This window comes from Sabethes cyaneus, chromosome 2 (genome assembly GCF_943734655.1).
Source record: "Sabethes cyaneus chromosome 2, idSabCyanKW18_F2, whole genome shotgun sequence".
Classification (NCBI taxonomy): Eukaryota; Metazoa; Arthropoda; class Insecta; order Diptera; family Culicidae; genus Sabethes; species Sabethes cyaneus.
Window position 1 is genome coordinate 168,896,037 of NC_071354.1, and position 54,401 is coordinate 168,950,437.

The window sequence follows — 54,401 nt, forward strand, 5'->3', positions numbered from 1 at the left end:
AAGCTGGTGCAAGCTACTTTACCTCCAGTTACCAGCATTCAACTACAAACCACAACGAATTTTGTAACACTTCCCCGGTTAACAGAATTTTTCACTGAAACAAAGATTCAAACTCTAACTGCCACGGCCACTAATTACCTAACCGTAACAAGTACGGCATTTCAGATACAACCAACGACGCTAACATCCTATCTAACGACAACCATCTACGCTCCGAAAACCTACCTACCACCCGCTGCACCAGTATCTCAGAATACCTACCTTCCGACGGTTACTGCGCGACCCACTTCGGCCAACACTTACTTGCCAAATTTGCGTGAAAATATCGAGCACACTACTCCAAACACATTTCTTCAAAGTTACGGCTTTTCCCAGGCAGCGCCCATCAAGCGTATGACCGAGGACATCACGGCAAACACTTTGGATGATCAACCGAACGGCAATACAACTCAAGCGCAGCTAACCTCACCGCCAGCCATCAATATCATCTATTTCGATCGCCGATCCGATGTGGACGAACCTCGTGGACCCCCCGCAGACCTGATGAGTTGGTTACTGTGTCGGTTTAATCTACTCAATAGAACCTGTGAGAACTAAAACTGCTTTCAATGGCACTAAAACCAAATTCGTTGAAAAAGCAATACTGAACAAACGAGTCCTGTGATCAGAAAATGAACCCAAATAAAAAATTATTCTACCAAAAATATTTTTTGCTGTATTGCTGAGAAAATTTATTTGCCTTTTCAAGGAAACATGTTTGTTTTACGATGTTTGGTTTTTTGAATTGAATATTAATTCTCAGGAAAAATATTGCTTTTCAGGAATAGAAACTAAAAAACCTTATTGTGAGAATTTTATTTAAACTACACAGTTTATAAATATTGATTTAATGAGTTAACAATTATTTCGCCGGATTGCAAGGTATGTATAATCCAAAAACTAGTGCAAAATAACTTGTAACCGCTGCAAATGGCTGTTTATTAACTAATATTTGTTTTCAATTGATTCTAAACATATTGCTTCTTGCACTTTTGCTTTTTACATGCGTAGGTGCGCTACAGCTACAAACATAACATTTTGATATTATAAATTCAAGTCTGCAAAAATACCACCCACAGGGATCAGCTGGCTGCTGATCAAGACAATGGTATTGGTATAGATCACACCTTTACATGGATAACTGAGCATAAGCAGAGCTCAAATGAGTCATAGCGTTTCTGCCTAAAATATGAACTAAGTCAATTTGTAAATGCAAACACGTCTTCTAAATTTAAAAATAAACATTTTCAAGATGCCATTATCAACCAACTTTTTAGTAGGTGACAAAGTATCAAAACCATAAAAACCTTTATTTCCTTGTAACATTTACAGTATCAGTATGCGATTTAGTAAATTTTCTTAAACTTGACCTTCAATGTATCGTAACCAGGTCTATATATATCATATTATTTGAAAAAATATTAATTTATTTTGATGAACAAACACAAGAACAACTGAACTCGATCTTGGTTTGTTTACTGTTCACTTTATTTGATCATTTTTATTTACTCTTAACATTTCATTGCATACAAACGTAAAAATACGTTAATAACTGATCCAGTCGGTTGCTTACTATAAACCTCCCACAAGGATACTCTTTCCCGACTGAAATAATAATTGCACTAGTTTACAAATTTTTAGACTATCACGACCACTGCACAAAACAGAGACTATCTAGCTAAACTTAAAACATACATTTACAATTCATCAAAAACTTAAAAATTTAATAATATGAAAAATATATTTTGATATTTATACATCCATGTCGTATAAATCTCAAAATATATTTTTCATATTATTAAATTCAAAAGCACTAAAAAAGTGGTATTTTTTCCTGAACTGCTTCTTATTTTCCGTCAACTAACTATATGTCACTGAAACAATGAAAAAGTGGTAAAAATCGCATTTTTTTATAAATCAAACATAAAACTCTTATTGGATTTGACAATAACATATTTTCAGTTATTTAACTTGAAAAGAAAAGTTAAAAAATAGGGTTTATTTTCGTGCATGTAATCTCCAAGTTATTCTCAAAAGATTGGAAAACGCTTATTTCTTCCGGTGTAATTTTCGTGTAAACTAGTGTTATTGTCAAGCAGAAGAAATGTTGATATTCAAATCGCCTCCAAAACTGCCACTAAATGCTTCTTTGTGGTTACTGGTAGAGGACGAGCCGATCCCGCAAGAAATTTATCGGAATGTGACCGTTTTTGGTGCTTGCCGGCGTGGGCAGGCGCAAAACTGATTCGCCTCTTCGCCAACCGTGCGAGAAGATGCGTAAGTATAAAATCTATCGTTCTAACCACAACCCGTTTTAGTTTAATCCAGTTGTTACACTTGAGATATATTTCAGCACGCTGCATTGAATGAAGTCAGCCAAAAGGTGACTGTCAAATTTCATTTTTACTTAAATAAAGCTAATCTTGAACGTTTTCATAATTAGATGGTAATTAGTGCAACTGTTTTTCTTTGGCTGTTGCCAGTGATTGTATTCGCAGCAGCCTTGGAAGAATTTGGAGGGTATGATTACACGAAACCTACGTGTCCGTTGGCATATCCTTCAACAGTTACAACCACAGTGCCCGTATTGGAATATATTACAGTGAAAGAATACGAAACCCGAACAATTTATAGTGTTTTAAAACCGAAAACGATTATATCGTCCGTGATAGTGTCAATAACAGCAACAGCTGTGACTACAGTGACACATTATCAGACGCAAACAAATTATAGAACTATAATTAACAGTGTAACTGAAACTTTGCCCGCCGTCACTGTTGTTTCAACAACAGTGCAAACAAAGTGGAGTGCATCGCCATATCCTGTAACTACGACGGAGTTTTCCACTGAGAGAATCATTTTAACGGAAACACGCACTCAATTCAACACCGCAATTTCCACCGTGCAACTGACCAAAACCGAAACGCTTCCTGTTACAACCACAGTCACAACCTCTGTATGTACCCCGAACAATGCTTACCTTCCCGTGCAGAACAATCCAACCTGCCCTCCACCACCACCGGTGAGGACTTACCTTCCTGAGGATTTATCCCCACCGGAAATAGCTCCGTCCCTCAGAGCTTTGGAAATTGTCGTAACGACAACTCCAACGATCACTCGTACAGCCACTGCCGTCCCAGAAACGGTTACCACAACCGTGCCAGCGACCGGCCAGGCCGCTAAAACCGTCACCGTGACCCTTGAACCGTCCGAAACTAGTACACGAGTAGTCAGATCAACCAGCACGGTGCTCAGCTATTTGGATCCAACTATCGTCAGTCGCACGGTTAAACCAACCTCGACCAGTTACATTTCGAAGGAGCCAGTAACAGTAACGCTTACTCGTATCAAAACTTCCTCGGTGATTCTATTCGATCAACGTGTTACGAAAAGTGTGACCGTTACGCCCACGCTGACCACTTACATATACCGTGATACGGTGACTAAAACTTTGCAGCCGAGCGCTGCTGTCGGATAAATGAGAATGATTTTTTTTTCTAATGTGAAAGAGACTGAGAGATAAGCCTATAAATATACTATTTGTGTTTTACTAGTGACATCAGACGAGTGATATGGCTTGTATCAGAAATTTAATAACTAAAACACGACATAATTGTGAAATTTGAATTTTCTATAGTTCGAATAATTTCACGGATTATGAATTATAATAAATCATGCAATATTATACCGCATATTTCTATTACGTTGGAACGAGATGTCCATCACTCAATGACATTCGCATCAAAGAGATATGACAATGGCAATACCTCTTTTCGTCACATCTCAATGGAGCCAAAATCTTTATCTTCATAATTCGCTCACCTGACAAAATTAAAATATTTGTTCATGTGATATAAGCATTGTATTTTTGTTTTGAAGATCATTTTGATTTCGAAATAATTTCGAAAAATAAACATAATTAACCACTTTGAAAGAAAACTTTCCTGAATTTACATTCATAAATATCTATATAGGCCGAAGGGTATTTTCAGCCCACTACTAAATTCAGCCTACATTCCTTTTCATTTGCTGCGCTTTCCATATACTTATCCGCCGGACTATATAGATATATCTAGTGACTGTACACTTAATTAGGCCGATGAAATAGAAGCAATCCCTTGCGTGTAACCGCTCTCGATGCTGGTATGAAAAACACATAAGTTTGTAAGTTTGTTTATATTTTACTTATATTAAAAATTAAACAATTGTTAATGCAGTATCACAGTACAATTCTACTTCGTTTTATCAAGAAGGAACACAAAAATTCCATTCTAACATGAAATAATAAATCAATTTCTATTTACTTGTTGAAAATTCATCTCGATTTTAAATCTAGCCCAAATTGAAGATTCATACACTACTACAAAAGTGCATGGCAGAGGTGCATATTGAGTTATTGAGTTGAGTATGCTAAGCAGCCGTCATGCAGGAAGCAGTTCAAGCAGTTTGATGAGCTTCCCGGGGAAGCTGTTCTCGTTCATGATTTTTCATAGCTCTTTCCGGTCGATAGTATCATATGCGGCTTTGAAGTCAACGAACAAATGAGTATTGTAATTTATTTATTTATTTATTGATAAATTTTGTAGCGTAAGGCACATTCCTTATAAATTACTACAATTTAGATTCAAAGGATAATTTAAACTATCTGGATTCGAATGTGCGGTGGAGATATGAAATTATTGACTTTTAGGAAGAAAGGATACATGGATTTTGATGAGGATGAGCATTGGTCGAACTAGCGCTCATTTCTTGGGGGGTTTTAGTCTCCGGCATTGCAATGCATTGTTTCGACCATTTTATTTGGTCGGCCAGGTCTATTTTCCTAGGGGGGCTTAACCCCGATGATTATTTAGATTTACCCTCAGCGATTGTTGTTTACTAATAGCCGAGCGAGTGAATATTGTTGAAGTCGACAGACACTATGGCGAATAAAAGCGACTATTTGGCAGCAAATTTACCAGAAATAAATTTCTATAAAATCTTCCACAAAGCACGTCACAGTTTCAAAACTTTATGCAAATGCACTGCTGTGTGATCATACAAATAAATCAACAACTGGTAAGAGGCAATATAACGGGTTAATTCGGGTTAATTTTCAAATAAGATGGGAAGTACAGCTTCACACGTTATCCACGTTTATCTCTTCAGAAACCTGCGTGGGAGCTCTGTATTCACGGCCCTTTTGAAAGATATGCCGGGGACGAAGCCGGCTCGATAAGTTCGCAAAAATCTGTTCGCAACTGATGATAGTCGGCGGAAAATAATTTGGAACAGATTTGTAGGCGGCACACAGTGCGTTGAGCCATAGACAAAAATCATTTTTCACTTTTTTTAAATCGGGTATACCAAGTATTTGAAATTATTTATAGATGCCTTCTGCTATATAAACAAGTATTAGTTTGCTTGGGAAAGCGTCACAACTACTATTACAAGCGTTCAAACTGTCAAGTTGCAGAGTGGATTTTACCTACAAATTTTGCTTTCATTTTTGAAGGTTATTCTTCACGCTCGTAAAAGTTTCATAGTTTGTGTAATCAAAATCTTTAAAATGGAGAATAACGATCAAGGTTAGTAGAATAAATTTTGGTTATAGAAGGAATTCATTTTGACCTCACTCCTAAGAAATCGCCCCATAGAAACGACATAGATATTATCCTTCAAAAAACTGAACTCCAACTTTGATTACTGATTTAAAAAATGTTCCACCGACTTCCAAGCTAAAATATACACAGAATAATTGTTCAAAGTGTCCTCTACAAGATCGAACAGGTTTTAGCTGCAACTACCTGCAACTCTGCAAGATATTTCAATATTTGTAGATCAACGTCAAGCACCGACAAACCGTCAGATTTCCGTTGATTCTGCTATATTATGTTATTCCTATTAGAAGAAACCACTGTTTATGAAGCTTTGTGCTATTACTGTTCAAAATTAAACTCAAAGCGATTTTATTTCATATAGCGAGTAAATATTTCTTTAAAAAAATTAATAAACTTAATCGGTATCAAATATTGCCGTTTTTTCCCGTTTCTCGGGTTGATAATAATGACGAATAATCAATAATAACGGTTTTCCTGCTGGAAATTCGTTTCGTGGGTCTAATTAAAAGGTTTTCAAAAATTTCCCAACAAAAACAGAACGTCAAGCTGCAGACTTTGTCTCAAATTATGGCAATGCGGCTTTGAAGTCAACGAACAAATGAGTATTGTAATTTATTTATTTACTAGCTGACCCGACAAACTTCGTATTGCCACAAATTAACCTGTGTTGTACATAAATCATGAATCTCGGATGATCTTTGTCACTTCTCGAGTTTTGCAAGCCCCCCAGTGGGCGGCGCTTCCGACGGCGGGTCACCGGCAACACTCGCGACCGGCTCGTCCTGAATGATCTAGTGTTACTATAGATAGTTTTTGTGGTCTTGTTATTGATTAATGTTTTATGGAAGAGTCTCGAATTTCTCGAGTTGGATTAGTTTTTGAGTTTCGCAAAAATTTCTGTTTTATTTGTATGAGAGTCCATATCCCCCTACCACAGGGGTGAGAGGTCTCTAACTATCATAAAATAAATTCAAGACTCAAAAATCTCCTACATGCTAAATTTGGTTCCATTTGCTTGATTAGTACTCAAATTATAAGGAAATTTGTATTTCATTTGTATGGGAGCCCACCCTCTTAAAAGGGAAAGGGGTCGTAATACACCACAGAAAAAAAATTCTGCCATCTAAAACTCTCACATGCCACATTTGGTTCCATTTGCTTGATTAGTTCTAAAGTTATGAGCAAATTTGTATTTCGTTTGAATGGGAGCCCCCCCCCCTCCTAAAAAGGTAAGAAGTCCTAATTCATCATGGGAAAAATGGTTGCCTCCAAAAACACCCACATGCCATGGTTCCATTTGCTTGATTAGTTCTCGAATTATGAGGAAATTTGGATTTCATTTGTGTAGAAGCCCCCCCTCTTGAAGTGTGGAAGGATCCTAATTCACCGTAGAAAATATTTTTGCCTCCAAAAACCTCCACATGCCGAATTTGGTTCTATTTGCTTGATTAGTTCTCGAGTTATGGGGAAATTTGTATTTCATTTGTATTGGAGCCCCCCCTCCTAATGTGGGAAGAGGTACTAATTCATCACAGAAAAAATTCTTGCCTCCAAAAACACCTACACGCCAAATTTGGTTCCATTTGCTGGATTAGTTCTCGAGTTATGAGGAAATTTGTATTTCGTTTGTATAGGACCCCCCCTCCTAAAGTGGGGAGGGGTCCCAATTCATCATTGAAAAAAAAATTGTCTCCAAAAACACACACATGCCAAATTTGGTTCAATTCGCTTTATTAGTTCTCGAGTTATGAGGAAATTTGTATTTCATTTGTACATGAGCCCCTCCTCTTAAAGTGGGGAGGGGTCCTAATTCACCATAGAAAATTTTCTTGCTCTCGAAAACCTTCACATGCCAAATTTGGTTGCATTTGCTTGATTAGTTCTCGAGTTATGAGGAAATTTGTATGGAAGTCCCCCCTCTTAAAGGGGAGAGGAGTTATAATTCCTCTTATAAAGAGGGGAGGGGTCTCAATTCACCATAGAATAAATTCTTGTCACCAAAAAAAACACCCACATGCCAAATGTTGTTCTATTTGCTTGATTAGTTCTCGAGTTAGGAGGAAATTTGTATTTCATTTGTACAGGAGCCCCCCCTCTTAGAGTGGGGAGGGGTCGTAATTCACCGTAGAAAATTTTCTTGCCCTCGAAAACCTTCACATGTCAAAGTTGGTTCCATTTGCTTGATTAGTTCTCGAGTTATGAGGAAATTTGTTTGTCTTCAAAAACACACACATGCCAAATTTGGTTCCATTTGCTTGATTAGTTCTCGAGTTATGAGGAAATTGGTATTTCATTTGTACAGGAGCCCCCCCTCTTAAAGTGAGGAGGGGTCCTAATTCAACATAGAAAATTTTCTTGCCCTCGAAAACCTTCACATGCCAAATTTGGTTCCATTTGCTTGATTAGTTCTCGAGTTATGAGGAAATTTGTATGGAAACCCCCCCTCTTAAAGGGGAGAGGAGTTATAATTCCCCTTATAAAGAGGGGAGGGGTCTCAAATTACCCTAGAATAAATTCTTGTCACCGAAAACACCCACATGCCAAATTTGGTTCTATTTGCTTGATTAGTTCTCGAGTTATGCAGAAATTTGTGTTTCATTTGTATGGGAGCCCCCCCTCTTAGTGGGGGGAGGGGTCTGTAACCATCACTAAAACCTTTCCTGGCCCCAAAAACCTCTACATGCAAATTTTCACGCCGATTGGTTCAGTAGTTTTTGATTCTATAAGGAACACAGGACAGACAGACAGACAGACAGACAGACAGAAATCCTTCTTTATAGGTATAGATTTATTGATAAATTTTGTAGCGTAAGGCACATTCCTTATAAATTACTACAATTTAGTTTCAAAGGATAATTTAAACTATCTGGATTCGAATGTGCGGTGGAGATATGAAATTATTGACTTTTAGGAAGAAAGGATGCATGGATTTTGATGTGGATGGGCATTGGAGGAACTAGCGCTCATTTCTTGGGGGGTTTTAGTCTCCGGCATTGCAATGCATTGTTTCGACCATTTTATTTGGTCGGCCAGGACCATTTTCCTAGGGGGGCTTAACCCCGATGATTATTTAGATTTACCCTCAGCGATTGTTGTTTACTAATAGCCGAGCGAGTGAATATTGTTGAAGTCGACATGACAGCAAATGAACTGGCTCTCGAAGCAGTGGCGAATAAAAGCGACTATTTGGCAGCAAATTTACCAAAAATAAATTTCTATAAAATCTTCCACAAAGCACGTCACAGTTTCAAAACTTTACACAAATGCATTGCTGTGTGATCATACAAATAAATCAACAACTGGTAAGAAGCAATATAACGGGTTAATTCGGGTTAATTTTCAAATAAGATGGGACGTACAGCTTCACACGTTATCCACGTTTATCTCTTCAGAAACCTGCGAGGGAGCTCTGTAATCACGGCCCTTTAGAAAGATTTGCCGGGGAAGCCGGCGAAGCCGGCTCGATAAGTTCGCAAAAATCTGTTCGCCACTGATGATAGTCGGCGGAAAATAATTTGGAACAGTTTTGTAGGCAGCATTGAGAACGGCACATCGCTCGATAGTTCTCACAGTCCAAGTTGTCGCCTTTTTCTAGATCGGACAGATAACCTCATCTTTCCACTCCTCAATTATGTAGTTGTTTCGTATCTCAAATTCTAACAATTAGCCGGTGCATACAAACTGCCAGCTTTTCTGGTCCCATGGTAATAAGCTCCAGTCCGATGCCATCTTTTCCAGCTAATTTATTGTTCTTTAGTTGCATGATAGCCTCCTTAATTTCGCCTATCGCTGGGACTGGCACTGTAACTTGGTGTTACACCCCAGTTTCCGCTATCTAGCTAGTTCATGCTCCAACAGGGAGGGGATCTCAGGGTCGGTTATGCTCACCACTACCGCGATCGGCAATCATGTGAGCCACAGTGAACAGATTTCAGTGGACGGAGGGGAACCACAGAGAACAGACATCCAAGCGAAAGGTCCCCACTTGGATAAAACTTATGTCAAATTAGTTGGGAAACTATAGTGATGATGTCGCTAAAGGCGCATAAAATTCTACACTAAAACTCACAACAGCTAGTTTCTGGCACTAGCATAACGCTTATAATCCATATATACTAGCGCCAGAAGAGCCAAAGGTTGTCAGTGTGCAAATCAAAAGAATCATTTAGTAGGGAAACTATAGTGGTGGTGACGCTAGCATATTAGATGATCTTAATTTGAAATTTTATCCAAGAATTCCCGAAAAATTTGTTCCTGAATGGATATCTGTTCTCTGTTGGGGAACTATCTCACCTAACCAATTTTTAGAACACGAACTAGCGAGCCGCCGTGAGCAACATCCCAGAACGGAATCTAACTATTAGGGAATGCTCAAAAGCCACGTATGCTCGCTTCCGTACGGACTCAGAACCTGCTAGGAATGAAAACACCTTTAGACGGTTTGCGTAAGACGAAAAATAGCTAAAGAAACAGGGTAAGCTTACTGGATATTCCGTGTTGAGCCTAAGCACGTAAACTATAATTTAAACTTAAATTCTAAGCACTCACGGACCACCAACAAGCCGTTCTAGGGAAAGTATTCAAGATGCGGGCGGAAGCATCCGCCGTCCGTTGCGAGGGGTTGTCCCTTGATGGCTCCGCCGTGGAGGGTATTCGCAACTCGATCGAGGTTATCGTTTACGGATGTCCCTTAGAGTTAACCACACCGTTCGTTGTTCCAAGGTCGATTCGATGGTATGTCTTCTTCAGCCTCGTTAACGTGTGATATTCTGTACGGTTATGAAGTGGGGTTTCGTCTAGTTCGAACCCCAAACCGATTAGGTGAAATTGTTCAACTTTCCGTCCTAATTAGAGTTTACCAAGGGGGTTGTTCGTTGGCTATGAAGAAAGAAAAGCCGGAAATATTTTCCGATATAAAGAAAAGGCCCTAATGGACCTTCTTGTATCTTTTTTTATTTGCTCTCTGTGCTTAGACGTGGTGTTCGTCCTTCCTTTTTTTATTCACGATTTTCGTTTGATAATAAGATTTGCTTTTAACGGGTTGTATTGTTATACATTTAAGTTTTACCACTATCTTTAAGTACTCTGTACATCTTATTCTACGTTTTACTTCTAATTTTAGCTGTGTTCGTCTTATAACAGTAAGGGTTTAGCTTGACCACTAGAATAAACATTTTAACGTGTTTTCTTTGTTGTCTAACTTTTAGGTTTTAAAACTGTCTTTGAGCACACTGTTCATTTTATTCTAGACTTTATTTTTAACTTTAGCTCTATAAAAACTATTCACACATAAATATTTCAGCCAGATTTGCCTACTTATGGTACACAATTTATGTAATTCTAACTTTAATTCCCGACACTTACTTCTCTACGGGTTCGGAGTCAAGAATGAAAAGAAAGCATCCCGTTAGATGCCAAGCCTAGGAAGCTAGTTCTTGTAGTTAGATGGACTAAAACTCGACAAACTGTCGAGTTTTGACATTTTAGTCACATCCGTTCCGGAACATAACCCTTAGTGACGTCACTAGTGAATGTCCCCTAACGCTACCAACTTTTTATTTATTGGAGTACGTTCACACCCTCTCCCCGAAAACTGTTCAGTGTGGACGAGCCTTGTAACATCTGCATGGAGATGCGCACCTACCGCTATCGCAATGTTGACAATCTGGTCAGGGGCGTATTCAGGGTGTTGGGACTCGAATAATCTGATCATGGGAAAAAGGATTTGAACTTGGGATGGAGTCACAAGACTATGCTGATTGGAACCACCGGTTACAGCACCTCTTACTCGTTTGGTGCACCACCGAAATGGCTTTCCCCGTCGCCACGGTTCTCCGCTAGGGCACCATTTAGGTGTTATCGGGTACCTCACGATCGTTTGTCAGAATACTGCCATACATATTTTGGCTCGCGGCACAAAGCCTTTGCGGGATTCGTCCAGTTTCTGGTAGAACTTTCGCGTTTCCTGAGAAAAATACAGCCGCCAACGCTGCATATTCCTGATCTTCCATGAAGCCCTTTTTCTCCCTGAAGATTTGGTTTCGCTGCATTTTCTTCTGTTTGTGTCTTTCGCGTTCTCTTCGTCCATCACTCTCCTCTCCTACATTCATCGTTAAACCAATCGTTCCGCTGATTCCGTGCAATATGCCCGAAGAAAATCTTCGCTACACTGCTGATAGCTGCTTTGATAATGTTTCAACAGTCTTCGAGAGGGGCTTCGTCCAGCTCGTCTTTTTCCAGCAGCGCACTGCCGCTACTCGCACAACAGTCCCATTTATATAGGATGCTCCATAGAAAAAGGGACTGTTATGCGAGTAGCGGCAGCCCAGCTTCGAGTGAATGCGCGTAGTTTGCGTCGACGTCTGGCTCCTTCAGCCGCGCAAAATCTAACGTTGTTCACAACGGAGAGTTTTGGGCGCATCATAAGCATCACTAGGTAGTGGTCCAAGTCAACGTTAGCGCTTCGATAGGATTCTATGTCGATAATGTCTGAGATGCACCGACAGTCGATCAAAAACGTGGTCGATCTGTGATTCTGTCTGATTTGGTGAACGTCTGAACGTACGTATTATTGAGTTCTTCCAGCACACCTCCTGCAGCGCTACGACGTCGAATTTGCGACTCTTCAATACGTCGGAAGGCACTTGCGAGCTCTCTTGGAAGTTGAGAGATCGGCAATTCCACGTCCCCAGTTTCCAATCCATAGTCTGTTTTCGTCGCGTGGTCCTATTCCGGTTATTCCAGTCCGAATTTCCTTGTTCTTCGCTCACTGCTTTAGTTTTTTTCATGGTGGCGGCTTGCAAAGCCTGCTACACCAACCAACTGTTTCGCCGGAGGATCAACGAAGCTCGATAGAGCCCTCCTTCCTTGTCAGCATACGACCTTGGTTTCGACCGGGGTTGGTTACCCGATATCCAGCAAGGTTGCTCCTATCCCGGCTAGTACCACAAGGAGTTAGAATAGGGATGGAAGTTGCTGAATAAGAGGCTGTGAACCACTGTAGGATCTATTTTATGCCTACAGGTGTGCAAAGCACCAACGGCACACATTATTCAGCCGTTAACCAGTTCACTTCTTTGTTTTTATTGTTTTTTAAGAGTGAACATGTGCAAATCCATCAGCTCTGTCCACTAACTTCTAGCCCAATTACGCGTGGTGCCCACTGTGATGCGCAACCATAGAAGGGCTAAGATGCAGCAAAGGACCTTAGGCTAGCGATTTACTCTACCTGACAATCATATAATTATAGAAAATGAAGAAAGGAATCGATTTGGATTTTTGATAACGATCTATAGCAGCGGTTCCCAACCTTTTTTCGGTTCGCGTACCCCCTTTCCCTATACTATTCTGAAGCGAACTAAAGTTTTGGCGTACCCCTGGGGGTTCGCGAACCCCCATTTGGGAACCGCTGATCTATAGCATGTAAACACGAACACAAATAGTAACATGGAAGGTCTTGACCGAAGAATGAGGAATTGGATTCCTGACTCTTGGGGCTTGCACAACCTTGATGGGATAGGAACCAATTAACGATAGAATAATCATTGCTAAATTCAGAACAAGCGCGGGTGAGAAACCTAACGATGACGCAGCGCCACGCATTAGCAGATACTGCTAACAAACAGGAGAAAGAGAGTTTTTAAAGTCAGCTGTACAATTGAGCTGGCAAAGTCCCAAAAGCGTACATCCAAATCAATTTAGAAGGTTTCAATGCGAAGATTAGCTTGAACAACGCGAATCTAAAATCCGTCATGGAACGCCATGGTCTAAGATAAATAAGTTTGAATGGAGAGTTTTTGCTAAAACAATAGTATGAACAATATGGTGACAGGAGGTGCTCTTCGCCACCTGTGCTGGCGGCTGACTTTAGGTGAGATCTAGTTGCTGTTGTTCGCGTTCAGCAACAGGAAGAAAATGTCGGATGCCGTTACAATGTCCACCAGTGAGAAAACCCTGATATGAAAAAGAGCTTTCGTTCAACCATTAGCATCTCGAGCCGCGAAACTATCGCCTGGCGGAACTGGAAGGGGAACGAAGACCAGGGGAAAGAGTGCCTTTGTAAGTATTCAGAATATTTGCCACTCAAATCAGATCACCTTACCAACCAAACAAAACAAAAATTCAAATACTAACTAGAGCTAATCTAACATGTTCTAATATACGCCTGCGAAACTTGGCTCGTATCAACGGAGACAACACGGAAATTACGGGTCTTCGTTAACCGTTGCCTGCGATACATGATTCAGGCGTGGTGGTCTCACTCTAGGATCTCCAATTTGGAACTCTATCATCGATGTTACTAGCACACGATAAAAACCGAGACTCGTGAGCGTAGATGAAGGTGGATTGCTCATACTTTGAAGAGACGACCCATCGTAGTAGAGCAGGATGCGACAGGAATCCACATCCATTTTATTCTGGTGAACTGGCAGACATAAGTGGCCAAGTAAATACGTTTTGAGTAGAAGAAAGAAAAACCAGCAGAAATTAGTTCAGTTTACATTGGTTGCTTTATTCGTATGCACTAAAAGGTACATTTCAAGGGATGTGTCATATTATTCGATATCCAATGATTTTCTCGCACTATTCCCTAATAAACATAAATAAAGGAGCAAATAAATTAAACTATTGATTAACTGCCGATCGTTACAGAACATTTTCAATCGTTTTGTCAATAGCAGCCAGTACGACAATTAAGTCAATTTAACCTGCCAGGTAGTCTTTTGCATTGTAAAATTTAAAATCTTGTTATACATCTGTTAAAATCAGTTATGCAAATTACAATTTAAGCAAAGTGATCCACCAAGTACCTAAATAAGATAACTACCTCTATTCTCTAACTGTAAACTCTACTAATGCTGGATGCTATCACATGACTGGCTGAAATTTGTTCTGCAGCACAGCTTGAGGAACTCCAATGATTTAGTAGCTGTTCTACAACTGTACATGTACGATTCAAGAAAATATAATACTTTTGGCAAAGACGACATTTAAGTTTACGCGTTGTTCGATTAGGAACTTCAATTCCTTACTCTGCCGTGTATATTGTTATTTTTCAATTCACAGCTTTTGTATCCAGTATGCGCAAAACGCGCTGGTTTTCATGTTTCAACCGATCTTTTATCCATTTCAAATTCTCCCAATCACACTTTCAAATGGGTGTGCTATACTGTAGATCAGCGGTTCCCAAATGGGGGTTCGCGAACCCCCAGGGGTTCGCCAAAACTTTAGTTCGCTGCAGAATAGTATAGGGAAATCCGCCAGGGGGTACGCGAACCGAAAAAAGGTTGGGAACCGCTGCTGTAGATTATATATGGTTTCCTATAGTTATCCCTTTAAGGATCGTTTGGAAGATTTGTGCCTGCTATGAAATAACAGATTTCACTATAACTTAACTTAAAGGGTTAGAACCATCCGATACGGCTGACTAGAAGGTGCTTGAGTTCCTTAAAGAGTGGCCAGGGTGCCCAGTGGTGTTAAATTTACAAAACCGTCATCATCCTGATGGATTTGATAAAGATAAAATTCAGGACATTTTGTAGACTTGTAGACGTTGTTGATTTTACGGCCAAGTGAAGACTTTAATAAAACATTTGGCATCCCTGGGCTTGCGCCTTGTTAGCCATCTCTCAGAAAACAGAGCACTCCGTGAATCTATGCGCTAAACCTAAGATAGTGCTGTACAAACCAAAACATGCCGACCGATGGACCATTCAGACGTTTTCTGTTAACTGGTCAAGTCGTGGTTGCTGCTGAGATCGAGTTGAACCACGCGATCGAATCGAACGGTTCAGCATACTGGAGCTGAGCTCTCCACGAGTTGATGCACGCAGCGAAGCACCGATCGAGTTCTTTGATGTAGCACGGGTGAAACGCTGCACCGGAAGGTCACCGACGTCATCGTGTATTTTTCTAGAAATCGCAGAAAAAACGAGCGATAAGTTTTAGTATTTTAATATTTTATAATATAGTATATATACTCACTTTGTCATGCATGGAAAGTCCCAAATTTTTTGCCCTCGTCCAAAGTCTTCTCCATCTGCCAGCGTCTGTGGCAAATCATGTCCGAGTGTTTCGGGCAAAAATAGGGAAAGCACACCTCCCACCACTCCGATGATGCCTAACACGATCAATGGCATGGAGGGGGATATATGCGTCAGGTAGACCACGAATGGGGCTACAATACTAGCCACGTAACCCATAATGTGAATGAAAGCCACGCCCTGAGCGCGGACGACCGTTGGTAGAAGTTCGGCAGCATATTGCAGCCCAATGTTGTAAGAGATATTTACACTGAACCGACCGAGAATTGCCAGCGTAGCAGAATATGCACCTAAACGGATAAATGTATTTGAATGAATTTGAAAGAATTTGATGAAATATTAAAAACTTACCCATAGGTACAGCAGTGGCAAACAAACTGAAAACTCCACTAGCCACCATCGTTCCGCAGGCCAGCCAACGGCGACCCCATCGGTCCAAAGTCAAAGTGAGAAAAGTATCGGCTGGCAGCTCGGTAGCAGCTGCAACCGTAAATGTGAAAAATAGATCTAACCCAAGTGAGCCGACGTTCCTCACGTGCCCATCGAATACCAATGAGATGGCCATCCAGATGACGATCAGCAGAATAGTGATATTCCTCAATCGTGGCGTCTTAAACAGATCAAGCACCGAGTAGTTGCTATTAACAGCTTCCTCTTCCTGCAGACGAACACAGCTGTCGCTAAATTCCTGATACACTTTGGCATCAATTGTCTTTTTGTTAATCCTTTCGAATTTCTTGAGAATGCGAAGAGCCTTATCCACTTTTCCTTGAGACACCAGCCAACTAAAAGTAGTTTGAATTTAGAATCGTTGTAATATAGCGCAGAAAAAATAGATCTTACCGTGCTGATTCGGGTACGAGAAATGGTGTGAATATGGCAAGCAGGAGAGGTGCCGAGGTAACAATAGCGAACAGTTTCCAATCGGCAATATAGTAAGCAATCCACGGTAGACCGCAAGACGCCGCGGTGAAAAACAGTGCAATAGACATATTGGCGACAAATGTTCGCCATTTCGGACCCACATACTCCAGAACTGTAAAAAGAAAAATAAAAGTTGATTTTTAGGACAATGAAAACAGTAATAAAAATTTTGAAGAACAAGTTATTTATAGAATTTGGTTTTGTTTATCGGGTACTTTGAATGAGTAAAGTTCCCAGTTTATAAACACCCAAATTACAGAAAAACATTAAAACAATTGCATAGAATTGTACTTTGTTTGAACACAAATATTGTTTATAATTAAAATCACGTCAAGAGGCATACTCTTCCGCAGCTTTGAATTTTGTGTTCTCTGTGATTTTTGCCATTAGGTATACCTAACATTGCTCTTAAGTTTTTTTTTTGTGATAGTGCTCAATTTAAGAAGATGCATGAGCAGCACATTTGACGAGAAAAATAAATATAATTACCCACAGGGTTCCAATAAACCTGTTTCATACCCTTCCGCATTAATGATTTTAAATGACTTGAACATACGTCGCGGCAGTTTCAGCCCTGAAATCAACATCCTAAATTAATAAGATCTCCAATTAGAGCACTCCGGCGATACGCGAAAGGACGTTCTACCGCTCGTAATTTAACTCAGAACGTAAAAGTTACCGCTAACGTTAATAATCACTCCGGTCAGTAATAATCTGGTGTGCTTTTCAGCGGCAATTAGACCAAATGGGTAATTTATTTAGAGCACAACTGCCGCGACTATTTGATCCATAGGATATGGGTGTAACTATAAAGATCAGCGTTGCGATTACTATCATTATTGAACCACAACTAAACGAGCTGCAAAATGTTTAATCCCGCAGCCGCAGCATCTCAACTGCGATGCACCTTGAGGCATGTAGCTAACTGCATTCCTGACGTCCAACGTGCCTAACGTCTACGGCTTAGTGCCCAAGCCCACAAGTTAAGAAATTTTTTAATGGCACTTTTATATTTTCATCTGATATTTCAATTAGAACATACCAACTTCTTCTTTCTTTATAGTCGCAAGTTTACAGAGTTTGTTTGATAATTCAGTAGTCGTGGATTCGAACCCTTCTTACGAGCGATTTGTGCATGAAATATACTCAGTCCTTTTCATTATTCTTCATTCGTGCTGATTTCTATTGTACTCAGATGAGGTCTCTTGATAGAGTAAAGGAACTTTTGTAATTAATTTGGCCTGAATTTATCTCTTTATTTTTCCTTAGAATGTGACTCGTTTACAAAACTCAGAAGTTATGACAGCAAAACAAAAATCCAAAAATTGGATCCAATGCGTTGTCTCAGAAAAAGGTACACGAAGTTTGTGAAACAGGAGCGACACCCAAATAACAATTCTTTACTTGGTTTTATTACGGTCTTTTAGTGGCGGTGCTTGCTAGATAGAGTCAGTAGGATCATTACACTGGCCCCGTAATTTTCCTGTACTCTAACAGCCGGCTGCGAAGTCTGTCGATAAAGAAGGGTAATGTCTAATGACGGTTTAAGCCCACGGCTTTGCTTTGCTAGTGGCTTTCATGACCAGTTTAATAAAACCGCTAATAAAACTATGAGCTCCACTAGATATAATGATCGCTATAAAACTGCCTTCCGACCAAGTGGCTCACTCTTCCGAAAGTTTTTCATAGCCGCTTTAAAAATCAGGTTATAAGCTCAAGTAATCGCTGCTGCTTGATAGCCACCGCCATAATTAATAAAGCTTTTCGCTTTTCGCTCCGATAAAAAGCTAAATCAGTTCGCCAACTGACTTGACTTGAGTCAACTTGACAATACATTCGTGAGCAGAAAATTTAAACTTTTACTGTCAAATCATCCTGATCGATTTGGTTTAAAGCGACCATAATCAAATATATAATATTTAATAAATTTTGAGTTATCTCGGTTGATTTGCAGTATATGCGCATTAAATATTATCGTGCATATTGATATGATAAGTAGATAAAGTCAACGCGTTACTGGAATTTTCGATGTTCGAAAACTAGTTGTTTTAACAAAATGAATATATTCAGTTAGTCAACTGCAATTCCTAGCAAAATCATTTTAGTTGCTTCCTGTGACAGGAAAACCGATTGATAATAGCTTTTTTTCAGTAAAACACTTTGTTTTGATAAATTTTTGTTTGCGAGCGAAAACAAAATACTAGAATATAGCAATATTGCCTCGCATAAAAAATGATTTCGGAGTTGAACTCTAATATTCTTCATAATAGCAGCAATAAATCTGATTGGTCAGGGTGTTACCGTCTTAAAAGCTCTGTAGAAGTACATAACCGTTTTTTGGGGTTTGACAAGCAGCCGTAACAAGATCAATTTTGATTGGTGCGCCATATTACTACGCCACACTTATGGTAAGTTTATAAAAAACGTGGAGCAGCCAACTAGTTTTATGGTGGTAATAGAAGCAACCACAGTAATTTTGCTTTTATTATGGTTTTATAGCTAGCTATAAGTGTGTTTTGACTCGTATCCTCTTGGTATTGCGAAATATCTTAATAAAACCAGAGGTAATGATTAATACCGCAATAAAACCTTTTTAAAATTCAAGTAAAACTAAGTGGTTTTAGATTTGTTACTTGGGCGTCATGTTGCGTCGAGTTTATTCCACGAAACACTAAGAGAAGCAAAGAAATTTACGTGTATTTCACAAGGAGGCATTCGATTATTTTGAAAACTACTGAATATTTATAATAATTTATTTGAATCGCCATGATTTGTTGAGAGACCCATATTTGGAGCGAAGGAGTGTATTGATAATTCCTCTTATTGATGCAAAATGAAACTGATATGGCTAACAAATGAATTCCAAGCTTCCGATCAGGCAGTCTAGATTGAAGTGTGTCTCCATGTGCCTATTTGTATATGAAACCTAGCACTGCGGTCATTAAATCTTAATTTATTTCCTCAGCTAATAGCAGCCGCATTCCATGAACCGAAGTGCCACTGGCACTGTGAACTTCTTAATCAAAACATCATATTACTCACCAGATGATAAATGATCGCGCGTATGATCGTATCGCTCTGTTTTTGTTTTTGCTTCCAGGAGCAATCTACGCTCGATTGCACTGTTGGTGACAATTCACCGCCTAGTGATTATAACGCAACTTAATTTACATTGTTTTTACACCTGTCGATAATCGCATTCGATGCTAATGCATATTTCGAACTCGGATTATCTCATCTGTGTTGTACGGTGGTAGCTGTGTTTCATCCAAACAATTTATAAATTCAAATTAAAAATTGACGTTAGTACTTGGTTTTCGTACCTTTTCAGTTTTAACTGTAAAAGCTGAGCCCAGGTGTAACATCCTGCGATACTGATTTTGTTATATTTATTCAAACCGCCACCTGTCGTGAACTGCTAATTAGTGCGGTTGATGTATTCATTTACATGTGCAATTTTCCGTAACACCCAGGAGACGGCAGGGCACTCAGCTGACGCTTGAGGTCAGCAGAACGTCAAATTTACATTAGCATCGGTTGACTACAAATTGCATGTGATTTATTTAATCGGGTCAGAACAGAACCAGGTGGTAAACGGACTAGGTAGGAATTTGCAAACTGGCACCTTCAGAGAGGACTTGTCATAAACAAATGGTAATTTGTGTGTAATTTACTATTCTAATGGCTGTGCGTTAGGTTAGAGTATAACTGCTATAGAACAGGTGCCATGCCAAGATAGATGAACAGGAAGCATGTAATTGAGTTATTTGATACACATATAACGTTTCATATCAAACAAGTTTTGAACTTGTTCTGCGCTTAGTGACTGGTGGTTCGAATTAAAATTCACTTTCAATTAATATTATTCAACAAAGAGCTAAGTGCTCCGCGCTTCTTTGAAATGCAAAGTTTTACACACCTTTGTACCATGTAACGAAGTGATTTAAATGTACAAATCTTAAGGAAAACTAATCGAATTCGAGTTGTTCGTTCAATCAGTTCGTTACAAAAGAAGGAAGTGTAACTTGAACTAATATTGGATGCTTTACGGGTGAATTATTTTGGGCCTACTAGCGCTCACAGATCCAGAGACCTTCAAACATCTGGTCGATGTTTCTGATCTTGGCGTTAAGTTTTAATTAATCAAATTAAAAACTACGCGCGTAATGTTATGGTTCGTATAAGAAGTTTTTTTGTGTGTTCAGCTGATGCTGTTCACACTACGAATTAATCAGTCAAGGTAATTAAAAGTAGTGATATTTCATTCGAAGAATGGCATCCACACACAGCAGTGGATAGCAAAACTGCATTACTGCTCATTTCTTCCGGTTTCGTTCGGACAATGTCAATTTTTTCTTCCGTTAGGCACGATCAATGATTTGTGCATTTGTGGTCTAAGTAAAAGGGGGATTGTCTTGCTTTGATTGTTTTGTTCTCCCAACGAATTCAGGATACAGTTTTAGTGAATGTTTTGTGGATAGTAAAAATGATGTATTTTAGATCTTATCAGATCCATGTGTAGGTTGAACTAACAATCGTTGATCTGCTCTGCGTTAAGCCTTCCACATTGCTGAAAGGCAACGTTGCTGTTGCTCAGCAGTTTCCAATAGTCATTGAACTTGAATTCTCAACCACAGACCGTCAACTGGTTAACTGGAGTCTACTCAACTCAGACCGCACAAAGTGGAATAGAAAAAAGAGAATGGCAATATAGTGCAGTGCCGCAATGATTTTCCGTTGGTAGTTATCTGACACAGTATGGCTGGGATCGCGTGAAGGAGTATAACTGAGCAGCAAGAAGAAGTTGAACGCCCCGTCAATGGTAAGGGTAGGGACATTCCGCAGGGATGTTAGACCGGTTCATGATGGAGCGTCGTACAATATTTATACATACTGATGGAAATATTTATTTAGAAGAAGCATTCGAACTCACGAAATGAGTATGCAAGAATTTGTTTTCTTCATTCAATTCTTTTGTTTGGTCATATTTGAGATTCTATTTAGCTGCTCAGAATTAACTTTTCTAAGGAGACATAAACGACTAAAAATCTTGGAAAAATCAATATATTTTTGTTTGAGAGTTCAAATTTTCACCTGCAAATAAACGGGTACGTTTGCTAAAGGTGAACCAGAAACATCCGTTTTTCACCAGAAATGTTTGCAGTTAAAAAGAAAACATCAGGCGCCTCCATTGCATTCACGTATTATCAGGCTTCATTCTCGATTTTTTCTCAGTAGATGCTCAATTGACTATAGCGCTTCAACTAAACAGAATTCGAGAAAGTAGTGTAAAGGGCGATTGTAGAGCTTATTATTGTCTACATTATTGTTGATAGGTATATTTCAAATACTGTTAACTGGGGATACTTGCAACACTTTTGAATTTTGACTTGGTATAACTTTAGAAGTGTACCGTTTAGGTCCAAGTGTAAGTACCGTCATCCGGGGATACTTGCAACACCGGGATTACTTGCAACACTTTTGACAGCTCTAACGCATTTGTTTATTAACATTACCATGTTAACATGTTTTTGAAGACAGATAAAAAAGGGCATTCGAAGCGCTGAACAAAACCTACGTATTAAAAATGTGCCGAAAAGTCGTCTCCGAATTTGGGTTCGGGACGATTCAAATATGACGTCCACCAAATTTCTGCTTTTTTAGACCCCCCTCTCCCCCCTCTGTCCGATTGTGTCACAAAACTCAACCTCCTCTCCCCCCCTTTGGACGTCACACAAACTCAAAATAAAAATGAAAAGCGTGTTGAAAGTAAAAAGTGGTTTATAAAAATAGCTTAACCTTTTAAGAGTTAGTGTATGATTTAAAAAAAATATAGAAAATAACAATTAATAACAAATAATAACTGCGACCAAGGTCTCTAACAACATTCAATTGCAAATTGTTACAAATCAATGAAGAAATGAAGCTTTGGTTTCAATTGAAGTAGCACGGCTTCGCTTCAAAACAAGCTTCAATCTGCGTCGGCGAAGCAGCTTTCACTACATCGTGACGATAGCTTTTGGAGTTTATTGTACTTTTCTATCCAATATTTAGTAAAAAGCTAGAAACTTTGATTGCAAATGAACTGAAATTGATTTACATATATCCTTCAATGTAACGCGTGGTCTATCTAGTTAACATTGACAAATTGTGCCTGACTTTCAAGCGCAGTCAGCTGGAACGATAAGTTCGAAGATCGAAATAAATCGATGAGTGATGAATGACTGAGAAACATATTTTTGCTGCCTTTTGATGAAAATGCAATTTTTTTCGAAGGATGTCACATCTGCTTTGTTAGCCTCTAACTGCTCAGTGGGGTGGGGGGGGTTTGAGAGGAATTTATGTAGCTTACCGGTACAGTCACAACTATGCTTATTATCACCACGTAACTCGCGCGAACACAGAAACGGATATCGAAACAATATGCAAAGTTTAACCAAGGGAAAAACTTACCAGTTCAATTGCTGCTGTTGAAAGGCTAAATAAAATAGAAAAAGCAAAATTCTCAAAAGAAACCAAAAGAAGAGGGCTGAATACTCCTTTTGAGTTCGGTAAGCGGAAATCAGGGAAGTTAGTGGCGGATAATATTGCTTAAACCCAAAGTTATAATCACTATTACAATTTTTATTGTTCCCTATCCCGAGAATTCTCACGGCCTTATTAAGTTTACTTGCGCGCATTCGTTTTGGTGTACTAGAGGGGCTAGCGGTTGCTCCTTCTTCTCTGCGGTCTTCCCTCACCGCCGGCAATGGTCAAGCCGGTAGGACTAGGCTGGACTAAGCAGCCGAAGCACACGAATCCACCAGGGTCTGTACTTCCCGGCCACCGATTTATTGACGTTCCTGGGATGAATGATTCTTTACCTTGAACGATGTTCGTAGCTTCGTGGTAGTAATTTTAGATGCGGATGCGGTGTTCTTGTGTTGCACTTTTGGTGACTGTCGAAGAAACGGTCCAAATTTCTGGAACCAAAACACAAAAGGCCCCTCCAGGACCTACGAGCGCATTAGATATCTCACCGTACTAGCCCTACACCTATTTCCCCGTACACCAGCATTTTTATTTAAAAATGTTTACCTTTTGTTTTTTGCTACTAACAATCACTTGTCTTCTCGGATATTGGATTACATTGTACTATCACAATAGCTATACTTAACAAACATACTTTTACAATAATATTCTTTTAAGATTGCACAATTAACTTTGACTTACTTTTGAATTTGAACAAAACAACATTATCTTCCGTCACAATTTAATTTTAAAAACTGTACAACTTTAAAAAAATCACCGTCGCGCACCTGTGTTTTCTTTTGGATTGCAAGAAAGAATAAAGCTTCATTTTACGGATTGGCCTTTTTAAAGCTTTTCAAGTTTAAAAGCGGGATATCCGAAGCTTCCCGATTTTAAACAACCTATTGAATTGGCAACAATCCTCTTGGTTAGCACCCTGTGGTATTGAACACCGTGTTCGTATTTATCGACGTATCTGTGGGCGTATTAGTGTCTGAGTGGTCCGTCCATCCATGGACTTGGAGGGTTACCACCCTTACAGTTGCAAATCGGGGTGGTGATAGTAAGCAAAGTTTTCCTACTGAGTGACTGTTCCGCCTAGAAGACTTGGAATATTATCACCCATATAGGTGACTGTATGCCGTCTCGGTAAAGTTATCCCGCCTGAGTGACCCTTCCATCTAGAAGATTTGGAGTGTTATCACCCACACAGTTGATAGCTTATCCGAGGCAGGTTGTTAGCAATGAGAGACATTCGCATCAGAGAAAACTTTCCCCTGTAAACCATCCCTCCGCCCAGAAGACTTGGAGGGCTATCGTTCACACAGCCGACAGCTTACTCAGATGTGGACTTAGGGCTTTAGGATTAAGGAAATTCGAGCAGGTTGAGATCTTAAATTGGCAAAGCTAATTATTTAAAATTTGTAACCGAAAGGTTACAGCTTAGACACCCTCTCCCCTTTGTCACAATCTGTCACAAAATAGACAACCCCCTCCCCCCATAAGCAATGGACGTCATTATTGAATGATCCCTTCCCTTAATTCGCAACTAAAACAAGTTAATAATAGAAATGTTTTTAAGAAAAGTACGTCTAAATTACGAGACGAGGGAGGTGATCCAAACACAAACAAGCGCCAAGTGGTCAACAGGTGGAAGCAGTTTTTCGGTGAGCATCTCAATGGCGATATAGCAGAAGGAGACGCAACGGAAATTAACCTGGGAGTCATACATACAACAACAGCGTGTCGGCTCCCGATCACTAAGATATCCGGCGAGAAATTCGTTAGCTAAAGAATAGTAGAGCCACCGAAAAGGACCGACTCCCGGCAGAAGTCTACAAACATGGCCAAGAACCGCTAGCAAGTGTACTCCATTGGGTAATTTCAAGGATTTGGGAAGAAGAGAAACTACCGCAGAAGTGGATTGAAGGTGTAGTCTATCCCAACTACAAAAAGGGCGACCGGCTAGATTGCTGTAATTACCGCGGCATCACGTTGGTCAACGCCACCTACAAGGTGCTCTTCCAGATTTTGTTGCGTCGTCTATCCCCAATAGCAAGAGAATTCGTAGGGCAGTATCAGGAGGGCTTTATGGGGGCCCGTACTACTATGAATCAAATTTTTACACTCCAACAAATCCTCCAGAAATGTCGGGAGTACAACGTGGCCACGCATCATATTTTCGTAGATTTCAGAGCAGCATACGATACAGTTGAACGCGAACAGCTAAGGCAGATAATGCACGAATACGGTTTTCCGGACAATTTGACACGTCTGATCAAAGCCACCCTGGAGCGAGTGATGGGCTACGTGCGCGTTTCGAGGACACTCTCGAGTCCTTTCGAATCGGGTAGAGGGTTGCGGCAAGGGGGTGAACTGTACTGTAAGTTATTTAATATCGCTATTGCAGGTGTGATCCGGCGAGCGGGCATCGAAACGAGAGGAACGATCTTCAATCAGAGAGTCAACTCTTAACCTTTGTAGACGACCTCGTCAATGCGTCGAAAACCAAATATATGGTAGAAAGAGGCTCCAGAGAATGCTTGCCTTCCACGGACAGTGACTATTGTCGGCGATGAACTGGAAGTGGTTAATGAGTTCATATATTTGGAATCTCTGGTCACCGCCGACAATAATGAGTGAGTGAAAGCTACAGGCACTACTTGAAGAGATTCCCATCTTACACCTGGCGAAAGTTGGGAGACTACGGTGGGCCGGCCACGTCGCAAGGATGCCAGACGACTGTGCAGTGAATACCGTTCTCTTCAAGAACCCCACCAGCACCAGGAATAGAGAGGCGCAACGTGCTAGATGGCTCGACCAGGTTGAGCCGAATTGCGTGTGTCGAGACGCTCAACGAATTGGCGACGAGTAGCCAAGGACCGAGTACAAGAGAGAAATTCTTGATACGGCAAGCGCCACCCCGGCTCTCGGCTGGTAAAACTAAGAAAGCACTATTCTAATAACAAGTTGAATTTGTAGTCCAATTTCGTGTCCAATTTTACTCCAATTCCAAGTTAAATTTCAAATTCAATTTCAAGTGTAATTTCATGTTCAATTTAAAGTTTGACTGATAATTAAATTTGTATTGTAAATTGGTCCAAACTTAAGCCAATTTCGCGTTCAGTTTTATACCAATTTCAAGTTCAATTTAAACAAAATTTAAAGTCAAATTAGAAGTCATATTTAAGTATTATTGCAATTGACTGGTCTCACAAACTACTCATCGTATGTTGGAATCTCATCCGGTCGGTGCTGCCATATAGTCAGTAGGATCGTTGCACTAGCTCCGTAACTGTGCCTTACCTACTCTTATAACCGGCTGTGAAACCTGCCGATAAGGAAGGAATTCTAAAGGTCGTTTATACCTATGGTCTTGCTTTGCTTTTCATGCTATTGCAAGTTCAATTACAATTGCAATTTCAAGTCCCACTCTGAGATGTGATAACATGCTTCTTTGTTTTCTTTTTATCTGTCTTTTAATACTTCATACGTTACCTAGCAGTGTTTGTGTTAAAAAAAAGTTTTGAATGTGCTGTTCTTGACAACACCGCTAAAGTACTAAGTATTTTTTTTGTGTTTCTTCATGCATGCAAAGCAGTCCAATTTGACCAATCAGCAGCTGGTCTAAAATGTACTGAAAATCAGCTACGACTGGTAACGTCTCGTCTCAAGTCCAACTAAAACCTTATTTAAAGTCCAATTTTATGTACTTTAGGTCTTATTTAATGCCTAATCTCAAATGCAACTTAAAGTTCAAATTCAAGTCCAATTCTGAGTACATTTGGAACTCATAATGCCAGTTTAATTTGAGTTCAGGCTTCAAGTTTAAATTCTTGTGCAATTTCATATCAATTTAAAGTGCGCATTTAAGTTTAATTTTGAGTACAACCGAAGACCCCATTATTAACAAGACTGGTCTCTCTGTTATTTTTCCATATAAACGCCATGCGGCAGCATCAGCGACGCTTCTATTAGCGAAGGTGGTAAATTTTGTATGAGTGTTAGTAAGCTCTCGAAAATTATGTATAGACTGTATAGATGTTTATAGACTTCAAGGCGGCGTACGATTCAGTTAAACGAAATGAACTGTGGCAGATTAAGCTTGAACATGGTTTTGCAACAAAACTGATTAACCCATTATGACCCAGCGTATGATATATCATACCTCGTCTTCAAAACCTGTTTACTGCTGAATTTCAATAGTTAGCATTGTTAATATATCACTACAAGAGAGATAAGACATCAATCTGATGTGTGTGTGATATAATTTGTCAGTTTTTGTCATTTCATCTGTATTTTCAACAGTGCAAAGTTGTGACAAATGGCGGAAAAAAAGTTGAAAAAATGGCGAAAAAATTTTTGTCTCCAAAACGCATGAAAAAGTCTACATTTAGTGACGAAATATTACCTGACATGTAAATTAGTATTTATATGTAAAGTCTATCACAAAATTCGATAAGAAATCTGTAAAAAACTTTGTAATTTGTTTGTTTGAAACTGAGCCTATAAAATATTTAACCTACGATATTTTGGCCTTGAAGGCATTCCAAATGACGATTTTGCGTTTCCCGACACATTCTAGCCATAATATAATAGATTACAGAGTTTCACTTCATTGGACCAAGTTTAGGTATACCCGGGTCATAATGGGTTAACCAAACCTCGTGTTTTTAGTCTTGACCTTGAAATGCAGTCAAGCATATATTAATATTTTTTTAAACGGTGGTTCTACAATTGATGAAGGGACGATAGGGGAGAGTGATGAAGAATTTTTTAATGGAGGGGAAAGAGTGGAAAGGTGAGGGGGGGGGGTGGGGTTATTGGTAGCTATGCTTAACAAGTTTTGTTTGTGACTCATGGGGCATGGGTCCAAAGGGCATTGTCCAAAGGTGCATGGGTCGAACCAAGCTATAATCTGAGATTATAACCGAATTCGAACCCACTCCAGCGCTCTATGGATCAACGAGCCACATGCCCTGGCGGGTGTTGTGGGTTCGAATCCGGTTATAATCTCAGATTATAGCTTGGTTCGACCCATGCACCTTCCAGCATTGGACAAAAGGTAGTAGTCACAACGACAACTTGTTAAGCATAGCTACTTAGTACACAAAGATGCGGATATTTTGAAGCGACTAAAACACGGCGGGCTACAATAGGCTGGCCACGTAAGCAAGGATGCCGGATGAGAGAGACCAGCGAATTTTTTTCTTGTATGGACTTATCACTGCGACCAGTATCGTTGATTTATTGTGATATCGTGCTGTATAACCCGCACTGCATTTTTTTGCTATAATCGCTATTGATTGAGCGATATGCTTATTGATTTTTATGCGTGCTTGTATGAATTGGGTACCCTTCCTTCAATGCTTTTTCTCTACTTTACCCGCCTCGTTCCACATGACAGCGCGCAGTCCCTAATTATAGCCATCCCTGGCGTGGCAAAACCAGTGCATTATAAGCATAAGGGTCTCATTTTTGCACTGTCAATAGGCCATATCGGAATAATATAGAATTCAGCATGAAGGAAGGGTGATGAGGGGCCAAAGAATAAACCAATGCTAAAGTCACTTTGACTTTGAGTCGAATGGCCTGATTCTACTAAGATTCGAACCCATGACCATTCGCTTGTCAAAGCAGACTCGGTAACCTTGCGTCTACAGAGCCCCCACTAGCGAAAATAATATTTATCAGAGAACCCGACGAAGGCTGATGACTTGGAAGGTAGACACCGTGCCCATTGGACGAGCGCTGTTGATGTGGATGCTAGAGCAATGGGTGTTAGAGGCGACTGGAGAGCGGCAGAGCTTAAGATCGAGAAACGTGGAGACGTCTCCTGAATTCGGCATGGATTCGATAAGAAGGAAAGATAAGAAGGAAAGAATTATTTCGAAATACAAACCCCTATACCTAAAGACGAATTGCTTAAATTTTATTCCTATGACAATTAAAATTATATTAAAGATGTAAATGCCATAAAACCTATGTGGACACAAACAAAGTACAGTTTTTCAAAAAGCTTTCTATTAGAGAAATGTGTTCACGATAAAGAATCGACTAATTTTTCTATTATAGAAAATTTATAAACTTAATTAATTTGTATCTATATGTTTATTTATAGAACAAATTTCAAACCATTATTAACATTAAACCGGATCAGAATTGTTAACCATATCAACGCGATTGTACTGAATTAAGTATACTCGCAAATAAAACCCAAACGGGTTTAACAGCAGTGCACTTATATCTCGTACCCGGATTCAGAACTAGTTTCAGGCGAGGATGGCAAAATTGTTCAAAGTGTTTTAGCGTACCTACACCTGTTTGACACACAACCGCTCCGACTAGGAACGATTCATCATTAACTGCTTTTAGTCAGTACAGTCACTTTAGTATAGGCAGGTTTATAAAAGATTTATTGATCAAAGCCTCGATGTCCCATGGGTAAAGGGAGGTCCACGGGAGGAATGTATAGAGGGATATAATGAAATGTATGCTATTTCTAGTGTCATGCATTGTTTAAATGAAATATAGAGGTAAATTACAAGTTTCAAGGCTCCAATTAGCGCACGTAGCAACAAATAATGAGGCTAGGCCAGTTAGCCTACACAACAGCTGATCGAAAAGAGGCTTGCGAGTGTGGTACCTACTATCTAAGGAAAAAATGTTCTCATGGATGACAAAGGAACACGATGTCGGCACTTTGATGTTCATCTTCAAGTTGTTGACAGCTTATTCTTAGCTCTAACTAGCTTTTTCGATTGTAACAATATTTTATAAACTGTGGCAGAGTCATGCCTTTCATTCGAATGCCATGAAAACCCCGTTAAATTGACAAAATGCGTAAAGCATTTCTTTATCTTATAACTACTAAGACAGTCAAAAATTAAATAAGCGAATTATTACAACCATACGCAAATAAAATGTTTGTTTAATGTACCCAAGTAAGACGCTTTAACTGAAAATGTCTCAAAATTTGTCATAATATTACAATTTATTAAATCAAAATTCGATTGCAACGTACAACAACAAAAAATTCAGTATTGTAATGTAATCTGTAGTATAGAAACATTAATATTCAAATGTTTTATGTACCTAGTTTGTTTTATGGCTGTCAGCTGATATATAGTTAGTAGCAAATAAAACGACAACTACGAGGCTCCCAATCCAGAAGCCGTTATTCTATGCTAATGAGTACGCTGTCGTGGAATAGTCTTGGCTTGTTATTCTTATTTATACAGACAGTGATTAAGGTAAAACTAATATTACACGACGCTACTAGATAAAGTGTCATTCATGGTTCAAATGACTTCCGAACGCTTTCCAACTAAACGTTCAAATGAGTGTCTTTGCTTGTTTTAATTTACCCGACAAGCATAACCAGGGCAATAACACGTATCATAAAACGATAAACATTGAAGAATTAATTACTAAACATTACTCACCCAAAATGTACATCATGGTAAAGCAGTTGTCAAATGCAAATCCGACGAGAAACCGACATAAGGCGAACTGCCAAAAGTTAAGGACGAAAGCGGTCCACACGCCGGCTACGAATCCAATCACGTTGCAACCGACCAGTGCCGGTATCCGACCGTAACGATCAGCAATCCACCCGAACAGCAGTCCACCCACGATGGCACCCACGAAGAAGATCGACTGTGACAGCGTGGACAGGTACGAGTACTCGCACACCCATTCGAACTGAAAAGTCCAAAACAAAGTGATTACAATGGGTTTACGCGCAGGTTATTCTTTGTTAAAAGCTAGCTAAATTAATTAAAGGGATAGTAAGAATAATTCATTTGTGAAATCAAAAACCAATTCTACGTGAAAGTGGCCGTTTGCTATTATAGTATCAAAAGAACAGCGTAGTAAGAAAATCCGAAAATGTTTAGGAACCGATTAATACTTTCGATAACTCTGTTTGCACTAAAATTAACTTTCATTATTTAATTAACACCTAGATGGTAAGGGTTTAAATGAGATTATCGAACTATTTGAAATTAACATTAGTCATTTTTTCCTAGGGATTGTTAAGCTTTCCATTAGTGATAGTGACAAGTACTAGAGCAAATACGGAGGTGACAGATAAAAACTTACGTCGGTGGCAGCTGTTTTGTATGGCACATCGGTAAAGTTGTACTCCCATCCGTGCTGGCAGGGTTGCGTCGGCCACGTTGGGTCTGCCTTGCGGATATTGTTGGCCAGCACTTCGGTGAAGTTTACCGCGTACATCGAACATTTGCTGTAGGAAGCAGCGCCGTCGTCAAATTCAGTTCCGTGTTCATATTGAATCGGAATAGCTAAGGCACGTCTGGAATATACAGGAAAATGAGAAATGAAAAATGTTGCATCTGTTTGGTGACGCGTTAGTTCATATCTAATGTTTGCCTGCAGACATCATTACAGTTAAGTAGAGATGGTATACAATCAGCACTAACTTAAAAATAATTACTTTGCACTTTTCCACTATCCTCTATGTATGAAAAGTAGCATGACATTCGAACTCGGCTAATTTAGAGATTCTATTCCGCGTTGCGGAAATCCTGCCCAATCAAACAGATTGTCACAAATATAGTAATTAAACATTCCTCTCAGTAACTGTCATTGTAGGTCCCTGAGGCCAAATCTGCGATAAGGATAACGTTTGTGCTACTGTAAAACAAACGTTAATTTACAATACAGCAGTGGGAACATATCAGAAGCGTAATGGAATAGTTTTACCACAGACAAACAGACGAGATACTAGCGTTAGTTCCATCGTCCAATAAAAAACCACTCATTTTTCAAAAAAGCATGTTTCGCAACATGGCCATACCGCGGCGCGCAAGTGTTGCTTCGAGTTTTCAGTATAAAACCATACAAATGCAAAAACCCTACAGCATAAAACCCTGCAAATGCAAGCTACTCCGCAACGTGCATAACAGAGGGTGCTAGTGTACAAGCAAAATGTGTAGGACGATGGTTTTTAAAAGATTTTCTTCTATGTGTCAGTTCGTCAGTGGTTTTACCTTTCTCCGCAGCTAAACAGTAATCAGAAGTGAAATTTGCATGTAGTCGACAAAACCAACTATGTAATACTAATAGATTTACGAAATTTACGATTTTTCACAGTTCGCAGCCCACTCTCAGCAGCTTAAACCGATCAAGCAAATCATTCGGCTTCTCAATTGCGTCAACAGATTGTATCAATCAAGGTCTAAACCTTAAATTTGTCGCACAGCCCAAATAGCATTACCGCTACTGCTCTAACCTTCGAGCGCGTTGTTGGTACGAAGGTATGGCCCACTTCGAGCCCCTTCTAGCGAGAACTGTGAATGATGATCGCGGAATATTTTACCTACTTTGTGTTAAACGATTTCCGCCTTTCATTGAGCGAACAGCACCGTCGGTCGTCCGTTGGTCCGTTGATTTTTCATTAACGCACGTAGACGATACCTGCGCAATGTCTCGAGTCAGCCGGATTAAAACTTAGAACAAATCTGTAGCACGGTAAATAACGGCACGATTTGCCGGTAGCAGCGGTCGTTCTCTTTTTGTCCACCTTCTGCATCTGGTGATCGAGCGGCTTATGATATTTCACGCGACTGACTGGAGTAGTTATTTAATGATGATGGTAATTACGGTGGCGAATCAAGAATAATTGTTTCATGAGCTGTCAATTTAGCAATAAGCATGGCGATCTTTCGCCGCTGCGCCTATGATGATGAGGAAATTGTTTTTCCTTGTGTTCATAATGGTGTATGTTCGCATCCGACTGCTCTGCGGTGGATCAGAAAGGAACTGGAAATGATTAAACACGACAATATCTCGCATCTTCTTTCAGCCTTAATTAATTCGATACTATTTGTCTCGAATGACTCGCGGATTCGAAACAAATTAAACCATCTTCCACTAGACTAGATATATGTTTATGACATTATCAGGCCTATTTAAAACAACCCTGTAAGTCCATTGTTTAAAAACGTGAGGGTCTTATGTTTTATATTGCTTTGCCTTATAGACTATTAAGACCGGAGTTATCCGGATTGTAAACACTTTTGTGTGGAATCATGTGGTCTCAAAGCATTTGAAGCAGATCTGCAAATAAAAACACTTGCAAGACGCTCGCATCTGATCTGATCCGAATAACCTCGGTCTCTTCAACTGCATGTTCAAATCAAGTCCATTATTTAAAAAAAACTAGTGTCAATTTACACTCTTGTACGATTCTGATTATAATCTCTTTTCAAGGTTATTAGCGTATACAAATAAAAATAACGCGGAAGTGAATCAGATTATGCAAGGATAGTTGTACACAGCAATGACAACTTCACGCCAGTCAGTTTCTTAGTTGAATATCGGTCACATGGTACATGGACATCGTTTGTACATTAATAGTGGAGACTGCAATAATATGGGGAAACTAAAAAAATATCTAAATAAATAAATTAACCTGCTGCTTGGCAGGGAAGGTGCTGAATGTCGTAAAAACCGTTGTCAGAACACATTCACCTGAACTGCTCGCAAAAAGCTTTTAAGGTTAATTTAAATTAACAAATTAGCGCCTATCGTAAGCTACTGTTCTGGCTCACCACTCTCGATGTAAGGCTTAATTCGACAATTACGAATCGCCTAGTAACGATTTTTTATGTTTTTTTTACTTCAATATAAAAGCACCATAAAACGAAATTATCATTTACAATCAGTGACCACTGTAATTAACGCTAGAACAGAGCCAGCCGAAACGTTTGGCTGCCCTTGAAAGAGTTCATGAACGCATGCCGCGGCGTGATCCGTGGGCTTAGGAGTAATTAGAATGGATAAACGGAGCTTCCTGAACGATCGAACTGTGACACAAGGAATCGTTGAAAAATGATTGGCATCTGAATGCGTGCAAAGCTGAAGCTGTCGTGATTTTCCATAAGTTACGTATTGTCGCAGGCAATATGATCACGAACAACGTATATGATGGTGCTTTTGCTAAAGAAATGACGTAAATTGGTATGTAGTTAGAATGTTGAATTCCTATACTGCATCCAATAAAATGTGCTTCCTAAAGCATTCTATTTAGTGCTAGTTTTTAAGTTATTAGTTCCGCTATTGAACATGTTACATGCGTATTAATTTTATTTGCAACTAGCTGACCCGACAAACTTCGTATTGCCACAAATTAAACAGTGTTGTTTATAAATCGTGAATCTCGGATGACCTTCGTCACAATCTCGAGTTTTGCAAGTTTCTGAGGAGTTCATGGGTGGTTTAATATACAAATTTTCCTCACAGTAAAGTAGAAAACCCCCATTGCTTAGCCTGATAAAATAAAGCGGATAGCATTAAAATATTCGCCATGATTATATAACACCACTTCTCGGTTGACCATAACGCGGAATATAGAGTTTCGCGGGATACCATTTTGCGAAAAACCTTACGCGGGATGTACCATTTCACGGAAAATGTTTTCGTGGAAAGTACCATTTCGCAGGGGTTATTCTCTCCTTACTCGCTGTCGCTCGTTCGGACCCAACTGAAAGAAAGTAATAGAGACCAGTAGCAAAAATTTCTGTTTTATTTGTATGAGAGTTCTTATCCCCCTACCACAGGGTTTAGGCGACTATCAATGCACCATAGAAAAAGAATTTGCCTCCCAAAACACCCGCATGCCAAGTTTCGTTTCATTTGCTTGATTAGTTTTAAAGTTATGAGGAAATTTTTATTTTATTTGTATGGGAGCTCCCCTCTACCAAAAAGGGGAGGGGTCCTAATTCATCATAGAAAAAATTCTTGTCTCTGAAAACACCCACATGCCAAATATGGTTCCAATTTATTGATTAGTTCTCGAGTTATTTGTTTTTCATTTGTATAGGAGCCCCTTCCTCTCCTAAAGTCGGGAAGGGTCCTAATTCACCATAGAAAAAATTCTTGCCTCCAAAAACCTTTACATGCCAAATTTGGTTCCATTTGCTTGATTAGTTCTCGAGTTATGAGGAAATTTGTATAGAAGTCCCCCTTCTAAAAGGGGAGAGCAGTCATAATTCCCCTTCTAAACAGGGGAGGGGTCACAGCCACATGCCAAATTTTGTTCCATTTGTTTGATTAGTTCTCGAATTATGCAGAAATGTCTGTTTCATTTGTATGAGAGCCCGCCCTCTAAGTGGGGGGAGGGGTCTCTAACCATCATAAGAACCTTCCCTGGCCCCAAAAACCTCTACATATAAATTTTCACGCCGATTGGTTCAGTAGTTTTCGATTCTATAAGGAACATCCCGGCAGACAGACAAACAGACAGAAATCCATTTTTATATATAAGATAAATGTGGTCTAACATCATGATCATCTTAAAAGTAAATCAATAACATTACGTTACGTTTTTGTTATTGACAAATGAAGGGCATTTTAGCCTAGTTTTCCCAAATGAAGAGATGTAAAAGTTCGTATCTCCGAATCCCGTTGGGATAAAATTGATTTTTTTTTCGCAATAACTAGGCCGAGAGGATATCATCATGATAATTTCATCCAATGGCATGGTTTATGTGTACGGCACATGGTTGTTTTTTGACGTTTTCATCAAATTAACGGCATTTTACATTAATTTTATTGATGAAACAGAAAATATCTCTTAATTGCGTTGGGCTAGATTCAATCTCTTCTACAAAAGAAATACATTCAGTAGTTTGGAATTTGTTCACAACACCTATCTGTTTCATGTAGTTTTGTCGTGCATTCATGTCATACTACCCTAATTTTTGAAACGTTAACTTAGAAAAGTATAATTAAATGAATGAATGCAGCAACCAAATACCCTACCGACGGAATTCACCTAAAAATAGCTTTATTATGTTGAAAAACAAATCGGTTTTATTCCAGCGGGTTCCAGATTTATTAATCTGCACACCTCTTAGTCTGAGAAAAGTAAGGTAGAAAGTCTTACATTTGACCAAAACCATTAAAATCTCTAAAAAATATCTTTCTTTTTTTTGGCATCAAAAGATTGAATGTAACCCAACGGCATTTGAAAATATTGAGTTGAAGAAGGTTTTTACGAAAAAATCCCCACTGTGCATTGGTCAAAAACCCCATATTCCCGGTTATTTTGGGGAGGTTTCAGTATTTTCGAAACTGATGTCAGAAGCAATGCCAAAAATGTAACATTCAAATTGTCAAAAATTGCGTACAATTTTTATCATTGAAAAATAAATCCCAATTGAAATAGTAAAATTTGGAGCCGACAAATCCTTTCGAATTATGTCTTTGGCTATAGATTTAATGCATGAAACGGTTCAATTCTTATTACTTTCGCAGTTATCCAGGCTGAGCAGAACAAATGGAAATCGGAGTGAGATCTGATGAATATGGAGGGTAAGAAAGAACTTCCCATTTTCGCATTTCCTGATAAGTTTTCACAACCTTCGCGATAGTTGCAGAAAGAGACGGAATGGAAACTAATCTAGGAGTGCCAATAGAATATAGTAATGTCACAGCATCTGATCTCCAGAAGACCAACGAGAAATCCGGTTGCTGAAGACCAACAAAGTCGCCGGCCGCCTACGAACAGAGCTTTATAAACATGGCCGAGCAACGCTGATAATGGTTCTGCACTGGATTATTGCCAAGATGTGGAAGGGGAAGCTACCGGAGGAATAGACCACCACTACCATTACACCGGAGGAATAGACTACCATTACACCACTCACGCAAGCGACAAAACAGCTGCCGTTGCTGTGTGCAGACATTCTGCTACCTACACACTCGCGACCATAAGACCTCATAGCGTTTTTCTGCATAGCACACTCGCGAGTCAAACAACTCGTAAGCAACAAGCTGCCCGTGAGGGCTAGTAGCGGACTGGGATACAGATTTTGCGTTACTTCCCAACAAACACCAAAGCTGAATTAAATTGCTACTGATTTGGTTACAGCTGATTTAACTCTGAATACAGGTGGTAGGCGCTGAATAAATTTAAGCAAAGGTCTCTGTATTCTATAGATGTTTAAGCAGCCAACGAATGCGCTGTAAATCAGCTTCTTCACATAATAGTGTCACAAGCAGATTAGGCGCATTTTCAACCCCTCCAAAGCCCATCAATATTCTCAATAATTGTGCTATACTAGCTGAATAAACGATTTGTCATCTTAATAGAAAAGCTCTCCCAAGATATTTTTGCGCTGATGAAACATTTTAAGAAGTCATTATTATTCAGCCATAGCTGGATATGCATCGAATAAAATTTACGTAAACAATTCTATTTCGTTTGAGGCAGAAAAAAACACTTGTTAAGCAATTATATCCCCCTTTTTGCAACCTTTGTGCACCTTGTTTCCAGATTTGCGCAAATTGGTTATTTAAAAACGCGCAAAAGTCTCTATTAAGCTCCATTGTAGCTTCGAAAGCAGCTATTAGCAAGCCCGAAGCTTGATAAAATCACTAGATTTTGATGTTTAAGAGCTGAGAAAAGGTTTTTATTTCTAAAACTAAGCCATAGTTTAGTCACAGGATTAATAAATTCAGCTATAAAAGCGTTTGATCAGCCTGAAATTGTTGCTTGGGTAGCTGCTTTCAAAGCTGGAATGGAGCTTAATAGAGGCTTTTGCGCGTTTTTAAATAACCAATTTGCGCAATGCTGTCAATTCTATTTTTAGAACGACAAATAGTTTTGCAATGCTTTTTCAGTCGCTTAATCAACGTCTCATCAACCTTTATGCAGCCAAAAAATAATTTATTTTTAAATTGAAAGAAGTGGAAGGTTGCATCAGAGACCCTACCGCCTGTTGACGTAGGATCACATAAAGCTATTATAAATATTTAAAAATCTAATTTTATTACGTTCTTAGGATGCACTTTATGATACGAAAAATAAATTACTATACATAACGGAAAGTGGATACGTTTTGTACGCTCATAACTCAGTTGTTACGTTGTTATGTAAGTGTGGAATAAGAGTCGAATAGACGTTGTGCAAACGTATAGACGTATCAGCAGCATTTCTGAGAGCAAGTGTTATGAAAGAGTGGAATAAGAGTGGAATGAATGTTGAGCAAACGTTGCTAAGAGGAATTATGGAATAAGAGTTGAATAATAGTCGTACAAACGTATCAGCAGCACCACCACAGCAAGTGTGGAATAAAAGGCGCTTGATGGTAAACAATGACACAAATAAATTGAATGACACTTTATATTTTACACTTTATACTTTAAATGTACATTAGGCCCATTTTAACCTCATTCGCTCATCAGTCTTATTTTCGTCGCCGTCACCTGGCTCTGGTCCTGCTCGTCACCGATACCGTTTTTCAGCTGATCTTCGCTCACCTCAGTGCTGTCCGCTGGCGGTTTGGGTGCTTGAGAAATATCTTCAGATTGTCTACCTCGTTGACCTAATCAAAATCATCATAATCGCCTCAATATTCCGCATCGTTGAACAGCTGAGATGTAGAGTAGCTAGAAGATGTCTTGGATTCTGATTGCCGATAGTCGCACCTTGCATTGTGTTCTGAGTTTTTCTGAATGAAGTCCTTCTCTGCCTCCTGGTCCGGTTCAGTGATTACGTTGCAGGAAATGTGCTTGCTGTCGACATTCCTCTGATATTCACTCTGAAAACCATTTTTAGGAAATTTTCCACTGGTACTACTGGTCGAAACAACTAACTGCTCTCGCTTGACTTGTTTCCTTTTTTACTTAGTGCTGATTGCTCTTCTTTTTCGGACACGACGGATCACAGTTTTCGGCAGCAGAGAAAAATACAGGATGTATGTTCGAATCCAGGTGAGTGAAAAAAGTATAATGGCGGGCTTGATGAATTTTGAGCCAACCAATGATTTCCTACTAAGTCGATCATTAAATTATAATAATACGAATATTAAAATGGATATGATTAGCTTGCATATACGAATTCAAGTTATTCGAAATTAAAAATATAGCATACGACGCCAATAAATATGACGCGTTCCATTTTTTTAAATTTAAAAATAGACTTTTTTTTGGCTGCATAAAGGTTGATTAAGCGACTAAAAAGCATTGCAAAACTATTTCTCGTTCTAAAAATAGAATTGATAGCATTGCGCAAATTGGTTATTTGAAAAACGCGCAAAAGCCTCTATTAAGCTCCATTGCAGCTTAATTTCAGGCTGATTAAACGTTTTTTAGCTGAGTTTATTTAATCTGTGGCTGAACTATGGTTTAGTTTTAGAAATAAAAACCTTTTTTTAGCTCTTAAACATCAAAGTCAAGCTTAGGGCTTGCTAGTAACTACTTTGAAGCTGTAATGTAGCTTAATAGAAGCTTGTGCGCGTTTTTAAATAACCAATTTGCGCAAAGCTGGAAACAAGGCGCACAGAGGTGATATAACAGCTTAACAAGTGTTTTTCTGCCTCAAATCAAATAGGTTGTATAAGTTCTCCAATTTCGGCTGAATAAGTATTGTAGAATTGTTTACATAAATTTTATTCGATGCATATTCAGCTATGGCTGAATAATTATGGCTGCTAAAATGCTTAATCAGCACATAAATGTTTCTTGGGTTTTCCTTTTTTTCTTCATCTTCAACCTCGATTCTACACACGGGCGAGAGTGCGAACCCTCGCGAGTGTGCAATGCAATGACAAGCGAGAGTGACGACCGTGGCTGTTAGCTAAATGCACACTCGCAAATTCTCCTACATTAACCTACAGTTCCCGTCCTCCATTCATCAAATCTGTCCGCAGGCGGCACGGACCATATTCCAGAGCTGCATGCGGTCCGAAATTGGGCCTTCACTGAGCGCCAGGTATTGCATGGAGAGACTCTGGTGAAAGTCGGTAGGCTACGGTGGGCCGAACACGTCGTAAGGATACTAGACGACAGTGTGACACACTTCCACAACTCCACCGGAACTAGAAACAGAGGGGCCTAAACGCGTAAGATGGTTCGACTAGGGCAAAAGTGGTCGTGGGCGTGGACGGATCGTATAGCTCTTAAAGATAGGCACATAGCTGAACTCAGTAATATCACCAATTCTTTATTGTCGAGGTAAGTTCACCTCGATGGTTACACTAGTTAACAGCATTTATGAACTCAGTAAACTGAAAGTGGTTTTTTATGTAAAATTGGCCGCTGAATCCGAAAATGTGGTCAGAAAAATTTAAAGTAGGATAGTTTTTGAGATATGCATTAAAGTTGGAAGTTTGCTTAAGGTGGCATAGTACTTTTTACACCATATTTTTTGCCTAATTTAAAATATTTTATTCTCGATAACGCGAAAAGCGAATCGATTCGGATTTTTTGCATTCCAAACATTGCACTTTATACTTATATTTACAATTTTGTTTGCATATATGAACCTCTTCCCCTATCCCCTACGGCTCCTTGAACATGATCGTTCGAAAAAAACATGATTTGCGGTACCATGGATTGACGCTGGGGGTCTTATCCGAATTGAACAATTCCAAAACGACATGAAAGTATATTAAATTATCTCGTGTTTGACCCATCCTTTTTTTAAAATTCGAGCGTATAACAAAATGGCGGACATTCAAACATAAAAGTAAAGTTTTTAGTCGAAAAAATTGACTTTAAACATTTCTAAAAAATACAGAAATAGTAATGTCAAAAAAAGGATGGTTCAAACACTAGATAATTTTGTTGGCTTTAAAACAAAAAAAGAATCATGAGAATTGCTTGAGCCGTTCTTGAGATATTTATGGTACCGACTTTCAAAACCTGGTTTCGAGAAAAACGACGTGGAACTTTTTATTCGCCGTGTAATCGCTCAAGACATGCGCGGTACGAATAGCTATAACTTGGTCAATTTTTGGAATTCATTGAAATGACTTGAAACACATATGGTCAAAATGTTAATCTTTCGAAATAATCAATAAAAAAACATTTCGATTTTTTTAAGTTGAAAAAGTACTATGCCCCCTTAAAGGAAGAAAATACATGCACGTAAATACAAATTTCTCCGGCTGCGGTGCACTAATTTCAAATCTCTTTTTTCCATATTAAAGAGGAGAAAATTTGCTTATTCAAGTAGCATAGTAAATCTAATTAGTGACGATTTTTTTGGGTGTTGGGAGTATTCCAGGTCGCGCGTCGTTTTTAAACCTGAAATTTGGTTGTGCAAACCTCACATATACTATTACCAGCTTTCACAAATACAACAAAAAAGCAAAGTCGTGGGCTTAAACCCTTCTTTATCGACAGACTTCGCAGCCGGCTGTTTAGAGTACAGGAAAATTACGGGGCCACAACAAAAGAGTACTGATTCTTTTGAAAGCAAAAATAATAGCAACATACTTTTATGATGACCCGTGTTTGAACCTTAAAACATTAAATATCCGTTTTCGATCACTGTGGGCTGGGCATCCCCTAAAATCCTTAGTCATAAATTAGCCGGTAAATCGATTAATTCTTGCGGAGTGCGGAAATTGGACTTTAACCCTCTCGTACTCGTAACACAGCTGGTCGGAAATCCAATCACAAGCTTTGACGTAGTAGCCGCTCCCATGCAAGTTGCGTGTTAAAATGATGATGTTTGATGCTGTGCGACTACCGTCAGTAGCAGTTACGTTACGGGGCTTCCCCAGAGCAGCAGATGTATTTTATCCCAAAGCGGTCTTTTATGTTTTGCAATGTAGATTTCTCAATATTGTTTATTATGTTATGACAGAGACGATGATCGTATTGAGTCGTAAAAACGAAGAATTTATCAAAATTACAAGTCAATTAATACTTTCCTGATCAAATGAAAAGGCAAGCTGGCAAAGAGTGAACACGTACAAATCTACCACCTCTGTCCACTAAATCCTATCTCTACCTCTATGTAGTGCCGGCTGGGGTACGTAACCAGTAAGGAAAGGCGAAACAGTGGCTCCTAATCACTTTGGGATGGTAGCCGCATCAACGGAATAAGGACATTTTGTCCCATATAAACTACATTACCCTAGTGCAAATTGGTTTATAGCTTCTATTATGACCGCATTATCACGAAACCCCAGCCCGATCATTCACATGAAGTTTGTTCATGAATTTGATAGCTACGGTAAGGTCGATACTATTATGTTGTTTTTATTGCCGTCATCCAGCAGTGGTTTCGTTGCCGGTGGTCGGACGTAATTATTACGATTTAGTACAGTCACAGTTTTGTCGCACATTTGTAGATGTATGATACCTACTTCAGCATCACATCAACGTATTGCATTTGCGGTGCTGGATGAGCCACGGTATAGCGATGATCGGAAGTTATTATGCACCTTACGATGCGATCAAAGCTTAACTTGACCTGAATCATGTCCACGAGCACGCATTGACTATCCGGCTGGTTGTTCGATGGAGGCGCCTCGTGCCTGCTCGACAAGCTCTTAACAAGCGTTTCTCGACACGGCTGCTGGACTGTACTATGACAAGTGTTGTTACCTGTTCTTAGCCTAGAACGGTATAACAAGCCTGAACGGTTCGAGTTGAAGCCAAACAGGTAACATTTAAAAAGGTGACACCCCGATCAACGCACAAATAGCTACGCTGTGAGTGGTCTTAAATGGAAAATGCATACATACCATACAAGCGTGGTACCGGTATGACAGCTAATTTCTTTGTTAGAAAGAGTATTAATTAATTCAGCAATGTCTGGTTTGACTGTAAGAAATACATAATAGGCAATTAACGTGATTGACGTAACTGTTAATGACATAATTATTTTCTAGGTTCTTTAGATACATATCAAAATGCAAATCTTAGTTCAACATTTTATTAATGGCTATAAAATGGCAGGTAAAATATAACGTTTCAATTCTTAAAGTAATCGTATTATTTTATGGCATTGATCATCATCGTGTTATGATTGCAAATGGCTTTGCGAGTAAAACTTGTGATAAGTGAATTCTGATATTCTTTTCATAACAATACAACCAGCGGAAGTGAGCGAAAAATGATAAACCTAATTGTTCCAGTAGTGCGCGAAACAAAACGGTGCAATAAGATGCCCTTTTTGTGTAATCGTGTTTTTCGAACTTCTTGTATCGTTATCGACTTTTATATTTATTGACCTTTGTAAACAATATCCTGCCTCCCTTTAAGTAAACTGTATGAATGGGCTCCATCGCAAGTCTTTTTTAATTTCGGATTGGAGACTTAAGCCATCTGAATATCACTCATCAAGAGTGATCCGTCACCGTGAATCAACAAATCCGACTCTGCAACCTTGAAAATCTTACTGGTCTTGGTTCACGGTTAGTAAATATCAGTAAAATTTCTGACTATGCATCCCGTTAGATACGGAAGTAAAACCGTTGGGTGTGATTTATGGTTATAGTTAAATTAGCCAGGGTACCTGTATGCTAAGTAGCGCAAAGCTAACTTTGGTTAGAAGTGTAGGTGACTAAATAGACTAAATTCGCATTGCACACCGTTGCTCAGCAAGCCATTCCGTCAGTTTTGACGTGGTACCTCATATCGTGGCAGGTCGGCCTTGAATTTGTTAATCCGTTCTCGATTTCTTGTGGCAAAAAACACCTAATTCACCTCATTTCGATTTGATTGCTTCCATCCAATCTGCAGCTACCGCTCTAAAGAATATAAAAACGCACACGCCTTTGGCACCTACCAGAATGGGTACTGCATTATATTGTGGCACAGCAAAAATTCAAACTTACTCCGCAACTACCAACCAGCCACAACTGAACAGTCTACCCTACATATGATCATTACCGCTCCGGCACGTGCTTCTCCTTAATAACGCTAAAACAAGCACGAAAACCACGCTCGACAGCCCTAGACCATGTCCGATCGAGTCCGATCCACCCATCCATAGATGAAAATACTGAGCGATCAAACAGTACAGCCGGTATTGCAATGGTAATGCACGCCGGTAATGAATTTTCAACAAGACGAGAAATAGCGCTCTAACCAATTTATATAAAAAGACCATAACCTGCGGAAAGACCAACCGGCTAGGCTGTCCAACCGAGCCACCGACCGTCGTCGTGCTAGGAATAAACGTTGTCTGAGTGTGTTTGTGCCGTCGGGAAAATACCTCGCAACTGAAATGGCCAAGCGGTTTGCAAAATATGTTGTCTCACATAAAATCCACCTCCCCGCTCGCGCTCTGGCCAATCTTTCAATTAACGGCTCACTGGGTCCACCGGAGGTTGTCTATAGACTCGAGCTTGACAGGCTTGATGACGAACGCCCGCAACAACAACAACAATAACACTCACTGGTAGACACCACACTATCGATGACCAGCTAACCAGCACGGCCAGTTCTGTTTATAGGTTGAGTAAAACAGTATACACAGAGCAAAAAGTTGCACCACTTTTATCGGTTTATTGGTTGAGATATTTGTTACTCATGAATATCCGTGTACAAGAGTGAGTTTAATATCAAGATGTAGTCTGCATTAAGCAAGTACTATTTTTATTGTGACTCTTCAGGTAAAACCATCAAATCCAATTTTGTTATTCTTATACCTTTTCTAAAACTTAAGGGTATGAAATGGGGAAGATAACTAGGAAGGAACATAGCTCTAGCCATCCCAAGCCCCTGCCTAGCACCTCCACGTGGCCATACCTGGAAATACTTCAATTTGTATAATTGAGTAGCCAAGCTAGGAGGTGCGGGGCCGTGCGGTTTTCAGTTCCTAATCTTACAAATGTAGTTTTAGGCAACCATTAAACCACACGACATTATTTTTAAGTATTATATGATTGAAACCAATATTTTTGGCAACCTAATCTATTTTCAGAGAGCGAAGTAAGGCGCTATATACTTGATCAACTGCAACCTGGCTTCTGGTCTAAATACCTTTAGTTCATCACTGAGGGTCCGAAGTAAAACGTAACTATTATTAGCAAAAATACTCCCAACGCCTGTAAATAAATAATTATCTATGTATATGGGAAGCGGTTGATACGGGAGGTCCACGCTTTCTTCTTTCCCCTTGATCTCAAGGAGTTTAATGGAATTAGGTATTTGTTCTAGTTCCACTTGATTCCTTAGAATTTTCTCTGCGGTACATGCTGCGCAGTTGGCGTGGCCGTTGACAAGAAAAATGATTGATTCACGTAATCGTCATTTGCCAGGATGCCTTCAAGAACTGGCTGCGTTAGAGATTAGATTAGCTTAGATTATACCTTTTCTAAAACTTAATGTTTTTCTTTGGAGGAAACAAAGAAAGAACACTAACACTGTTTTAGAGTGCAATGGATTTTTTATATAGGTTTTTTCTAATTGGGAAACTTTTTAATTTTTCAAAAGTTAACTATAAAAACAGGAGGGGCACAAACGTGACCAATGAACGACTTTACTCATCACAACACGACATAACGCATTAAATAAAAATCATATCCATCATCATCTCCTCAACAAAAACTACAGATTTAGGTATTTTATTGGGTATTTTTTGCTTTGGTTAATACGTCATTACTACAAAACATTTTCTTATTAAACGCAATACTCTAGCCCGCAAAAATTGCGATACTCACGAGGCTATGGAAGGGGGCTGCGTAGTCGTAAGGTTACCGAGTCTGCTTTGACAAGCGAGTGGTCATGGGTTCGAATCTTAATAGGATCAGGCCATTCGCTGTCAAGTTACTTTAGCATGGGTTTATTCTCAGGCCCCTCATTACCCTTCCTTCATGCTGAATTATATATGACCCCCATAAAAGCACTCTTGACAGTGCAAAAAATCACTCTTATAGTTAAAATGGACTGGTCAGCCTCGCCAGTGATGGCTGTAATTGGAGACAGTACTGGCATTGAGGAGCGACGTGGGTAAAGTAGATCTAGCATTGAAGGAAGGGTAAACCCCACTATACGCAAGCACCCATATAATTTAATAAGCATATCGCTCACTCAATAGCGATTATAGTAGAAAAATGCAGTGCATGTTATACAGCAAACACCCGGGCGATATCATAATAGATCAACGATACTGGTCGCAGTGATGAGTCCATACAGGAAAAAAGAGGCTATGGAAGATAAAATTTTTCGAAATACTCGACATTAATTTGTAGATTAGAATTATTTGAGATTTAACGGTGACTGCTCTACGATACTAGGTTGAGGACTGTTAAATGATACATAAGGTACGGGAGGGTATTTTCAGCAGGTTTCTAAATTCAGCTTATTTGCCTCTTCTTTCGCCAATAAAATACTTTGCCGACATAAAAAGCAAAGCAAAGCCCAGGTGCTACATTCCGTTATCAAAACTTGACCTTCTGTTTTTATACGACAGACTTCGCAGCCAGCTGTTAGAATACAGAACAATTGCAGGCCCAGTTGCTACGATCCATTAACTCTAACAGCCTCTCCTAGCCGGGAGTCGAACATACGGCTGGTTTATTAGGCCAGCGTCATACCTCGAAGCCAACTGGGAGGCGAAAAACAGCCGACATACAGTTTTAATATGCTATAACTATTTTCTTATGACTGTAAGTAATCTACTATTCTTTACTCAAAGAACTTCAATACCATCTGTTCTTCCTCTAGAACTAGGCCGTAGGCCGAAAAAATAGACGCCATCGCTTAATGGGCTGAAAATACCCTCCCGTGCCCTATATCAGTATTGAACGGCCTTTTTTAATTTTTTTAAAATAAAGAAAATATTGTTTGTGTCTATAATAAATCGAAGAGGATCTACTATTTTATTTCATTGCCACTCTGTCCTAAGACACAGCCTGATGAACAAACTAGGAGGTAGGACAATAGGGGAAATCCCAATCTTAATACAATAAAAGTGAATGTATCTTCATATCTGTGTTCGTATGCACCGCCATAACTTCGGAACACCTGGACTATTCTCCATCAAATTTGGCATACGTGTTCTTTGTTCATAGGTATGATACATGGCAACGTGGAGAGGACCCAAATAAGGAGAAAAGGGCGTTGTTTATCTTGTATTATGCGAATTATCAGATCGATAATAGTTGTACAAATGGCGGGGAGAAAAATATAACTGGAGTAAGATCGGGTACTCTGCTAGTAAAGCATAAGCTAAGTATAGGATATTACTTCTCCGTCATTGACCCGGACCAGTGAAAATTGCAAAACGATGGCTGGAAAAACAGCTATTTCTCATTGTGCAATCTAATCAGGTATATACGTACTGACCGATACCGACGCTAGCCACGTCCAAATACCGATAGTACTACAAACACAAATTAAACAAAAATGTTCATATTTCATTGGTTACTTGAAATCAACTGCAGAATTATATATATATTTGTATTATGTATTATGAAACCAAAATCATACAATTATTTCAAAACAACCTATTTTCGATGCATACTAAATAGTCTGGTTTCTTTGTCCGCAAAGTAAAGGCTTTTCATGTATTGTGAAGTGACTATACATTGCAGCGTGCTCGAACCTATTGGTTTCGGAACTTGGCAAGTTCGCAAGGGTAACTTTCCGTATGATAAAGGAAGCCCACCTCCCCCTATTTCGACCAATGATTAATTTTATGCAAATATTATTCAAATTCGTACCACTACCATCAAATTATGCCACATATGTTACGAGGGTCACATTAAAATAAGATTGATTGCAGGATGATTTAACAGTTAAGCCTAAATTTTATTTCAGACGCATAGCATAAACTTTAAAATCAATAAAGCAGATCTGCTGTTTCAGCTTTTTAGCACAGCAAGCTCCATGCGGACAGAACAAAAAGCTCTCAGTTATATATAGGTCTACCGTAAAACTCGAATAAAACCTGTATTCTAAAGATAGCCAGCATATCAAGTTTAATGTTGAATTAAAACTGAGTCAAATACTTATGTCGTGCCCGAATGTAGGTCCCCAAATGGTTGTTATATATAGTAGAGTGCTCGTCATGATGCGTTTTAAAATTTTGTTCAGAAATCTTCTTTAAAATTAAAATAAAACCAAAATTGCTACTTGAGAACTGACTCTCAAACAGGAATGCTTTGAAATAAAAAATCAGGTGCTTCGTGCTGTTTTGGCCTGACGTTGCTTTTTGTCGCCATGGGAAAACAACGTGCAAGCCTTACCCAAGTACAAAAACTCGCTGGCATTCGTAAAGCGGAACCATTCGTTAACTTACAGCAGCGCAGCGTTACAAAACATGATGTAAAGTGTGAAACGTAAACCCTGATGGTTCGTATTTGGAAAATCGGATACTTAATCAAACAATGCTCTTGTGTTTTGTAGTAATTAATAAGAGAAAAAGAGAATAAAATTTGACCTATTATATAAAATGTAATGCATAGCAGAATTAATCTTATCAAAAAAGGCATCAAAATTCAGAAAAGGTCCGATTTTGTGTCGTCGTTCTATCTCGCAGTATTTTAGACATATATTTTAATGATTTTGATACCAAATAAAAGTTTAATGAGTTTTTCAGAAAAAATGTAGTACTAAAGCTTAAAGTTTTCGATAGTCGCGAAAATATTTATAATATTCATTTTACGTGTTTTCATCGAGTGTAGACCAAAAGGACCCCCATTTTTTATATTTTTTTCTGGGAAGCTCAAAAATTTTTACATAATATAATAAAAATTCTGTAAAATATAGTTTTTAGTTTTCAGGATACAATTTTTAAATAAAAATTAGTTGCCAGAATGCAAGAATATGGAACCGCATGATGTATTAAGTACAAAACATAATGCGTTTCCATATTCCTGCATTCTGCAGTACAGTGAATCGTATATTTTTGGCAAAGAGAAAACGAATATCTTTGTCAGAATTATCCATCGGTACAAACCGAGCCAGGGTCTCTTTGCTCCTCACAGCATTATGACACGAAAAATGATTTGTTTTAAATGTGATATATATTTTTTCTAAACAGCTCTTTGAAACCACTTCCATTTGATGCCATAAGTCATTAAAATAGATTCAGAATGCTTGTTCATTTGAAATAGGGACCCATCGTGCCCACCTTTTCTATAGAATTTAACGTAAAAAATAGTCCATCAAGGTGTACCACGGTGCGGAAAGAAAGTATTTTCTGTGGAGTAGGGAAAAGCCCTCGGGAGTAAGTATCTGGATAGTCTAAGCATTGGTAGCGAGGAATCGAAATACGTATCTACAAAAGATAACTAAATGAGGTAGTAGAATTAAATGGTCACACTAGCATTTTTTTGACGTAGGACTACGTCTTTGTTTACTATACTGGGACTGGGTATCACTTTGTGAAAACGAAAATAGAAGTTTAACGTTTGAATGAAAGATCTCAAATGATAATAACTACTAAACTACTCAGCGTAACTGAAAAATTTATATGTTGTTGGATAGATAAAATGACCAGCAATTTGAGGGGGTAAGAGAGCAGTTTTACGAAGGGCGTGGAGGGGGGGGGGCTCCTATACAAATGAAACACTAATTTCCTCAAAACTCGAGAACTAACCAAGCAAATGGAGCCAAATTTGGCATGTGGGCATTTTAGAAGGCAGGAATTTTTCATATGGAGTACTGAGGCCCCTTTCCCTTCTAAGAGGGAGGCTCCCATACAAATGAAATACAAATTTTCTCATAACTCGAGAACTAATCAAGCAAATGGAACCAAATTCGGCAGGTGGGGGTTTCAGAAGGCAAGAATTTTTTCTATGGCAAATTGATACCCCTCCCCTCTTTAGGAGGGATCTCGAGGACTAAGCAAGCAAAAGGAACTAAGTTTGGCATGTGGGGGTTTCTGGAGGAATAAATTTTTTCTATGGTGTACTGAGTACCCCTTCCCCGTCTAAGAGTGGGGGGGGGGGTCCCATACAAATGAAATACAAATTTCCTCATAACTCGAGAACTAATCAAGCAACTGGAACCAAATTTGGCAAGTGGAGTTTTTTGGAGGCATGACTTTATTTTATGATGGTTTCAGACCCCTTACCCCTGTGATTGGAGGATAAGGACTCTCATACAAATAAAACAGAAAGTTTTGCGTGTGTACCATATTTTCTGCAATGTAACAAGTGGTAATCTGTGAAAGTAAACTAGTAAAACCTTCTCAGAGCAATCGAGAGTGAATCAACGCCGCTAACTTACGTGCCTATTGCCATTCATGTCAAAAGAGAAGCACATTCGCCTGGCACGTCATATTTGCGATGAACGTGCTTTGGCTTTTATGTTATTTGAAACCAATGGCCCTTTTAAAGGCCACAAGCGAGTTAAAGTAGGATTATTGAAACATGTCAAGCTACGCATAATCATATTTAATACAATAATCTGTGGGCTGGTCATTCATTTCTATTTCAACCATTATGATGCACACAAGTGATTTTTAAACCAATCTCTATGTCTCAATAGTGACAATGGTCCCCATCCACGTATTTTCAAAGCCACCATTGCATTCAACGAAGAATTGAATCTGAATATTTCGCTCGTCTCTTTTAAACATTCATTTAAACAGTGGCACTCACAGATTCGTATAAACATACTTATGCCAGAAATACAGATTACATTAGTCTTTGAACTAATGATCTAATATAGTCTTACGTCACCCTTTCATACAACCCTTAGGGCTGTATACCTTGTAGTTTTTTGTTTTCTTTCTCATTTTTTCTAACATCATGTGCCGCTTCAAATTTCATTTCATGTCTGATTATAATACGAATTGGAAGTTCACATTCAAGTCCAATTTCGAGTTCAATTCAAAGCCCTATTTCCAGTTTAATTTAAGCTCAGGTTTCACATCACAATTTGCCTAAATGGAAATCCAATTTCTGGTTCCATTTCACATATAATTTACTTCGAAATTCAAGTTCAAATTCGAATCCATTAAATTTAATGCAGAAAAATCCTCATGATGAACTCGGCATTTTTGCGACAAGAAAATTAATTGCGTAAAAAAGGATCCACTATCCTGCGATTTCTCCATTGTGACTATGTGACAAATTGTCCATTGCGACTATAATGAATAAATAATTGTGAGGTTTGGGTTGGTTCCATTTATTAACACATATTCATATTTAAATAACGGGAAAATCCTGACTTTGAATTTATAGTAAATAATTCATTTTTCGTCAATCCATCCGGATTGATTTGCAATGTCTCAGTGTTACCCACGCTTATGCATCGTTCCACTTCTGATCACATTTCCTAAAAATTTCTGCCCTCCTGCAAACAGAAAATCCAATAATCATCATTGCAACCGTATTTCGTAACGTGTCCTAAGTACGAGTTAACATCCGGCCAAGTGGCTAGATTGCCCAACGATCAAGGTTCACCACAGAAGAACCTACTCCTCCTGAGAGTGAATTGCAATCCGCTTTATGCGATTAACTTCAAATTCAATACACGCTGATCGCGCAAGAAACAAGTAGGTATAGGCAACCTTGAAAATAGTTGCTGGTGTACCACTACTCGATTTTTCGATTTATTAGTGGTATTCATGCAAATCAACTACCTTCTCTATATATAAAAAACAATAAAAGATGTTAAAAGTTATCACTTAGGAAATATTTAATGACGCGCCATACACGTTTCCTGGATACGCAACAGTTATGTCGAAAAGTATTAGAAAACTATGCGGTTCTAAATTCCATTGACCCGCCCAATCGATATTTCGTGACCAGACAAATTTATTGATTGAATAAGGACACGACTTGCGAACCGAAGCTAAATTAGGCAATTTGACGTCACAACGTCGGACATGGTCAAAAAAACGGCACGTAGTAGACTTTTTCCAGTGAGCTCACGCCTGCTCGGTACCTATATCGATGGCGCCAAGGTCCGGATAAACATTCGAGTAACCTGGGGTAGCAAATGCTGGAAATGTTACTGTATCAAAAGTACAGCTAATTACACACATGTTGCTACTTAATGAAGCATAACTCGCGCCGTCATCGTGTTAATGACAACAGAATGTTGAATCTGCGCGTTGCATGGTGCATTCGTAAACGCTTGTACGCGGGGTTTTGGCATTCAATGTAAGCCACTTACAAATAGTCAAGAAATTTTCAAGTTCAATTCAAGCGTGCAAATGGTTTGAATCGTCCGACGATGTTTTGGTTAACCCGATGCAGCAATCCGTGGTATGTGGTATGTGTATGAGTGAATCGCAAAGCCGCATACGTGAATAGAAAAAAAAGAGGCCCATGAGTTGGCACTAAAATGCATTAAGTAATAATTCGTTTAATTGGTCGGATCATCGGCTGGATATGGGTATGGTGGCATAGATTGGTGATCCTTTGAGCAGAGAGTAACTAATCCTGGTTGTTTTACAAATTTTTATTGTGTCATCAGTTGACCTCATAACAACTATTAATGCTAGATGATATTATTTCTTCCTTATAGAAATAATTCGACTATGTTACAGTATAAATCCAAAAATCGTTTGAACAAAACACATGATATTCGAAGGATTAAGAATTAGACTGGCAATTTATTGCTAACAAAACACGAGGTTTATGGTAAAAAGAGCTAAATGTATGGGCAATGTTTAGAATGTTCAAAAATACTGTTAACAGTACCCGACAGCATTTCAATAAGCTGTATAATACTATTGAAATCCTGCAATATAATCGATCGACCTAAAGTTTATATCATTTTTGTCGTGTGCCAATGTATGAACTAACGACTAATTATGTTTATAGAGACAAAACCTATCATTCCTACAGCAACGAGACTGACAGTTTTTTTTACAAGCTGTCAGCTCGAAAGAAATCGATGTTATATCAGAATGGGGTTTTATAAGGAATTCAATTTCCCCCTTTTTAAATTCTCTAGAGGACCAAAGTACTTATAATACTCAAAAAGTGTTATTTTATACCTGGTTCCATTGAAAGCTCTTTTATTTTCCATCGGATTTTATGTGTTGTTTCAAAAGAGAATAGAGCTTTGTTTTACGTCATAAACCATACAATCGTGCTTTTAAGTTATCGTTAAAAAAATACACACTAGCAAAATGGTTGTAATCGGGCGCCATCACTTCAACACATGTCCAAATAACTCGCTGCCGCCATACGAAGTCATGTTTTACAGTCGTACGCCATGCCGGATTAATGCCGACAGCATTATATATAATACAATATAGTGGAAAAAATAAACCTTGATTCTTAATTTTTTCCTAGACGCCTCTATCTAAGCCTTCCGATTCGACATGCGGTTTCCATTGTTTTTGCCAACCGAACGATATTTCGATGCCTTCGCATCGCATTGCGGCAGCAATATTAAGTCAGTGGCTCAAATCCTATAAACACATACTGAGATAGCATCAAAGTTACAAATGACGGATAGGAACGAGTCTTTTGTTGCAGTTTTTATACATTGTGCACAATCAATGCAAGCTATTGGTATACCATCTATACCAGAATCTTATAAAACAAATAACTTTGCACTTAAGCAACAACATTAGGATAAGTAAATTTCAGTTACCTTTCTTCCACAGATAAATGTTCCAGTTCCGGCACGTAGCACCAGTGTTCCTCCGGCACCACCGTCATGAAAATTTGAGAAAAATATACAAACGCCACGAAGAATGCAAACGGAATCATCAGTAGAAACAGGATCTTCTGATATCGTCCAAACTCGCCTATATGGGGTAGCAAATCGTCGAAATCGACGATCGCTTTCTCCTGTATGACGGTATTGGCTCCGGTATTTTTGCCGTTTTTAGCGATAGCCTTCGAATCGAGATCCTTTGTCTGACCCTGCTTATCCGTATTGACTGTGCAATCCGACACAAAACCATTATTGATGAAACCGTTAAGCTTCAGATTATTGCTAAGATTTCCCAGACTGCTAGCGTTGTTCAGCGACCCTGACAAGTCGCTGTCCTCGGCGTGCACTGCCGGTATATTTTCCTGTGGCTTCGGTGCCATCTTGTGAACCATCTGGTTGGTTTAAAACTTATCTGATAAAATCTAGATACTATAGAACAATCACTGTTACACAGATTTATGATTTTTCTAACACAACACTTAGAATTGAAGTTCAGACAAAACACAGAGATATAACTTATTTTCAGCACACTTTCTTTTTGCACCGTGCGAATCTTTTTTTGTAACTATTTTAGGAGGCTACTTTTCGTTCTATCGCAGGATGACGCCAGCGCCAAAGTCCTGCTCCTTCCAAATAAAAAAGAACCCAACGGTCCTAATCTGCTGATCACACTAGATTGAGGTCCTCCGCCGTTGATCGCATCAATATATAAATTCTAGCGTAGCTGACAATGTGTAAAAGTTTGCGCGCGCCTGATCAACATCAGGAGAGCCAATCGGACAGCAGAGATTTTCTCCCATCGCAGCATCCGATCAGTGCGCGAGAATAAAACCGGGACACATTCCACGAAAACTCTGCACCGTAACGGAGCTCTAGTGAGTTGACACGATCACTCCCGCCAGTCGTAAGTATCCGCAAAAGAGAACGATCTAAGTAA

The 54,401-nt window shown here is 39.1% G+C and overlaps 3 protein-coding genes and 1 long non-coding RNA gene across 4 annotated transcripts in view; 2 read left to right on the forward strand and 2 right to left on the reverse strand.

Annotated features, from left to right (window-relative positions):
• Positions 1 to 597, forward strand: part of LOC128736326 (uncharacterized) — a 792-nt gene extending 195 nt beyond the window's left edge. The window contains exon 1 of the mRNA XM_053830802.1: positions 1 to 597. This exon is cut by the window's left edge and continues 195 nt beyond it. Coding sequence (XP_053686777.1) covers positions 1 to 597 — 597 coding nt within the window.
• A 1,885-nt stretch (positions 598 to 2,482) lies between these two features.
• Positions 2,483 to 3,517, forward strand: LOC128736327 (salivary glue protein Sgs-3-like). Its single transcript, XM_053830804.1, has one exon. The coding sequence runs from the start codon at positions 2,483 to 2,485 to the stop codon at positions 3,515 to 3,517; it is 1,035 nt and encodes a 344-aa protein (XP_053686779.1).
• A 10,649-nt stretch (positions 3,518 to 14,166) lies between these two features.
• On the reverse strand, positions 14,167 to 54,165 carry LOC128733737 (organic cation transporter protein). Its single transcript, XM_053827505.1, has 7 exons — positions 53,399 to 54,165; positions 31,220 to 31,433; positions 30,562 to 30,820; positions 16,526 to 16,718; positions 16,034 to 16,467; positions 15,624 to 15,972; positions 14,167 to 15,551 (listed from the first exon to the last, which is right to left on the reverse strand). Exons 1-7 carry the CDS (start codon positions 53,854 to 53,856, stop codon positions 15,353 to 15,355), a joined length of 2,106 nt encoding a protein of 701 aa, XP_053683480.1. The 5' UTR covers positions 53,857 to 54,165; the 3' UTR covers positions 14,167 to 15,352.
• Positions 23,498 to 24,512, reverse strand: LOC128733738 (uncharacterized). Its single transcript, XR_008411943.1, has 3 exons — positions 23,819 to 24,512; positions 23,684 to 23,752; positions 23,498 to 23,601 (listed from the first exon to the last, which is right to left on the reverse strand). It is a non-coding gene; the product is annotated as an uncharacterized LOC128733738 (long non-coding RNA).
• Positions 54,166 to 54,401: the final 236 nt, after the last annotated feature.

Coding starts and splice junctions, on each gene's coding strand:
- LOC128736327 (XM_053830804.1), top strand. CDS start 2,483: ATGGTAATTAGTGCAACTGTTTTTCTTTGGCTGTTGCCAGTGATTGTA.
- LOC128733737 (XM_053827505.1), bottom strand. CDS start 53,856: ATGGTTCACAAGATGGCACCGAAGCCACAGGAAAATATACCGGCAGTG. Junction 16,468..16,525: donor CTCGTACCCGAATCAGCACG/GTAAGATCTATT, acceptor AACTACTTTTAG/TTGGCTGGTGTCTCAAGGAA. Junction 15,973..16,033: donor TGCCACTGCTGTACCTATGG/GTAAGTTTTTAA, acceptor TTATCCGTTTAG/GTGCATATTCTGCTACGCTG.